The sequence below is a fragment of the Sceloporus occidentalis genome, unplaced genomic scaffold (genome assembly GCF_023333645.1).
Source record: "Sceloporus occidentalis isolate IW3139 unplaced genomic scaffold, rSceOcc1.0.p SCAF_155, whole genome shotgun sequence".
Taxonomy (NCBI): domain Eukaryota; kingdom Metazoa; phylum Chordata; class Lepidosauria; order Squamata; family Phrynosomatidae; genus Sceloporus; species Sceloporus occidentalis.
Window position 1 is genome coordinate 1,357,192 of NW_028317135.1, and position 57,854 is coordinate 1,415,045.

At 48.7% G+C, this 57,854-nt stretch overlaps 3 protein-coding genes across 3 annotated transcripts; 2 read left to right on the forward strand and 1 right to left on the reverse strand.

Moving 5' to 3' along the window:
- Positions 1-29,261: 29,261 nt before the first annotated feature.
- Positions 29,262-31,438, reverse strand: LOC149280491 (translocon-associated protein subunit beta). Its single transcript, XM_089500512.1, has 5 exons — positions 31,284-31,438; positions 30,660-30,758; positions 30,323-30,431; positions 30,074-30,151; positions 29,262-29,372 (listed from the first exon to the last, which is right to left on the reverse strand). Exons 1-5 carry the CDS (start codon positions 31,436-31,438, stop codon positions 29,262-29,264), a joined length of 552 nt encoding a protein of 183 aa, XP_089356638.1.
- Positions 31,439-33,985: 2,547 nt separating this feature from the next.
- On the forward strand, positions 33,986-38,939 carry LOC149280492 (T-complex protein 1 subunit gamma). The gene is made up of 14 exons (XM_089500482.1): positions 33,986-34,013; positions 34,736-34,797; positions 34,884-34,934; positions 35,078-35,140; positions 35,236-35,332; positions 35,420-35,537; positions 35,836-36,022; positions 36,854-37,003; positions 37,098-37,230; positions 37,339-37,420; positions 37,540-37,720; positions 37,806-38,051; positions 38,211-38,342; positions 38,838-38,939. The coding sequence occupies exons 1-14, from the start codon at positions 33,986-33,988 to the stop codon at positions 38,937-38,939; spliced, it is 1,632 nt and encodes a 543-aa protein (XP_089356608.1).
- A 1,008-nt stretch (positions 38,940-39,947) lies between these two features.
- On the forward strand, positions 39,948-42,931 carry LOC149280493 (glycosylated lysosomal membrane protein A-like). Its single transcript, XM_089500484.1, has 6 exons — positions 39,948-40,034; positions 40,711-40,968; positions 41,650-41,853; positions 42,066-42,284; positions 42,382-42,659; positions 42,763-42,931. Exons 1-6 carry the CDS (start codon positions 39,948-39,950, stop codon positions 42,929-42,931), a joined length of 1,215 nt encoding a protein of 404 aa, XP_089356610.1.
- Positions 42,932-57,854: the final 14,923 nt, after the last annotated feature.

Genomic DNA, 57,854 nt, shown 5'->3' on the forward strand with positions numbered 1-57,854 from the left:
CTTGGGAGTTTAGAACGGGCCACGGCCCATAACAGACTTGCCCAGGATGCCCAATCCCAGCCGTGTAAAGACACCTTCACATTATTACATCCCGGTGTGGAGACCAGATGTTAGATCCCTCCTTTCATTAAAGGGTTAATCATGGTGGAACTTGGGATATCCTGTCCAGGCTACTGAAAAATGGAGCTGGGCTCCCAGAGGGACCGGTCAGGGAAAGGTTAATGGCGATGACGTCACTCAGATGGAGAAACATCAGATGGCCATGACTACAATTCCTATAATCCACATCCAGGCTGTTAGTACCCATTAATGCCCCGTTCAGGTTAAGCTGCTCAGGGATGTCCTCGCATGCAGTGAGCAGGCGCCCCCCCGCAGTGTAGTCGATGAATACAGCGAGAGTGTTTTCTACCACCGTGGGGTTAATCCATACATTCCTTCCCAGAGTCACAGACCATGACATCATCAGTCTGTTCCAACGCCTAATTATAGGAACGGAGCAATTTCTCCACCGCCCACGACTGAGACAGCTGAGCGAGCAGCACAAAAAGCCATGCAAGGGCCCTGGAGAAAGCCAAAGAGCTTGCAATCTACACCTCCGGGCAAAGGCCACTGTGTGATTTAAACTCACGGCCGGGCTGGTGTGTGATGTGATATTGTGGTCTGGCTCAACACAGACAGGTTTAGGTGGAAGTATCCCTTAAATCTAATCTATCTGTCCTTTATCCCACCGGTAAAACCAAGATATGATGGAGGCCATTGCAGGTGGTGAAGGGAGGGTGTGTGATAATAGAGTCCGATACCCCCCCCCACAACCCCCCCCCGGACGCACACACACAACCCCCCCCGCACACACACGCGCATGTTCACACATAACGCAGACTAACACATTGTACTGTCATAGCAACCGATAGTGTGTGGGAACAGGTAGAAAGGGGAGAGGAGGAGGGCAGAATAAAACATTGGCAGGGAGAGGAGGGCAGACACTAAATAAAGGAGCAGTAGTGACCAAAGAGGAGAGGAGTAAAAAAAGGAAGGACTTTTAATTCATGGAGAGGAGAGAAGGCACGAAATGGCGAGGAGGGAAAACGGATGAGAAAGGAAAGAAGGATAGAGAGAGAAAGGACGATGAAGGGGAGGATGAGGAGGATAATAACAAGGAGGGCTACAGAAGGCGAGAGACTCGAGAAGGAGAGTGGCGTACGAAAGGTTTGATCTATACGGGGATGCACAGCTTTCCTGTATGTATATACACATAGAGAGCGAGGGAGAAGCAATGTACTCAGCGCTGCACGGCGTATAAAGTAAACCATCACACCCGACGCGGGGCTTCATATCTCATCCGCCACAAGTCCCTGCAGAGGCTGGCGTTTCCGCCTGTACTAATCGCTACGTCGCACACACTATACTCATGTACACGCGGTACTCCGCTGCGTCACAGGTTTTATGTGCCATATATACACGTTACACGGGCTAACGACACGCCTGTCTGTAAGGGGCAGATAAAGGGGCGCCACAGCTTTATAACCGGGTCCTCCGTCAGGAGGCAGTCGCCAGGCGCACAGCTCGCTGTCTGTGTTTCTAGCATGGAGGAACCCCGTCACTTCCTGTGTCCCCCGGACTCACTTCCTGCGTCCCCCCGGACTCACTTCCTGCCAACCGGCAACTGTTTTCATGAGATAGAAAGCTGGGAAAGCACATCAAACAGCAGAGGGAGGGTGATGAGGGGAGACGTCAATCAAACCTAAGTTATTGTTAGATCGCAAGCTTCTGGGCCGAGAATGAGAGTAAGGTTGCCGGGTGGTCCATATATCGCTAACCGGCAGCCGCAGAGGGCATTTAAACAGAATCTGGGAACATGATGTGTGTGTGAGCAAAAAGGCAGCCCACCGCCTGCAACACGTGGGATGCTGGGGTAAAGGGAGAGCAGAGGAGAGCGGGATGCTGGGGTAAAGGGAGAGCAGGTGAGAGCGGGATGCTGGGGTAAAGGGAGAGCAGAGGAGAGCGGGATGCTGGGGTAAAGGGAGAGCAGTGAGAGCGGGATGCTGGGGTAAAGGGTGAGCAGAGGAGAGCGGGATGCTGGGGTAAAGGGAGAGCAGAGGAGAGCGGGATGCTGGGGTAAAGGGAGAGCAGAGGAGAGCGGGATGCTGGGGTAAAGGGAGAGCAGGTGAGAGCGGGATGCTGGGGTAAAGGGAGAGCAGTGAGAGCGGGATGCTGGGGTAAAGGGAGAGCAGAGGAGAGCGGGATGCTGGGGTAAAGGGAGAGCAGTGAGAGCGGGATGCTGGGGTAAAGGGTGAGCAGAGGAGAGCGGGATGCTGGGGTAAAGGGAGAGCAGAGGAGAGCGGGATGCTGGGGTAAAGGGAGAGCAGAGGAGAGCGGGATGCTGGGGTAAAGGGAGAGCAGGTGAGAGCGGGATGCTGGGGTAAAGGGAGAGCAGTGAGAGCGGGATGCTGGGGTAAAGGGAGAGCAGAGGAGAGCGGGATGCTGGGGTAAAGGGAGAGCAGTGAGAGCGGGATGCTGGGGTAAAGGGAGAGCAGGTGAGAGCGGGATGCTGGGGTAAAGGGAGAGAGCAGGTGAGAGCGGGATGCTGGGGTAAAGGGAGAGCAGAGGAGAGCAGGATGCTGGGGTAAAGGGAGAGCAGGTGAGAGCGGGATGCTGGGGTAAAGGGAGAGCAGAGAAGAGCGGGATGCTGGGGTAAAGGGAGAGCAGAGGAGAGCGGGATGCTGGGGTAAAGGGAGAGCGGGTGAGAGCGGGATGCTGGGGTAAAGGGAGAGAAGAGGAGAGCAGGATGCTGGGGTAAAGGGAGAGAGCAGGTGAGAGCGGGATGCTGGGGTAAAGGGAGAGCGGGTGAGAGCGGGATGCTGGGGTAAAGGGAGAGCAGAGGAGAGCAGGATGCTGGGGTAAAGGGAGAGCAGAGGAGAGCAGGATGCTGGGGTAAAGGGAGAGCGGGATGCTGGGGTAAAGGGAGAGAAGAAGGGGGGGTGAAATGAGGTATAAAAGAAGAGAGGAGGGCAGAGGTTAAAGAGAGCAGGGAAAGGAGGTAAATGTGTAAGCCTGGGGTGGGTGCTAATAATCTGCAGGTAAATGAGTAGTACTGGCACTGCTCGGCATTCCAGCAATGATGAAATGCCCCGAGCGCCCCCCCCACACACACCTCTCTCTGGGCTGGAACAAGTCAGGCTGTGTGAGTAACGAGCATCTCAGCCTGAGAATAACGGACAGACAGGAAATGCCTCATCTCTGAAGTCAGGCTGATGCAACTCCCTGCCAAGAGCCGAGCGAGAGGGGCTGCCACACGGCAAACCCAACAGGGCACTTGGGGTAACTGCCTCTTATTACCAATAATCTTCCCCGCGCATGTGGAACATGCCCCACCTGCCAACAGGTACAACAAGTCTCCCATTATACCGCTAGACTGTAAGCTCCTGGGACAGGGTCTGCCATTATACCGGTAGACTGTAAGCTCCTTGGGTCAGGGTCTGCCATTATACTGCTGGACTGTAAGCTCCTGGGACAGGGTCTGCCATTATACCGCTAGACTGCAAGCTCCTTGGGACAGGGTCTGCCATTATACTGCTAGACTGTAAGCTCCTGGGACAGGGTCTGCCATTATACCGCTAGACTGTAAGCTCCTTGGGACAGGGTCTGCCATTATACCGCTAGACTGTAAGCTCCTTGGGACAGGGTCTGCCATTAAACCGCTAGACTGTAAGCTCCTTGGGTCAGGGTCTCCCATTATGCCGCTAGACTGTAAGCTCCTTGGAAAAAGGTCATTTGTGTTGTCACATGACGAGACGTTGCTGTAATAATTCTGGAAGTTGCCCTCGAGACGCGTCATCAGCCGCTAACAGTTCCCACAAGCCTTGGCCGTAACCCCATGGCGCCATCTCCAGGGACATCTCTGCGTCCATGTAGGAAATAGTTTTTCATATGTCATTTTTTATGTCGGGTGGCCCTCTTACAACCCAGCTGTCTTTGCCGCCTCTCTAGACGGTCTCATACACTGACTAACCAAAAACAAGCGCCCAACAACCTGCTGGTTAATGATTTTGATAACAGTCACAGCTGATGGACCACCATCTTGGTGACGCAGGAGGACGTCTCCTCCATAAGAACCTCAAGGAACCATTCATGATGTCTTACCTTCATCTTGCCACCAGCCATCTTCCTGATGAAGCTCAAGGTCCTCCCCAGCGGAGACTCTTCTTTTTCCCGGTTTTCTTTCTCGTCCGTCTCCAGGGCATCGATGTCTCCGCAGCTCAAGGCGCTTAACCTACAGAAGACAAGAGACGAGGTGAACATCGGAGACCAGAAGCCGGGTCCGGAGGCGGCTTCTGTACGAGGGAAGACGATCAAAACACCGGTGAAGCGGAGCGACGCTGATCTCCGTCTCATGACCGGGACGGCTGCCAGCGCGGAGGGCCGTGGAGAGTGTGGAAGCCCAATAATCCCCTAAAGCGGGGATTTGTTCGGACGGCAGATAATCCCGTTGGCTTTCCCACCCACCCCCGTGGGCCCTTGCCAGACGACCCGTTATTTCCGAAGATGTGCGGCTCCAAAAACACTAACCAAAGACTACCGAAACGTGTCGGCTACTTTTATGGCCGCAATCCGCGAGGTTTGGAGACCTGCGGTCGGGGGATACCGTGGAGTCAGCTCCGTGTCTTAGGTTGCCGTGGTTGTGTTATTGCGTGTTTCACGCAGCGGGACGCGTGTCCCCCAGGGATGTTCTCAGGTGTGTGAAGAGCTTTACCTCTTACCTATTTGCCTGGTGTCTCCCGTGTGAGTACAGGGTACCATCTGCGAGAAAAAAAACAACATTTTAGGCTCTTGAAGTTGCCACCTGAGACGTTCCTCTTAACGGATAAACGCTAAGCGGAAACACAAAGAGACCTCAGCGCTCAGCGAGGACTCCTTAGTCTCTCCGCTCGGTAATTCTGCGTAAAGCTTCTGAAAGGGACGTAAAGGCTAATTGTTCATCTCGCCCCCTCGAGACCACCTCCTGGCGAGAGCGCAGGTAACGCCAGGGAAGGTTCTAGGTTTCTAGACAAATTTGGTAAGCATGCGCAGCCACTTATTTCAGGGAAACGCTTGTTTCTTGGCAGCGAAAACGTTCCATTGGTTTAAAAATACATTTTCGGGCTAATGCGCTATTTATAAATCGCTCTGAAAAACTTCCAAATTACCCTCCGAGCTGCACAACAACACCGCCTGAGGGTGGAAATCGGCTTCCACTCGACACCAAAAACCAGGCCGATATTATTATTGATTGATTTATATAGCACCTTCATATTCCATGGCGCTGTACAGCCGCCCGGAGACGGAGGAGCAGAGTGGGGTTGAACTTGGACTTTCTTTTTACAGCACGTGTTATCTATGGGGTCCCTAGTGATGTTACCCCGGGGTATTCGCAGGTCGTGTTTTATAGTGATGTACGGCGGTGCTGGGGAAAATGAATGCCGCGTGAGTGAATGAATGAAATGGTGTTTGTGCTCCCCCTGGTGGACAATATGTGGAAGTGTCATACATTTAACAAAAATGTTTAGTAGGACGGATGCACTAATACCCCTCCACTACTCCAGGCGCTCTGTAGGATAGCCCATAGCAATGCACGTAGCCAACCCCTCACTCCCAGGCTCACTGCGGCCCCCGGGACTCACCGTCTGGATAGGAGTATGTGTGATCAATGCCCGTCATAGAGACTGATTTGGAGAGCGGGTTGCAGAGGTAGGCCTGTGAGGAGAGGTATGCCTGCAGCCGCCGCGCATGTTCCTGAAAACAGACAGAGAAACCAGGAAGCTGGGAGGTGGGACAGGTAACCACATCTCAGACATAGCAAGGAAGTGATTTATCCATTATACCTCTAAAGCTCTCGGGTCAGGGTCTGCCATTATACCACTAGACTGTAAACTCCTTGGGACAGGGTCTGCCATTATACCACTAGACTGTAAGCTCCTTGGGACAGGGTCTGCCATTATACCGCTAGACTGTAAGCTCCTTGGGACAGGGTCTGCCATTATACCGCTAGACTGTAAGCTCCTTGGGACAGGGTCTCCCATTATACCGCTAGACTGTAAGCTCTTGGGACAGGGTCTCCCATTATACCGCTAGACTGTAAGCTCCTTGGGACAGGGTCTCCCATTATACCGCTAGACTGTAAGCTCTTGGGACAGGGTCTCCCATTATACCGCTAGACTGTAAGTTCCTTGGGACAGGGTCTGCCATTATACCGCTAGACTGTAAGCTCCTTGGGACAGGGTCTCCCATTATACCGCTAAACTGTAAGCTCTTTGGGACAGAGTCTGTCATTATTCCGCTAGACTGTAAGCTCTTGGGTCGGGGTCTGCCATTATACCTCTAGACTGTAAGCTCCTTGGGTCAGGGTCTCCCATTATACCGCTAGACTGTAAGCTCCTTGGGTCAGGGTCTCCCATTATACCGCTAGACTGTAAGCTCCTTGGGACAGGGTCTCCCATTATACCGCTAGACTGTAAGCTCTTGGGACAGGGTCTGCCATTATACCGCTAGACTGTAAGCTCCTTGGGACAGGGTCTGCCATTATACCGCTAGACTGTAAGCTCTTGGGACAGGGTCTGCCATTATACCGCTAGACTGTAAGCTCCTTGGGACAGGGTCTCCCATTATACCGCTAGACTGTAAGCTCTTGGGACAGGGTCTGCCATTACACCGCTAGACTGTAAGCTCCTTGGGACAGGGTCTTCCCATTATACCGCTAGACTGTAAGCTCCTTGGGACAGGGTCTCCCATTATACCGCTAGACTGTAAGCTCTTGGGACAGGGTCTGCCATTACACCGCTAGACTGTAAGCTCCTGGGGCCGAGGTGTGTGCAGTAAGCACGTTCTGTTACATTGTATCTGGCAGGTACCTGCCGCAGGTGTAAGTCGGGTCAGAACAATAGGCCACTGTGTGGCTTGTGGGTACATCGGCCCAGTATCTGCGGTCATAACCAGTTTCTTTAAATAGACAGCCTGTTCCAAGCGCTAATGACTCCCCACCCCGCGTCAGACACTAAACACGCAGCTACTCAGCTGTAGCTCTGAATGAGCAGTGGATGCGTGAATCTGACTCCCAGCCTGGGCTCAGGAAGCTGAGAAAGCCTCACCTCTTGCGTGACCTCCATGTCCTCTCCCCGTAGTGACAGCAAAGACTCAATCTCATCTGTGCTGCGGATTATGGGGGTCCGGCGGGGGTCTCTCTGGTACCCCATGTTTCCTTCTATTTCTTCTGGATCCAGACCCTTTAAACTCACACTGCAATGAAGATGCAGACAGGGGATTTCAATACAAGGAGCGATACCTCCAGTGCACAAACCGGGGCCACACCGGACCCTCGGCGCCACCCCATGTCCATTAATAATACCACTCTGCAGCCGTGCCTGGCCCTTTAAACAGACTCGTTACCCCGCTGAACCCCCCTTTACTTCCAGTTTCCCAGCCGTCCAACTTCCTGGGCAGACCAGGGGCTGCACGGGCCACTAACCCGGTAACCGGTGGGGGTTGCGTGTCAGTAGCGGTTTGTGTGGAGGGGGGGGGGGTGCGGGTCACGTACCAGCCCGGTAGGTCTGTTGCTGACACAGACTTGCCCCAGAGGGGGGGATTGCACGGCACATCCATCCTGTCTGCTTCCCGAAGCCGCCGTTTGCAGAAGTAAAGACGGTGACAGCAGGCAGCATGCGCAGAACACGTCACGGGGATCTGCCCTCTACCTGCTCTTATTTATACCCCTCGAAGCAGGGATCTGGTCGGCAGGTAAATGCCCCTTGGGTCATCCAATGCCCGGACCTGTATAACGCACCTGAGCTGGTCGTAGTCCGCGTCGGCTTCCTGTAGCCGCTTGCCCGGCTCCCAGCTGTGTCTGCGGAACGAGTCCCTCTCGTGGACGGAGGATCTGAGCTGGTGGGGTCTCCGCAGGGGTACCCCTAAAAACCTGTCCAGCGCCTCATCCTGCAAATCCACCTCGCCGGGTAAGTGCGGCTCGACGGCCGACAGGCAGCGCTGCTTCTGGCCCCGCGCGGAAAAGACCGCCGCGTCGCCGTCCGGCACGAACACTTCCGTATTATTCATTTTCAGCCCGTCTGCTGCGAACGAGGAGGAGAAAAGGTTATACTAGAGGCCGACGCGGGGGGGACGCGCTCCGGATCCGGCCCCTGGGGGACACTCACCTACCCCCTCCGATACAGGAGGATTACAGCATGCATTCTGCTTCACGCACGGACATACGGGGGATCCGGGGATACGTAACCCACCCAGACGGGGCAACCATCTGCCTGGCGCTCATTGGCCTGCAAGAAAAGATCCGTGCGATCACACAGCTGGCAGTGCGCACAGGGCTGTACGCATTTCTGCCCGCTGTCCGTCAACCGTCACTCTCACACAATGCCGCTTACCAGGAAGTTTGGGATTTTTATGCTTTTGGGACAATGGAAGCCCCCCCCCCCCGTTATCTACACCTCTAGTTACACATCCAAAGCATCGCGCCGATCGTTTCCGAGGCGGAAATACAGATTTCCCCACTCATTTTCCTTCCCAGGGTCAGCTCAGAAATTAAGATTATTCCGGGAATGCAGAATTGTCATGTGACACAAAGCAGGGACTGGTGACCGATTACGAGCTGCGTGACCGCGTCACACATATACATATTTAAAGAGATATTATAAGCCAAAGTCCAGCGGCCGCCGTAACGACTGCTATAATAATTAACAAAGCCGAACCCCCCCCCCGTGTTATCTATACCATGGATTTCAGTATTTTTACTATGATTGCAGGGCCCATCACAAGTAACAGGGGTATATAGCTGCCAAGTGACCCTGTTTATGTTGATCAGTCCCTCTCCCATATCCTTGTGCCCCTGTGAGTGCGGGAAGCGCCAGGCACTGACTAGCCCACCAGGGCCAACGCTTCAGACCCTGATAGATACATGACAGTCTGTTGGAAGGCTGCGCAACCAATCTACTACCCTCCCAGTGAGGTTAACATAATGGGCCTAGTGCAAAATAAATTAGGATTGTTTCTACCCCCCTCTTAACCTGAAACACATGGGAGTCACCCCCCCTCTATTCTGAAACACATGGGAGTCACCCCCCCCTCTATTCTGAAACACATGGGAGTCCCCTCCCCTCTATTCTGAAACACATGGGAGTCCCCCCCTCTATTCTGAAACACATGGGAGTCCCCCCCCTCTATTCTAAAACACATGGGAGTCACCCCCCCTCTATTCTGAAACACATGGGAATCACCCCCCTCTATTCTGAAACACATGGGAATCACCCCCCTCTATTCTGAAACACATGGGAAACCCCCCCTCTATTCTGAAACACATGGGAGTCACCCCCCCCCTTATTTCTGAAACACATGGGAGTCACCCCCCCTCTATTCTGAAACACATGGGAGTCACCCCCCCTCTACTCTGAAACACATGGGAGTCCCCCCCCTCTATTCTGAAACACATGGGAGTCCCCCCCTCTATTCTGAAACACATGGGAGTCCCCCCCCTCTATTCTGAAACACATGGGAATCACCCCCCCCCTTATTTCTGAAACACATGGGAGTCACCCCCCCCCTTATTTCTGAAACACATGGGAGTCACCCCCCCCCCCTTATTTCTGAAACACATGGGAGTCACCCCCCATTTTTTTTATTCCCTTTCTTGCACCCCTCCCTTTCCAAGCTGTAATGTCTGTTATCAGCTCCTGTGAGGGGATCCCCAGCGCAGCTCCCCAAATCTCACCTGGGCTGAGCAAACCGCTGGGCCGCAGATCCGCGCTGCCTCTGTCCCCGCACACTGAGCAGGAGAATGACGTCATTTCCCTGCGCTTAGAGGCAGGCAGCAGTGAGGACCATGGGTGAGCAGAAGAGCAGTAGGAGGTGTGTGAGTGTATGTCTCTCTGTAAGTATGTTTGTGTGTGAGTATGTAAGTGTGAGTCTGAGTATGTGTGTGTGCAAGTATGTTACTATGTTAGCATGTGTGTGTACAAGTATGTTAGCATGTGGGTATATGTATGTGTGTGAGTATGCTAGTGTGTGTATATGTGTGTGTGTAAGAGAGAGTATGCTAGTGTGTAAGTATGTTAGTGTGTGAGAGAGGGAAAGTAAAATTTAGTGTGTGTAATTATGTTAGTGAGTGTGTGTGTGTGTGTGTGAAGGAGACAGTAAGTATGTTAGAGTGTGTGTGTGAATGTGTGAGAGAGAGAAAGAGAGAGTGTGTGTGTGTAAGTATGTTAGAGTGTGTCTGTAAGTATGTCACAGTGAGTAAGCATGTGTGTGTATGTCACAGTTTGTAAGTATGTCACAGTGCGTTAGTGTGTGTATGCGGCAGTGTATTAGCGTGTATACGTGTGTGTAAGTATGTCACAGTGTGTAAGTATGTCACCGTGCGTTAGTGTGTGTATGTGGCAGTGTATTAGCGTGTATATGTGTGTGTAAGTATGTCACCGTGCGTTAGTGTGTGTATACGGCTGTGTATTAGCGTGTATACGTGTGTGTATGTCACAGTGTGTAAGTATGTCACCGTGCGTTAGTGTGTGTATGCGGCAGTGTATTAGCGTGTATACGTGTGTGTATGTCACAGTGTGTAAGTATGTCACCGTGCGTTAGTGTGTGTATGTGGCAGTGTATTAGCGTGTATACGTGTGTGTATGTCACAGTGTGTAAGTATGTCACCGTGCGTTAGTGTGTGTATGTGGCAGTGTATTAGCGTGGATACGTGTGTGTATGTCACAGTGTGTAAGTATGTCACCGTGCGTTAGTGTGTGTATGTGGCAGTGTATTAGCGTGTATACGTGTGTGTGTAAGTATGTCACCGTGCGTTAGTGTGTGTATACGGCAGTGTATTAGCGTGTATACGTGTGTGTGTAAGTATGTCACCGTGCGTTAGTGTGTGTATACGGCAGTGTATTAGCGTGTATACGTGTGTGTATGTCACAGTGTGTAAGTATGTCACCGTGCGTTAGTGCGTGTATGTGGCAGTGTATTTGCGTGTATACGTGTGTGTATGTCACAGTGTGTAAGTATGTCACCGTGCGTTAGTGCGTGTATGTGGCAGTGTATTAGCGTGTATACGTGTGTGTATGTCACAGTGTGTAAGTATGTCACCGTGCGTTAGTGTGTGTATGTGGCAGTGTATTAGCGTGTATACGTGTGTGTGTAAGTATGTCACCGTGCGTTAGTGTGTGTATGCGGCAGTGTATTAGCGTGTATACTTGTGTGTATGTCACAGTGTGTAAGTATGTCACCGTGCGTTAGTGCGTGTATGTGGCAGTGTATTTGCGTGTATACGTGTGTGTGTAAGTATGTCACCGTGCGTTAGTGCGTGTATGCGGCAGTGTATTAGCGTGTATACTTGTGTGTATGTCACAGTGTGTAAGTATGTCACCGTGCGTTAGTGCGTGTATGTGGCAGTGTATTTGCGTGTATACGTGTGTGTATGTCACAGTGTGTAAGTATGTCACCATGCGTTAGTGCGTGTATGTGGCAGTGTATTAGCGTGTATACGTGTGTGTGTAAGTATGTCACCGTGCGTTAGTGCGTGTATGTGGCAGTGTATTTGCGTGTATACGTGTGTGTATGTCACAGTGTGTAAGTATGTCACCGTGCGTTAGTGCGTGTATGTGGCAGTGTATTAGCGTGTATACGTGTGTGTGTAAGTATGTCACCGTGCGTTAGTGTGTGTATGTGGCAGTGTATTAGCGTGTATACGTGTGTGTGTAAGTATGTCACCGTGCGTTAGTGCGTGTATGTGGCAGTGTATTTGCGTGTATACGTGTGTTTATGTCACAGTGTGTAAGTATGTCACCGTGCGTTAGTGCGTGTATGTGGCAGTGTATTAGCGTGTATACGTGTGTGTGTAAGTATGTCACCGTGCGTTAGTGCGTGTATGTGGCAGTGTATTTGCGTGTATACGTGTGTGTATGTCACAGTGTGTAAGTATGTCACCGTGCGTTAGTGTGTGTATGTGGCAGTGTATTAGCGTGTATACGTGTGTGTGTAAGTATGTCACCGTGCGTTAGTGCGTGTATGTGGCAGTGTATTAGCGTGTATACGTGTGTGTGTAAGTATGTCACCGTGCGTTAGTGCGTGTATGTGGCAGTGTATTTGCGTGTATACGTGTGTGTGTAAGTATGTCACCGTGCGTTAGTGCGTGTATGTGGCAGTGTATTAGCGTGTATACGTGTGTGTGTAAGTATGTCACCGTGCGTTAGTGCGTGTATGTGGCAGTGTATTAGCGTGTATACGTGTGTGTGTAAGTATGTCACCGTGCGTTAGTGCGTGTATGTGGCAGTGTATTAGCGTGTATACGTGTGTGTGTAAGTATGTCACCGTGCGTTAGTGCGTGTATGTGGCAGTGTATTTGCGTGTATACGTGTGTGTGTAAGTATGTCACCGTGCGTTAGTGCGTGTATGTGGCAGTGTATTTGCGTGTATACGTGTGTGTGTAAGTATGTCACCGTGCGTTAGTGTGTGTATGTGGCAGTGTATTAGCGTGTATACGTGTGTGTGTAAGTATGTCACCGTGCGTTAGTGCGTGTATGTGGCAGTGTATTAGCGTGTATACGTGTGTGTGTAAGTATGTCACCGTGCGTTAGTGCGTGTATGTGGCAGTGTATTAGCGTGTATACGTGTGTGTGTAAGTATGTCACCGTGCGTTAGTGTGTGTATGTGGCAGTGTATTAGCGTGTATACGTGTGTGTGTAAGTATGTCACCGTGCGTTAGTGCGTGTATGTGGCAGTGTATTAGCGTGTATACGTGTGTGTGTAAGTATGTCACCGTGCGTTAGTGCGTGTATGTGGCAGTGTATTAGCGTGTATACGTGTGTGTGTAAGTATGTCACCGTGCGTTAGTGCGTGTATGTGGCAGTGTATTAGCGTGTATACGTGTGTGTGTAAGTATGTCACCGTGCGTTAGTGCGTGTATGTGGCAGTGTATTAGCGTGTATACGTGTGTGTGTAAGTATGTCACCGTGCGTTAGTGCGTGTATGTGGCAGTGTATTTGCGTGTATACGTGTGTGTGTAAGTATGTCACCGTGCGTTAGTGCGTGTATGTGGCAGTGTATTTGCGTGTATACGTGTGTGTGTAAGTATGTCACCGTGCGTTAGTGTGTGTATGTGGCAGTGTATTAGCGTGTATACGTGTGTGTGTAAGTATGTCACCGTGCGTTAGTGCGTGTATGTGGCAGTGTATTAGCGTGTATACGTGTGTGTGTAAGTATGTCACCGTGCGTTAGTGCGTGTATGTGGCAGTGTATTAGCGTGTATACGTGTGTGTGTAAGTATGTCACCGTGCGTTAGTGCGTGTATGTGGCAGTGTATTAGCGTGTATACGTGTGTGTGTAAGTATGTCACCGTGCGTTAGTGCGTGTATGTGGCAGTGTATTTGCGTGTATACGTGTGTGTGTGCAGAAGCAGTTTGGGGGCCGCACTGGAAGTCTGGCTATTTGTCTGTGGCTCTCACTGCAGCTCCCGTGAGTTTAAGCTCTGCGGGCGGTTGGCTAACCAGCTTTGGTATACAGATAAATATTATAAGGGGGTCCGTACCAGGGATTTAAAGGCAGGGGGGGCCGGGGGGCTACTCCCATTAGAAGCGCTATATCCAGACTCCCACTTTAACTGGAAACTCGGTAAGGAAAATCTATACCCCCCAAATGTCCCTGTTTAGTGTGGTCAGTCCCTCCTCAAACCAAAACACTCCTGTCTGCTGATGTTTTAAAGGTATGTGCAGAATGGCATTAACTCTGCGGTGCCCGGCGCAGTCCATCTTTATTTGCATACACCTATAGACTCTATATGTGACCATTTCCCCAGCGGAGTACGACCCTATTTCCAGTACATGCCCGTGCCACGTCAGTCCCACATACGTGTTAAACAGGTGAGACCGCTGCCACACATAGCAAACCCATGACGGCATGGCTGAGGATAATGAGAGTTACACACCAGAGTACAAGGGACAGAGCATAGAGGGCAGTTGCCATCTGCAGTTATAATCTACCCCCCCTCCCTAAACACAACCTGCTTCAGTGAAACATGCGTGTTACATGCATCCCGGGGTAACAGGTGTGCAGAAAATGTAAATGCCCCCTCCCAGCATGCACTTGGGGCAGGTAAGTCTCCTGCGCTGTACTTACTGTCACCCTACTTGGAAAAGGGTCGTCATGCTGCTTCTATGGGATTCCGCCCCAAAGTGTACACCTGGGACAATGCACCTGCCAGGCCACACCCTCAGTAAGCACTCTCACACTCGATTGGCTGCCAGCACAAGGAAACGGGTGAGCTCCTCCAATCCATGGCAGGCAGGGCCACAGCCCATTACCTCATCCCTTCCAAATTAAAAGGACAGGGAGGAGTTAAAGGGACCCTACCTGGAAAACATGGCACTCGACAGCAGATAAGGAGAAACTCGCCCAGCCTCCGGTTCTGAGAGGGTGGTGGATAAATGAAGCAGCCTCCCAGCACAAGTGGTAGAGAGTAATACAGTGAGGATACTAAACATGTATGGAATAGGCATACGGCTCCTGAAGACGAGACTGTTCTGGGTTTCTTTGTTTAATTTTACCGGAAAAAGAATATATAAAGATAATAAAGAAATAACCTCACTTTGTTTGAAAACACAGCAGTGAATATTAATAAACAGCTATTCTGGTCCAAGGTTTGAAATGTGATCTGACAGCCATAGTGAAAAAAATCCTGCTGATTGGGTGATTGCAGTGGTTGCTATGGTAATAACTCCACTTTTAGCCTTCAACCTGCTAGAGCTACAAAGGGACCATTTGTGTACCATGAAGCCCTAAGGTGCCCCTTAAAGCCTTAAATCGCCCCCACCGCCCCTCACTGCAGGGGCCGCGTCAAGTGCACTTCATCCACAAAGCCAAGTGCTCTCCATCTGCGCTGGCAGTCCTTTCCACCACTCCACTACTTTTTCAATGACACTGCAGCAGCGCTCAGTCACCCGGTTTATGAGACGGAGTGAGCTGCTTTTTACTGGCCAGGGTTACAAGTCCTTAACATGGGGCTTCCTGGGATTGTTTTCGTAAAGGCTGTAGGGTTTCGCCCTGGAGCCTCGTTTATGGAAACGGCAAACAAAGCGCTCTATTGGTGCAACCGAGTGGGGCATTGGGGAATAATGGGTTTATATATATATATATATATATATATATATATATATATATATATATATATATATATATATAAAGCGGTTTCCTGCTGTTTCTATACACATTATCGGGGCTTTTAGGGCTGTAGACCCCTGAGATACCCAGCAAAGATTCCGAGCTCCAAGAAAAGAGGGGCATCAGGGGGAGGAGAGAGGGACTAGCCAGACTAATCAGGGACACCTGGGAGGTATGCATGTGACTTACACAGCGTGATGTGTGTTTTTTATTCCGTGTTCCTGTGGCTTTTTGTAGCAATATTTTAAGGTGGAACAATATAAAAATATAAAAACTAATATAAATGAGTTCTTTAGCATTATTTCTTGAATTTAACGCTTTGTGACCGCGCAATAAAAAACAAACAAAAAAAGCCACTTTGACTTAATGACGTTTGTCTCAGCTCAATGATCTCAAACCAGGGGGGATTTACTGGAGACTTCAAGGGACATTAATAAGGAACAGAATCCGACTCATTGTGATCCACGCAGCGTCAGCAGATCCCGTCCTTAGCAGCAGCTGTGTTTATACCAAGTGGGGCTGTTAACGACCGTCCTCGGAAGGACTCTGCGGAGTCTGTTGCCACTGGTGACAACACCGTGACCTGTCACCCAGCCGCTGGGCGTAGTAAAGGCTGATTGCGTGGCTCAGAGCTTGTTAGAGGCCCAGCGAGTGTGACTGAGCTAATATGGACCTTGGGTGAGGCCGGAGATTAACGTCATGATTTGGCCAAACTTCCAGATACTGTAAACACCGGCCTCCTTCAGCAGGGAGGCCTACAGAAAGCCACGCTCGGCCGCCCAGCGTGACCCACGTGCGTCCGCGACCACAATTGTGGCCAAAACTTATGTGCCACCTCTCTGGATCTTTCATATCTTCTCTATGGAACTTCGTCGACGTGGCATTCTAATTCGTCACACAAAGTTCTCCGGTGGACATGGGTCTCCAGGACACATCCAGATCTATGAACTAACACCTAGAGCTTCTGTTCCCCCAAAAGGGCTCAATCCAACCCGAAAAAAGCTTTCAAACTCTATGGGGGGGGCACCAATTTTCTCTGAGGACCAAAGTCCCTTCTGGCCCCTGGTCGGGAAAAACATTCCGACGTCAAGCTTTTAATGAAGCTCTCTTCATTACAGGAGCTACATCTAACCATGTGAGCATTCGTCATTCATAAAGACCTTCCTTGAGTCACTAAGACTAATAATGACTTGGAGCTGGTCTTCGATGTTCCGGCGAGGAGCCCCGAGCTGCTGCTGAGGATGTGAAGGAGTTATTAAGTATCTAGAGACTATCACGCTAGGATCTCGCCTTACGTGGGAGGAAACATTGTTTCCGTGACCTGAACCCTAACGCCATGCCTGGGAACCTTCAAAATTAGCTGCAAATGATTAGCCCTGGAACGGCCCAACGTCTGTTCCAGGTAGTAACACGCCAGCTGATGATGCCTCCTGAGAAAGTGTCCTTTCACCCGAGAAGGGACTGGGTCTGCTAAACTTGGAGGGCATGCACCCTTTAAACAGACTACAGATCTGTGCCACAGATGGGGGAGCCTGGGTTTTCGGTTCGAGTAAAAGGAAGCATTTTAACGAGGAGAGAAGCCGTGATTGGCCTTTGGAGCCACCAAAAATGAGACCTTCTGCTTTATTAAGAGGGTAGTGGATTCATGAATTAGGGGCTAGCGATGATCAATGTTTAAACAAGAGGGAGAGTCAAACTAGGGCTGCCCAACCTCCGTCTTCAAGAGCTGCTATGATCCTTATGCTCGTCACGCTTTATTGTGGCCCTCAGTGGCCAAGAGCGGTGGCCCTGCCATCAGCTGACACTTCAGGTAAGAAGACGGGATACTCGACAAATCCGACCTCCGCGGGAAGACATTGAAAGGGAAGTGCGTTAGAGATAAGATCGTAAACCCCGGCTCCCAAATACCGTCTTATCAGGAGATTAAACAAGACTCCTCTCATCCGTAGTATCTGCTCCCGGAAGGAGGACAACCCGTCCCCGATCTCACTTATCACATGGAAGCTTAATAAACATCCTGGTTCCGGAGCTCGCCCTCAATCCCCTTACTTTATGGGGTTTTATACCTGCGCGGGGAAAGCGGAGGCAAGAAGGACAACTAGACCCCAGATTTTTAACTGGGGGCTATGAGCAGCATTAGGTTTGGCACCCCCTCCCCCACACACCAATTTCCACATATAAAAGTACGTTTTCTGCACGTTCTCTCTGTATTACCTCATCCGGAACGTCCCCGGGGTGGGAAGTCATGCCCACTTGGTGTGATCTGCGGGTCTGTAGTTTCGTTGTTGTGTACTCTTTAAATTGGTTGCCATAGTAACATACACCCCACCTGATTGCTTATCTGCTCCGGTCTCCCCCCTAGCCCACTCCCTGGAGAGAGGGGGGGGGTATTTACATACATAAAGGGATGTAATAAAGGACCGGAGGGGAGTTACAACAAGAGACCGGAATCTAACACTAGAAGGTCAGAGGCTGAGATGGAATGGAAGGAAGTTTACTTTACCGAGAGGGTGGTGGATAATTGGAAGAGCCTCTCAGCAGAGGCTAATCCAGTGAGGGAATGAGGCTCCTGTTCTAGGTCCCCCATCTAAAGGGCCCCACAGTCCTGACGCTCGCTGTCTCTCCACGTCTAAAGATGATGATGATGTCACATCCATGCACCCTACTTTCTCCTTCCCAAAAACAAAGGAACAGAAGGAGAACCATTAACCCTCCATGAACACAAGTCTGCGAGAGCCATGGAGTTTTAACCCATTACTTTCCCTGCGCACATCCATTCAGCATAATGGGCTCTCGCCATTTAGCGCCCAAACTCCCACGGGTTCCGATCCTTCTTTAAGGTGAAGCCAACCAACCGCCCTCCCCCAAAAGGATCTACCTAATGACTTAAACGCCTGAAAAGATTTCCAGCGATCGAGTTACTGGAGCCGAGCCTGTCCCGGACTCCCAGCTATGACAGCGGAGCAGAGGGTGCCGGCTGCGCATGTCCTCACCGGTTTCTAAACGACAGACAGGGGAAATGTTTGTCCGAGGCAAACAACTGGTTATCTGCTGTATGATCCTGGTGTTTCCAGTAGGAAAACCTGACAGATAGGAAGCCGGGGGTCACGGCGTGTGGCCGACCTTGGATATGGTGTTGGCCAACAGGAAATAATGTGTATTGTAGAGCCGGGCTGGGACCGGGGGAATGAGCTAATGTAGAGACGCGTGGGAATGTTCCAATCACAAGCTCCGGGATTCCATGTAAACACGTGACTTCCATGTATCTCGTGTGCCGGGAAGCATGTCCTCCAAGCCTAGACTCCGCAGGGTGAATCAATCATTGAGGTTTTATGGATCTCCCCTTTAATAGAATAAGACGACCACTAAACCTCGCACGGCTGGGGTCCTCCAGGACAGTTATATTTATGGCTGAAGTCCGTCGATTCCAGACGATGAGCCACGAGGGCGATCTACGTGCCTGGCATGGTCACCTTGAACCTAAGTATGCTTGAGAGCTCCGGGGACCTCAAATATACCCCTCAGGGTTGAAGGGCACCCCAAACCGAGACCTATAGGAGTATCTGTTTCCATTAAAAGTTGGGTCGGTGTCGTCAATTAACGCTAGGAGGGCATCACCTGGTCTGGGGAGCCCCCAACACAACTCCTTCTGAGCCTGGGGCATTTTGAAGGTTTTGGTCAGAAATGTCGTCGTCACAGTAAAGGAAATGGATGTTTACCTGTCTGTAAATAACCGTCATAAAGCAAAATATTTCCTCTCAATACAGAGGAAGCCATTAAATATCAGGCGGGGGAACAATACTCCCCGTTACACTGCACGGTAACATTTGTTTCATTTTATTGCAGTTTCTGTGGCTATATTGCAGTAATTTATGTGGGGTACTTTAAATCACTATTATGATGGGACTAGACTGTCAGATCAGCAACACTTTCCGATGATGTTAGATTGTGAGCTCTTGGGACAGGGTCTCCCATTATACCGCTAGACTGTAAGCTCCTTGGGACAGGGTCTTCCCATTATACCACTAGACTGTAAGCTCCTTGGGACAGGGTCTCCCATTATACCGCTAGACCGTAAGCTCCTTGGGACAGGGTCTGCCATTATACCACTTGACTGTAAGCTCTTGGGACAGGGTCTGCCATTATACCGCTAGACTGTAAGCTCTTGGGACAGGGTCTGCCATTATACCGCTAGACTGTAAGCTCCTTGGGACAGGGTCTACCATTATATCACTAGACTGTAAGCGCCTTGGGACAGGGTCTGCGATTATACCACTTGACTGCAAGCTCTTGGGACAGGGTCTGCCATTATACCGCTAGACTGTAAGCTCCTTGGGACAGGGTCTCCCATTATACCGCTAGACCGTAAGCTCCTTGGGACAGGGTCTGCCATTATACCACTTGACTGTAAGCTCTTGGGACAGGGTCTGCCATTATACCGCTAGACTGTAAGCTCTTGGGACAGAGTCGCTCATATCACTGGACTGTAAGCTTCTTGAGGCAGAGTATCAAATTGTATCATATAGACTGTAAGCTCTTTGACCCAGGATCTCTTATTATATTACCATCATTAAAGCTCTTCCAGACAGTCTCCTTCACAGCACAGCCAAATGCAAGCTCCTTGGCCCAGTATTTCCATATTGCTAATGCCTTCGGGAATTCTAATAAACCCACACGTGTTATAATTATTATTGCCCCATAATATACCCCGTAATGTACACTGCCGGCTGTACACAGCTCAGAGCTGCTCCAGCAAACCTTTGATCCTGCCTCACCCGGAATAATTACCCCATGACTCCCCCAGGCTGGATAGTAAATTGGGCTCTCCGTGATCTTTATGGGAAGGGGAGAGGGATATTCACAGCAGGGTTTAGCGTTCCGTGTCTGTCCCACAGCAAACACCTGTTTACTTTACAAGGTAGACGGTCTCTTTAACGACGCCTGCGACCGTACGCAGAAGGAATCGCTCCCTGGGCACAGCTTGGACATGGGACCTCCAGCCCACCGCACCGTCCTATTACACTCCTGGGACCACCAGCCCACCGCACCGTCCTATTACACTTCTGGGACCGGCAGCCCACCGTACCGTCCTATTACACTCCTGAGACCACCAGCCCACCGCACCGTCCTATTACACTCCTGAGACCTGCAGCCCACCGTACATTCCCATCACACTCCTGGGACCGGCAACCCACCATACCATCCTATTACACTCCTGAGACCTGCAGCCCACCGCACCGTCCTATTACACTCCTGGGACCGGCAACCCACCATACCGTCCTATTACACTCCTGGGACCACCAGCCCACCGCACCGTCCTATTACACTCCTGGGACCGGCAGCCCACCGTACCGTCCTATTACACTCCTGAGACCACCAGCCCACCGCACCGTCCTATTACACTCCTGAGACCTGCAGCCCACCGTACATTCCCATCACACTCCTGGGACCGGCAACCCACCATACCGTCCTATTACACTCCTGAGACCTGCAGCCCACCGCACCGTCCTATTACACTCCTGGGACCGGCAACCCACCATACCGTCCTATTACACTCCTGAGACCTGCAGCCCACCGTACCGTCCTATTACACTCCTGAGACCTGCAGCCCACCGTACCGTCCCATCACACTCCTGGGACCACCAGCCCACCGCACCGTCCTATTACACTCCTGAGACCTGCAGCCCACCGTACATTCCCATCACACTCCTGGGACCACCAGCCCACCGCACCGTCCTATTACACTCCTGAGACCTGCAGCCCACCATACCGTCCTATTACACTCCTGGGAACGGCAGCCCACCGTACCTTCCCATTGGTAGTTCAGGTACAAAACCCCCAACGCCCCCTAAGGGTGAGGGAGCACCCAGCTAAAAATCAGTATTATTTTTGGGGAACAAAGCAGAGATTCCAGTCTTCTACTTATCCCACAACCCTTTCTAAAGCCCCCAAGAGTGCCTAAAGAGCTTGCAATTTGCTGCCGCAGTCTTCAGTTCTCGTCTGGGAGCACCGGGGGGGGGACCCGCGGCACCAAGGAGCGCTCCTGGCTTATCTGGCTCTCAAAGCGTTGGTAATTGTACCCGCCGAGGGCAGTTCCGCATTCCACACTCTGACCGCCAGACCTTTGAGCCGTCATCCTCCCCGTCAGATACCTGGCGGATGCCTCGTGAGGTTGGCGCAGGAACGATGGATGAGAAACACGAGGCAGGAATCCCAATCGCTCTCTTCCTTTCATCTCAGCCTTCCAAATAGAAAGGAACGCAGCAAAGCTTCTGCGGGAAGACGTTTTCCTGCCGGCATTGTTCGCCATCGCATGACATCATCAAAGCCCGCGGCAGAGCGCGAGATTAAAGGGAACCCGCCACCTAAACGCTGCGCATTAACCAGGCGATGTCACCTAAATGACACCTCGTTCATTCTTCATTCCTTTTTTGACATATTTTTGATAATTCATAGTCTGCCTGCCGCTCATAACGGAAAGAGAGCAGCTTCTTTTTCCTGAGTCCGGCACCAGTTAGGAGGCTGTAGTTAAACGCTCTGTATCCATGTGATTGGTTTATTATAGAAGCCTAGAACCTGCCGGCAGATCGGCCCCATCCGGCCCCCGTCTAGTCCGCCCGTTTCTCCTGCTGTAAAGACTGAAGCCTTAATCAGCCGTTGGTCTCGTCTTAGATTCAGGAGCCACATGCCTACCCCATGCATGTTTAATACCCTCACTGTATTACCCTTTACCACTTCTGCTGGGAGGCTGTTCCCTTATCTACCACCATCTCCGTGAAATAAGGGGAAGCCAGGGTTATAAAATCTTAAAATATAAAGTAATCTTTTTATTGTGACTGTACACCAGTGGAGTGATCGCATAATTCCATTGACGGCCAACGAGGGCAACTCTGTGACGCACAAGTGAGCTATCAGTCCCCTAAAGGTGCGGGACTACACTTCTCATGACGCTCAGCCTGGACGGCTCGGCAGACCTCCGCCGGAGCAGGTTGTCTATGTCTATCCCGCAATGTCCTCTCCAGCCGTCAGCATGGCCGCGGCCGCCAAGCGTTCTTCTCACGCGACGCGCTGACTCCTTATCTCATCTAAAGAGGGTTTACCCAGACCAAAAAGCTCTCAGCAGTCTCAGCCGTCCACTCGCCCCGCGAGCAAGCGGCACCCGCGTTATCAGTGAAGAGGAACGCCACACACGCGCCCTTCCAGCAAACACTAGAGACGAGTGACTCTCACAGCGCAGGCTTCCGAGGGTCAAGCCGGGGGCCAAAAGAGGATTAACGGCACCGAAAGGCCTTTACCCCCCCCCCCCCCCGCCGGCTTAACCCCTGGAGCTCCAGAGGGGGGGGAACAACCGGCCCAAAGGGTTAACTCGGGGCTTGGGATGGGTGTGTAGGGAACCGGCGTGAATCAGCCGCGGAGGACGTTCTGGCACGGCTCTGGTTTAAGAATGTGGATTAGAACAGCTTTTCCACAATCTGTGATCGGCGCATGCGAGGAGTTAAAGCCCAGCGTGCGTCGCCCGTCCGTCGGCTCTGCTCATCACAGCCGCTGCCCCCGCGCCCTAGACGTGGGCATCGCCCGTCCGTCCCCCCCGACGTATCAGAGATTATTATACTTTAGTTATAAAGCGCCGACAGATTCCGCAGCGCTGTACAAAGAGATCACGAGTACGGTCAGAAGGAAATGCCCTTCGGAACTGAAACCATATTTGCGTATGAGGTCATGTCGTGATGTAATAGTAGGGCTGAACCAATCCCTATCCACCTATAAACCCGACGATCACGGAATGATCAAATGTCCCGGCCGTTCCAAGAAATCATTATTTAGGAACATTTTGTCTCGTTCCGAATTTTTCAGGGAATGCTTAATTGCCATGTGACACCGAAGCAGCCGCGGATAGGCTGTTGCTTTAGAAGCGGAAGCTGTTCAAGTAACCGATCGGCTGACATTTATTTGCTTAACGCCGGAGAGTGCAGCGAACGGCTCATATAACAGGAACAGAACTCTGTCTGCCTCCTTACAGGTGCAGAGAAACATAGAAGCTGCCGGCGGATCGGCCCCATTCGGCCCCCGTCTAGTTGCCCGTTTCTCCTGCTGTAAAAACCTTAATCGGTCGTTGGTCTCGTCTTTCATTCCGTAGCCGTATGTCTATCCCATGCGTGTTTAATCCTCTCACTTTATTACCCTCGACCACCTCTGCTGGGAGGCTGTTCCACTTATCTACCCCCCTCTCAGTAAAGTAAAACTTCCTTCTATTCCATCTCAGCGTCTGACCCTCTAGTGTTAGATTCCCGTCTCTTGTTGTAACTTTTCCCTTTGTTTGAAATAAACTCCCCTCCTGTCCTTCATTAAATCCCTTTATGTATTTAAATGTCTCTCTTCCACTCACTCTCTTCTCCCCCCATCTCTCTCTCCCCTATCCCCTATCTCTCTTCTCCACTGTCTCTCTTTTTCACCCCCCCATGTCCATCTCTCTCCTCTATCCCCTCTCTCTCTTCTCTCTGTGTCGTCTCCCCCTTTCTCTCTCTCTCTCCACTATCCCCTCTCTCTTCTCTCCCCCGTCTCTCTCTCTCTCCCCTATCCCCTCTCTCTCTACTCTCCCTTCTCTCCCCCCCCCTCTCTCTCTCTCTCCCCTATACCCCGTCTCTCTCTCTTTTCTCTCCCCCGTCTCTCTCTCTCTCCCCTATCCCCCGTCTCTCTCTCTCTCCCCTATCCCCCGTCTCTCTCTCTCTCTCTCTCCCCTATCCCCCGTCTCTCTCTCTCTCTCTCCCCTATGCCCCATCTCTCTCTCTTTTCTCTTCCCCGTCTCTCTCTCTCTCGCTCCCCTATCCCCCGTCTCTCTCTCTTTTCTCTCCCCCGTCTCTCTCTCTCTCTCTCCCCTACCCCCCGTCTCTCTCTCTTTTTTCTCCCCCGTCTCTCTCCCCTATCCCCCGTCTCTCTCTCTTTTCTCTCCCCTATCCCCCGTCTCTCTCTCTTTTCTCTCCCCCGTCTCTCTCACTTTTCTCTCCCCCCTCTCTCTCTCTCTCCCCTATCCCCCGTCTCTCTCTCTCTTCTCTCCCCCGTCTCTCTCTCTTCTCTCCCCTATCCCCCGTCTCTCTCTCTTTTCTCTCCCCCGTCTCTCTCACTTTTCTCTCCCCCCTCTCTCTCTCTCTCTTCTCTCCCCCCTCTCTCTCTTCCCTATCCCCTCTCTCTCTCTCTTCCCTATCCCCTCTCTCTCTTCCCTATCCCCTCTCTCTCTCCCCCGTCCCTCTCTCCCCCCAAGCTGGACACACTGAGATCTCTTAGTCCCCGTTTTAGTCGCCCTCCTCTGATCTCTCTGCCCCCCGAGCAGGTCACTCCGGCTAACAGCAGGTGACAAGATTTGGCGTTCTTCGCTCTCCAAAAGCCCGGCGTGAGAGTCCAGCGCGGCGTGCGGCGGGAGCGGCTCTCTGTTTGCTGAACTCAGGAGTCTGCCGTGCATGGCACATACTCCCAGCAGCTAAAGAATGAGCTGGCAAGGGACACATTGTAACCAAACATCCATAAAACCAGTTCTGGGGGAGATTCAATCATTTGTTATCCTCGAGGTTGCCACAGAAACGAAGGAACGTGAAATCTCCACCGGGACGGCCGTTCTGGGTCAATACGACCAAAACGAAAACTACCACTGGAAATAAATCCGACCCCACTCCGACCCCACTCCCAAACGGCACCCGACCCCACTCCGACTCCACTCAGACCCCACTCCCAAACGGCACCCGACCCCACTCCCAAACGGCACCCGACCCCACTCCGACTCCACTCCCAAACGGCACCCGACCCCACTCCGACTCCACTCCCAAACGGCACCCGACCCCACTCCGACCCCACTCCCAAACGGCACCCGACCCCACTCCGACTCCACTCAGACCCCACTCCCAAACGGCACCCGACCCCACTCCCAAACGGCACCCGACCCCACTCCGACTCCACTCCCAAACGGCACCCGACCCCACTCCGACTCCACTCCCAAACGGCACCCGACCCCACTCCGACCCCACTCCCAAACGGCACCCGACCCCACTCCGACTCCACTCAGACCCCACTCCCAAACGGCACCCGACCCCACTCCCAAACGGCACCCGACCCCACTCCGACTCCACTCCCAAACGGCACCCGACCCCACTCCGACTCCACTCCCAAACGGCACCCGACCCCACTCCGACTCCACTCCCAAACGGCACCCGACCCCACTCCGACCCCACTCCCAAACGGCACCCGACCCCACTCCGACTCCACTCCCAAACGGCACCCGACTCCACTCCGACCCCACTCCCAAACGGCACCCAACCCCACTCCGGTAACGAGACCTACCCCGGCCGCTGACAGGGATTTAACCCTTCCCAGCCCCTCCTGCACCTGTGAAGTGGCAGCACTAAGCTGCAGCTTCTGATACGACAGGAGCTCGTGCGGGGTGATTAGAAGGAAAGCGAGGAAGGGTGTAACCCTGTGTGAAGTTACAATGTGGCACCGGTGAGCTGGAAGACGCACGGACATACGGACACACGGTCACGCCGCCCATCACTACTGGCGATCAGATATATCGATCTCTGCAGATATCACCCCTGCGCTCCTCCCGGGTATCGTTCGGCTAAAGCCAGCCGTATCTCTTTGTGATTGGCCAGAAAAGGCTATTAACCCATTGGGTACCAAAGCACCAGCTTGGCCCCCGAAGGTCGTCGGGCGCTGCAAGCTTCAAACCCCCTTTCTAAGAACCCCAGATCCACCGGCAGTGACTCCAGCGGCCCGTCGCCGGACTGATAGCGCCCCCCGTGTGTCACATATAGCTTCGCGTATAGAAAAGAAAGAATTCTGCTTCTTATTAGAACTTTCCTGCGCAACCCACAACGGGCGCTCCTCTCCTGCTCACAACATCTAAAACAAAGCCTGTTCCCTGACACTCAACCCCAAACACATCATTTATTACTGAGGAAGCCACGCTCGGCCAGCACTCACCTCTCATGTCATCCGCAAACCCCACGACACCTCTTACTCGAGTGCTGTAGCTTCTTCTAAAGATCCTTCCTGACGAGCAGATCCCAAATCCACCGCATTCGCCGGGTCAGCAATCGTTGGTCATTTTCCGGGTCGGTATCGCGTATTCCAAGTTTATTTCCCAGCAGTTGCTCCGTCCGTCGTTCTCTCCCAGTTCCATCCAGTAACCCTCTACACTGGGAGACAATCTCTCTCTCCCTTTCCTCCACGCCTCCCCTCTGTCCCTCCCTATTTTCCTGATCTCCCCTCCCTCCCGTCCTCCTCCTCCTCCTCCTCCTCAGGTTGGAAGCCAACTAATCTCTTTAAAGTTTGGATTTCTTGAAAAACCGATAATAAAATCTCGTGTTGAAGTCTCACCAATTTCCTAATTTCTGTGATTTTTCCCTTTAAAAGGAATTTTTACTATTTATTTTAATCAATTTAATTGAGAAATAATTTTATTTTATTTTACGGTTTTGGTTGTAATCGATCTCTTTATGTTTCTAAAGAGATGTCAAAACTAGAGCGCCAACATACTCCATAATGCAGTACAATGCTCGGCAATAACGATCGGTAATGTTTAATTAAATAATTAGGAATTTATGATTGGAAAACACATCAAGAAGACGAAAGAACGGAACAGTGCTGAAGAATTTCTAAGCGCGGTCTCCAGGTGACGGGGGAAGGCTTTTCTCGCTGCACCGGGCACTTCCTGTCAAGTCTCAGGTCAGTCTGATGCTCGTGAAGTCGTCTTCTGGGAAAATAGGGGAAAATGTAAGTATGCAATTGAGGTTTAGTAACCCGAGCCGGAGAGCCCCAGACTAGACGTTTAGCTAGAAGCACAGCAGGGCACAAAAGGGGGGATGAGGGCAGCTCAGACCACCTCTGCCTGTGCTCCACCTACCTCCAAAAACTCCATTGTGTCACTTGCTACCTAGGGGCTGGCTACAAAGACTTTTTTGGAGCCTGGCGGGGCACGGCTAGTCTTTGATCCATGAACGTCCATCTAGCTATCCGTGGAAACCGTTCCGTATTGTACTAGAAGTGCTCTGCTTGTTTATTGAATCATGTGAAGAGGGTTTGCGGTCTTTTGCAGTAGTTACAGTAGTGGCCTCCTTCCAGAAGTGGCACAGACAAATCACCCTCGAGCGATGTGACAGATAAAACATTTCCTTTCAAGTGTTTGCTCTGTTGGCTCGCGTGCTTGCTGTAGATGCACCCGGTGTGTGTGCAGTACCAGCAGGTGGCTGATAGTTCCTCCAACCAGATGAGGTGGCATTTACAGTTCAGGTGGAGCTGTTTGCCAGCTGAGTCAGGCCACCCTTAAATGCCAATACACTGCAGTGAACAGGCATGATAGTGGTGTCTGCCACCACTGCTGGGGGGCTATCCCATGAAAAAATGACTCTTTCTAAAAGCCAATTAATATGCGTTTTCAGTGAGCTCCCTGGTGCCGTCTCTGAGCGAGATTGATGAGGTTCTTTAGAAAAGAAGATTAGACCAATTGCTTCTGTAACGCAGTTTGCAGCAATTTATTTTTTAATATATATATAAATATATTCTTTTTACCAAAAAGTGAAAATAAAATGTGGAATTTAAATGACACAAAACCGCCACCAGAGGGAGCTATTACACTCTTCTATTTCCTATAATATTACAAGACATCATTATTATTACTACAAACATATAGAGTGTATCCTTCCATAATAAGCCACACGGTAATTCTTTGTTTTGTTTTAATTCTTACACCTGCTTTCATGTTATTCTCTTCTTACGTAAATATTTTTTATATTATAGTATATATCGAGGCTGAAAGGGGACATCAAACCCAATATTTCTTTTAACCCTTCATTATTCTGTTCCTGAGTCTTCCTGTACATTAGCCGATTTTAGTTATATATATACAGTATAATCTAATATATATATATATATACACACACATATATATTGGTGTTTAGCGATTTCCACCCGCACTTGTATGCCATGGGAGCCACCGTCTTTACTCCCTGTTCCTGGGATCTGCTGATTATCCCCCGTTATTAAGTTGCTGAATGTTGTTGATTGGTTCGCGCAGAAGGGAGAGAAAGTCAGGACAGGAACTTTCGATTGGTTTAAACTCTTGAATTTCATTTTTGTGCCCCAAGCTCCTTCCAGCGAGACAGTTCTTCTTTAAGATGCGGCCGGTTACTGCCCCTGATACGGTTACAAAGGTTACTCCCGACAAAGGTCTCGTTGTGCCGCGGACGGGGTATTGTTTGTTAATACTCGAGAACAGCAGTTTTCTCTCCTACCACTAAATTCTTCCATCCACCCATCCCACGAAAACATTATCCAGTGCTACCTCTCACCATATCAAATAGCCATCAGGGGGTACTTTTCCTGAGGGGTGGGGGTTAGTTGTCCCCCCACCAAGCCCTTTTTATGTGACTTTGTGCCCCATGGCAAGTTATTTGTGTAACCGAGTGGGGCATTTAGAAGAATATTGGGTTTTATTTACCCCGTTTAATTTATAAAGCCGTTTCTATACACATTATCGGGGCTTTTAGGGCCGTAGAACCCTGCGATCCCCTCATACCCAGCAAACATTCTGAGCTCCTAGGACAGAGGGCCCTATATTACCCACCGTGGATTTATCTCTGCTATATACCGATAAAAGCGACCGGCAACAAAGGCAGAAGAAATTCACAGGCGTTGTTTTATGTCGATTTTATTAGAAAACCTGTCCCTTTAATAGTCACCCACATAAGAAAGACGGGCAGAACTGTCCAGGAAGAGGCAGCGCTTCCTTTCGCATAATAACCTCATTAGAACGCGGCAGCCCGGGTTGGAAAGAGGGAAAGCTTTGCCTCTCCTTGTAGAAACGGGAACGTCAAGGGCTAGCAGGAGAAAATATATCCATTTTAACAGAAAATGTGGAGATGGAGCTGCTTTCTGCCATCGTCCAGGGGACGTTCCCGGTGATCACAGATGGTATCGGGGTGCAGCTCGGGCCGCCAGTATTCTGGGTGTGGGATCCGTGATGAGGTTAGAGGAAAAGGCCGGGATGTAGAGCAGCCAAACGGGTCTCGAGAACGTCTTCAGCCGGCAGATTTTCTTCAGTTCTTTTTGGCTTTGGGGGTGTCGTACTTTCTCTTGCTGGAGTACCACAGCAGGAGGGGGATTCCAATGGACGGGAGAGTCATCACCCCAAACGCGGCCCAGTCCAGCTGAGGAACACAAAGGGAAAGCCGTGTCAAAGAAACCCGAGCGCACTCTCTCGACCTCTTTGTTGCGTGGGTTTTGTACGGTATCTACCTCCCAGGTTCCGTTCTTGCGCCCTTGCTGTTCTCTCTCATTCCCTCGCTTGTACGTTAATAGCCCCGTAATCTCTTTGTCCCGCTGCTGGAAGCCGCCTTAAACACCATCTGTCTAAAACCAGCAAGCAGATTGACTCGCTCCCCGCCGCGGCTCTACTCGGGTGGCTCACTTGCGGACTCGATCGCACGCCTTAATCGGTTCCTGCCTCGTCTGCTCGCCTCTCTGTCCGGAGCCGGCCCTCGTATAAACAGAAAAGTCTACATCCTCACCTTAAATTACGGACTCCTGCCTACGTAACTCGGCCCGCTTCTTGTGCTAACAGCATTTATCCCTTCACATCAGATTCCCCCAACCCTGCGTCCCCTACCTGCCCCTCTCATTGGCTTTATATAGTTACAATTCCATGCAAATGCCCCTTTTGGGGGAACTCTGCCACACTAGCAGTCTATAGCCATTCTGTTCCTCGTCCCTAAGCCTGGAAACCTTTGTGCAGCGCTGTGGAATCTGCTGGCGCTATATAATGTTTGGCCATATTTTTCCTAATCTTCGGGCTTCTCCTCCAGATCTTCTTCCCACCTCTGTGAATAGCAAAGGACCGTAAAGCACTTACAAAGTGAGGGGAGAAGCGCCTGTCGAACTCGCGCTGGGCCAGGATCCCTCCTTGTCCGGGGGCGCTGGTGTATCCAACCTGCGGAATAAACACGCGGAATAAACACGCTTGGAACGGAACAGGAGATAGGAAGCGTGTTGGGGCAATTGGAATACACTGGATCCGTCAGCGTGGACCGCGTGGGGGTCACAGCGTCGCCGGGTCCCTTTACTACACTCTAGCCCATAGCCGTTCAGAGCGATCACTCACCACGACTTGCGCTCCTTCTTGTGCCAGGTAGGTGATGGTAGCCGACGTGAAGTTAAAGTAGCCTGCTTTCAGGGGTCTGAGTACCACGGTGTGCGATACGTTACTGGCGCTGTATAGAAGACCGTTAAGAACCTGATAACGCGGAGTTAAAGCCCACAGAGTCCCTTCATTCCAATAACATCATTCTAGTCCCCGTCACACAAGCGTATTACAGTTAGCTGGGGGTGTGATCGTTTCACGATATTAATGAACGTCGATTGACACGCGTGTGAAAGATGCGGTTTTCAATTAAAGGAGACAGACAGACAGACGATGCGTCTCGATGGTAAAAGGATACGGCGCGATTCTGTCCCATTTCACATTCAGCATCCCGGAGACGATGCCGAAATCTTCTGGGGGGAATGAATCGTCCGACAGCTCGACTTCCAGAGCGGCGCTGCGGGGAGACGGACAGAAAAACGCTTAAAACTCTCCCGCTGGCGACAGGCAGCCGGCCGAGGATGAAGAGAGTTACAAACACAGCCATGACGCTAAATGAATGAGAAATGTATCTGACCGGCATTTACATGCAAAGTATAAAATCTCCCTACGACACCAGTGCAAGAGCTCAACATACCCAGCAATCCATATGTCTGTCTGCCAAGAATTATATAAACAATATACAATATATAAACACAACAATATAATATCTAAAAAATATATAATATTTATAATATATAAACCATATATAATAATATAATATATATTTATGTATACATATTTTATCTGTTTTTATGGGGGCCTAGAGCTTGAATTTCATATCACCGCTTGCCCTAGTAGCCCGCAGGTCTGATACAGAGTAACCGGGTGATACCGGCATGGCTGCTAGGGGTATACATTAGACTGTATAGAATAGGATATGTTTATTATGATAGTAAATTTGTGTTGGAGAGCCCTGTTTGTGAGGGTCCGGGGGTCTCACCTGGAGCCCACGTTGTAGATGTTGTACTGCAGCGTCAGATCCTTTCCTTCCACCGCGTATCTGTTAAGCAGAGACTTGGAGGCCAGCAGCCGCGCTCCCTCCTCGCACTGGACGGCCACCAAAAGGGCCACGAACACAACGAGTAACGTCTTCATCTGAAAAGCAACAAACACACCCGTTATTACCGCTGTATTCTACAACTGTCAAAGCCATCGAGGGGTTATGGAAACCTGACTTTTTAGGACCCACACGAGGACATCTTTAAGGAAAACTAGAGATATTAAAGGCATTATCTACTAAATATATATATATATATATATATATATATATATATACACATATATATATCAAGCCGTACAGAGTCGATTGGTTCCGATAGATTCCCCGCACGCTTTACGCTGATGTGTCACTTTTACGGTAACCGGTATACCCCCCTGCTGGTGTATGCATGTAACACACGTGTGCTACGGGTCACGCTGTATTTACACGGCAGTCACAATTCTAACTGCTACGGGGCTTCGAAAAGAAATCAGAATAAATGGGGCGTTCCATTGGGGGGGGGGGGACAGGAAAGAAGACCCCCCATTAGTAATAATTACCAACATAGTAACAATATGCTAATAACCCCCCCATCCAAAAGCTGCCAGACCCCAGAGCTAGCAATCATTTTGAACTCCATATGATGGGGCAACGTGAACAGCCTCACCTACAATAAATGGGAAGCCCCAAATAATATATAGAAGCCCAAAGCAACAGAGATAGAATCAGACAGCCCCAGGGTTAGAGCACAGGGGTCTCTGCCCCCCATAACACGTAGATGACCCCCTTCCCTATTCTGCCTTAGACCCCCTTCCTGCCCCGGCTATAATCCCCAGACCTCACTCGTGCACCATATAACCCTCATACTTGCCCCATTCCTCAGTTACTCGCCCAATCGCCCCCGATCAGGCCACTCGCTGCTAGTAACCCTCCCGAGACCTCCCACGGTGCCAAAGCCAAATAGCCTTTTCTGAGAGAGACTCAATCGGCCATCTGCCCCAATACCCCATCCTCTACATTAATTACTCCACTCACCCCTGCAGATGCCTCTCCTGCCCTAGCAGCCACACTCACCCTTTCAGTCCTAGCTGGGCGACAAAAACTGCACTAACTCCGCCCACCCCGGCAGCAAGGACACGTCAACTACAGCGAGCAGCGGATATCCGCTCGGCTGCCGCGGGTCATCACGGGAAGTGTAGTCTTTTCCGATAGTTTGAATCTCTCAATCATAGAGCACCATGTAGCGTTATTATACAGTCACATGGTAACCAGGCAGCAACGCATAAAATAGATTGTAAACTATTTCGAGCAGGGTTTTCCATTCTACTGCTAGACTGTAAGCTGCTTCTGACAGGGTCCCCTATTGTACCGCTAGACTGTAAGCTCCTTGGGACAGGGTCTCCCATTATACCACTAGACTGTAAGCTCCTTGGGACAGGGTCTATTATTATACAACTTGAATGTAAGCTCTTGGGACAGGCTGTGTCAGCTGATCAGGGCACCTTCGGTTGTTGCTGTGGGTGGTCTGCGCAGAGACCGCTGATTTGGGTACAAACGGCATCTCCAACCACTGACCCTCAAGTCTTTGGAAAGAGAAGAATTTGCGGTTAATAGAGGGTTATATACACAGATATTGTCTCCTTGTATCGCTCCCTTCCGTCTTTTTTATGCTCATAAAACTTTAACTATATGTGATTTTGTTTTTCTTTTTATCTATGACAAGTGTCAGACTCACAGGTTTGCAAATACCTGCTGCCAGGGCCTATGCATTTTACATTCTATGGTCTACCTATGGCAATAGCCAAAGTATTATTAAGTCTCTTTTCTCCATTGCCATCAGAGGGGCAACTAGGTCGTGGGTCCCACTCCGCGGCCTATTTCACCAAACCCTAGGACTTTTTTATGAGCTGTAGAACTAATCTATTTTTTGTAAGGCTATTTGAATCCATAAACTTTAATGTTAAGCAGAAAGCTACATTTCCCTTAAATTTTCACAAGCATGGCTAACCTTAAAGACTGTATAAATCCCGAGCACGTGGATCATTACTACATACATAGGGACTGATGCCCACCATAGCAAAAAATGAAACAGAACCATAAAAAATAGAATTTATTGCAATAAAACACAATATGAAATGTTTCACTCTAGTATATAATACGATATATGCATTGTGCATTATGTCTTTGCTGCCTCCCACTTGCCCTGTATTAGCAGCAGGCAATACCCCATCCATCTTAAATATGCCCCTCTACTTCATTTCCTAATTTAGCCATGAGAGTGTGCCTTAAGAACTAAGTCTTGAAAACTACAATTCCCATAATGCTTCAGCACCACCAGCAGCCTTTTGTACATAGCCTGGGCAGTGACTGGGACATTTAGGACTACAGCTCCCGGCAGCCTCTGCGGCGTGTCAGCAAAACGCATGCGTACTTCCCTAACGGTCACCATGCGGCTTCCCATAGTCAACCAAGCTTGCTTAGCCTAGCCCTTTTGGCTTCACGCCTTGTCGTGCTATTGGTTGGAGCCTTGCAGCGGTTGCCGCTTATTGGCCAGTAGGGCAAGGCGGTGGATTAGTGTGCACTGAGTAGGCGGAGGCTGTTCTTTTCTTTCTCCAGAAGCTTCTCTCCGTTTGCCGGTAACACCGCCTCAGCCCGCCGCCAAGATGATGGGCCGCCCGGTGCTCGTGCTCAGTAAGTAGACGGAGGCCTTAGGCGTGAGTGTGCGATAGTCTGCAGGGCTATGGTGGGAGCCGGACCTAGGGATGGGCTGGTCCGCCTCACAGCAGAGGGGCCCTCATGGTGGCTGTCCGTAGCTGTCTCATATATCCATTTCATTGATGTATATGTGTATATATATATGTGTGTGTGTATATATATGTATATATAATTTATTTAATTCTTCACGTTAATAGATTTGTGATGTATCAGCTACATACAATATACTCTACATATATGTCTCCATGCACACAATATAATGGCGGTACCCCTGGTTTTAGTATGTAAAATGTTTTGGGGAAAGATGCGTTTCCGGATGTAAACAGTGTAAATAAATGTCTATTTGTATTGTGTATATATGTATGTATATTGCACTAGTATTTGTGTTGACAGACAGGTGTATAATAACGGTAGGTGCGCCTGTCAGATTTGTTATACTACGAGTTCTGCGTGGACGGCCCTGCTGGATGCGGAGTGATTTACTGTACGTATGTATTCAATAAGATCGGAGCATGCTTGGTATAATTCTGCTCTCTGGCTATAATAATGTATATTGGCAACTAAGCTTTCTACAAATTTTTATTTTTTTTAATATATGTATATGTGCAGGGATTTGACACATGTTGTTACGCTCCGGTGTGTACAGCACACGCATGCCTTTGACTCTTTTTTTTTTTTTTTTCTTTCTTGTGTATTAGGTCAGAACATGAAGAGAGAGTCTGGCAGGAAGGTCCAGGCTGGGAACATCAATGCAGCCAAGGTACCTGTCCGTCCTACACGCATCTCTAACCTGGCGGGTGGGTTTAAAACCTTATCTTTACTGACTGGGAATACTTAATGTTTCAGACCATCGCTGACGTTATCCGGACCTGCCTCGGCCCGAGAGCGATGATGAAGGTGAGCTTCCAGACCCATACGCAGATGCGCTGTAATGTAAACGTGCTCTATAAGTAATAACGTGGGTGGCATAGCTTGGCACATGGGGCAGGAACGGCCTAGGCATACTAAATTGCAAGCGCGTTCTCTCCTCTTGTGCTCAGATGCTGATGGACCCGATGGGTGGCATTGTGATGACCAACGACGGGAACGCCATTCTCAGAGAGGTTTGTGAACCGTGTTGTTGCTGATGTTCTGCCTACCAGGTACAGGCTTTCTGATTGGTCACCACTTACCCCCTCTGCATCTCTCCTGCCTGTAGATCCAGGTGCAGCACCCAGCAGCCAAGTCCATGATTGAGATCAGCCGCACACAAGACGAGGAGGTTGGGGATGGGACCACGTCCGTTATCATCCTGGGTGCGTGTTGGGTTGCTCGACGTTTGGCTCGTTCTTTCCTCGGGCGCCGACATAACTTCTAACTGTGATTTCTGCGTTGTTTTCCAGCCGGTGAGATGTTGTCTGTTGCTGAGCAGTTTTTGGAGCAGCAGATGCACCCAACAGTGGTTATCAGCGCCTACCGCAAGGCTTTGGATGATATGATCACCGCTCTTAAGGAGCTTAGGTAAGAGCGTCTGCGTTCTTCGCTCGTTAGCGGGCTGTTCCTTTGTTTGTCTCCAGCTCTCTACAAATAGTCATATCTTTATTTCCCGTTTTCGAGGAATTTAAACTTGAACTGTCAATGTGTGCTGCGTGTATTCTACTTCAGCCGTGCAACATACAATATTACATGTAATGCATGGAAAATTTCCGATATGTTGCTTGAACTATTCCATCGGTCGCCATAGTCATAGCACTTCTCAAGCTGTTTATATGGAAATCCTTTGTGTAACGTCATTGACGAGGCTCTGCCTTCCCCGTAGCACACCTGTTGATGTGAACGACAGAGAAATGATGTTGAAGATCATTAACAGCGCTGTGAGTACCAAGGCGATAAGACGCTGGGCAGACCTCGCCTGTAACATCGCCCTGGATGCCGTGAAAACCGTGGAGTTCGAGGAAAATGGGAGAAAGGAGATTGACATCAAGAAGTACGCCAAAGTAGAGAAGGTGAGAGAAGCGTGCCGTGCGGCTTTCACCGTGTCTACCCTTTGCTACGGGTAGAGGGGGTTCTACGTAGCCCTTCATAGCCGGGGAGACTTATACAGCATTATTGGTGACCTTATCAGTGACTTGGGGGTCTTTGGGGCTCCTCATACCTGGTGACCTTCTGTTCAGAGTCCTCATCCCTAGTAGCTTGTCAGCCTCTCTGGATAAACACGATGCTTTGTGGCAACTAAGGCTATTTGCTGAATATCGTTGTGGTTTTTAACCCCTTCTCTGGTTTATCCTTGTTCCATTGGCTGATTTTTACAGTCTTATCATGAAACCACTCCTGCTTTTATTATCAGTAGCTTTACCCAAACATTTGCAATGTAAGGACGCCTTGGCTTTTGGGAGGCCGGGAGTGACTGCAGTTAAATAGATGTGTGTGTGTGTGTGTGTGTGTGTGTGTGTGTTATACACGCCTCAAACCATTGTTGCTAATGCAAGTTATTTCAGTTAACTGCTAATCCATCAATGTTGTGTTTCCCTGACAACAAAAGAAGTCTCCTGCCTGTCGTGTCGGCTGTACCTGTGGAGGACATGAGGCGCAATAAGATGAGGCTTTGTTCTTCAAAGAACTGGGAATGTGGAGGTTCTTTCTAGTAATGATTTAGCCATTTCCTATGTGAGGAACGTAGACGCCCGGTTCATTTCCAAGACCCCAGAGTTCATGAATTTTATAATTATTAATCCTGTTCTAGCGCCAGCTTGTTCCTGGATCTGGATACCTCGCAGGGCTAGGCAGTGATTGATTTGTTGGAAGCATCCTAATTCGTCTCTCTTCTGTTTTGTCAGATTCCCGGAGGGATCATTGAAGAATCCGAGGTCCTGCGTGGTGTCATGGTGAACAAAGATGTCACTCACCCCAAAATGCGTCGGTACATCAAGAACCCACGCATCGTTCTCTTGGATTGTTCTCTAGAGTATAAGAAAGGAGAGAGCCAGGTATGTGCGCTGCGGATAGACGGGGTCTCGTCTGTTGCAAGGTGATGAGGAAAGGTTGTGTGTTTAACGCTTTAAACTGTCTCCTCCAATATAGACTGAGATTGAAATAACCCGGGAGGAGGACTTTACCCGCATCCTGCAGATGGAGGAGGAATATATCCAGCAGATCTGCGAGGACATCATCCGCCTCAAGCCGGACCTTGTGATCACAGAGAAGGGGATCTCTGGTAAGCCTGGGTGGAGCGAGGGAATGAGCATTCTGTCTGAAGCCTGGGCCCCTGGCCTTGTATCCGGTTCAGCGCTGTCCTCCTCACTAAATAATGCTGTATTTGCAGATCTGGCTCAACATTACCTGGTAAAAGCAAACATCACAGCCATTCGCAGAGTACGGAAGACGGACAACAACAGAATAGCCAGGTAAGTGACTGGAAGCGGCGCTCTGCTCTGTTGGTTCCGGGTACAACAGGAATTATGTTTTGGAGGCTTTGCTGGTGGGGAATGTGGTTGCGGATCGTGATGGTCCATCCTTTTGTCAGGGCCTGCGGGGCTCGTATTGCCAGCCGTACGGACGAGCTGCATGATGAGGACGTGGGCACAGGGGCTGGTCTCTTTGAAATCAAGAAGATCGGTGATGAGTATTTCACCTTCATAACGGAGTGCAAGGACCCCAAAGCATGCACCATTATTCTGCGCGGGGCCAGCAAGGAAATTCTGGCGGTGAGTGGCTGCTCAGAGTTAATGTGTTAATTCTGCACAGCTAGCCTACGCCACGGATGACGTTCTGCGTTATCTTCCCCCGCAGGAGGTAGAGCGCAACCTGCAGGACGCCATGCAGGTGTGCCGCAACGTGATGATCGATCCTTACCTGGTTCCCGGTGGGGGCGCCGCGGAGATGACGGTGGCTCACATCCTCACAGAGAAGTCTAAGAGCATGACCGGCGTGGAGCAATGGCCGTACCGCGCTGTGGCCCACGCGCTTGAGGTCATTCCTAGGACACTCATACAGAACTGCGGGGCCAGCACCATCCGTGTGCTGACGTCTCTGAGGGTAAGATGGGTTTGCTTATTCTGTTAATTCACTGCCAAGGAATGGGTTTTGTTGCTTTTTGAGTAGAGGGATTCCCTTGGTTTCCATGGGGACAGCTCCATATTTAGGGCATTACCCCATTATAGACTTTAAGCTGGATATTTCTGTCGCCCTCCCCAGGCTAAGCACACCCAGGAGGGCTGCCAGAGCTGGGGCGTGGATGGCGAGGCGGGGGTGATCGTGGACACCAAGGAGCTGGGAATATGGGACCCGCTGGCCGTCAAACTGCAAACCTACAAAACTGCAGTAGAGGTAAGTGATCCAGGCAGGGGTAGTCTGTTAGTTGCCATGGTAATTGTAACCCGTTACAGTAATGAGATCTTTGGGCTGTGCAGCATATCCCCAACTTCTGGTAATTAAAGCCATCTGTGCCCCTGTGTTGGTGGTAGTCCTGAAAGTGTTGGGGCAACTGGAGGAACAAATGCTAAAAGGTGCATCAAACAACGCCGAGCATTTTCCCTTCCTGTGGAGGGACCTTCAGAGGGTCTCAGAAGATCCAGGTGTGGTTTATCGCACATGGTGAGATGAGAAAAGCAGTTCTGCTTCCAGGTCACTGGGCGGTCGACAGGAGAGAAGAAATAAATGAAAGTGATGAAATCAAAACTCGTTTTAGGGGGAGACAAGCAAAGTTTAACAAAGCGTTTACGTGTTGGAAAGTATTAAGAAGCTCACTAGGACTGGCCCTGATAGGGACTGGGTGTGTGCGCCAGTACACTTCTCCATTAATCATCCTTTTCACGCCTGCAGACTGCCATTCTTTTGCTCCGTATCGACGACATCGTGTCTGGTCAGAAGAAAAAGGGCGAAGACCACGGCCGGCCCGGCCCGGAGCCGGCACCCCAGGAGTGAGAGCGCCGGGGACACGAGACCGAAGTCTCAGCCGGAAGCAGACGCAGCACTTGGAACAGCTGTCCCTCAAGCTGATGGAGATTTGTCTGTCCTCATCCCCTATACTGTAACCAGAAGGGGGGCAGCATTTTGTATTTATTACTGTCTCAGGAGGGGGCCGGAGAAACCTTTAGGAGGAGCCGTTACTTGTAATGCCACTCGGCGCTAAATAAAAATTCATTTGGAAACCAAAGGGCTTGTGAGGCTTTTATTTTTCTGCTGCTTCGTTTCTTGTTTTTTTGTGGTTTTTTTTGAGTAAATTTACTCATCAGAAAACCGTAGGTTGGTTCCATTTGAGAGCCTAGAAAAGGCCCAGGCTGGCCGCGTAACTACTCATTCATATAACGCATCACTTCAACGTGCAGAGATACAGATATTACCATGAAGAAGGGACTACAGAGGTCTTTGGAACTTCTATCTTTTGCTTGATACTGAGGACACTGCTGGCCACTCCTTGAACTTAAAAGGTAAAATGCTTGTGTTAGGAGGCAGTTATGCCACACAAGGGGGTATTTTGTTAGGAAGCAGGTGCTGATGTCTTGTAATTTCTGCATAGAACACAGCAAGGAGCTGTTAGGTCATGATGTCATTCAGTAGCAGGGGGTGGTCGCTTGGCCGGTTAAGGTGAATGGGAGTTGGGGTCCAGAGTTGGCTCAGCGGCTTGCATCGTCCCTGACTGTGTTGAATGTAGAGAGATTGTTAGAAGAGTTATCACTGTACGCTATAGTCTGTTGCTGTGCAACGTTTATGGCTTGGGATAATGGATCCCTGCTCTCTGTGTGGGTTTTTTCTGGCTGAGGGTGATGGGAGGCGGTGAAGCCCCTGTAACCCTTTCCTATCTACCCTCTTGCTAGTGCTTCCTGGTCGGAGTGGCTTCCCGTTTAAGAGCGCGTGACGCGTGCATTTCATCCAGTCAGCTGACGATCACATGACTAGGAGCCGGAAGTGCTGGCCGGAAAGTTCGAAAACATGCCTGAGGGGATCTGGCTGGCCGCGCTCAGCGCGATCTGTGTTGTCCTCGGGGTGCTGGGAGAGCCCGAGGAGCCCGGCCGCAAGGTCAGTGAGGCAGGGGCTGGGGTGACTCAGTTACAGCCGCAAACACCCGCATTCTGACTACTGGGTGTGATGGAGGGCTTTAGAAATGAGGGGTTCTGAGGGGCAGGGAGCTTGTGTGACGGGTGAGGTGGTAACTAGAGCTGGGGGGGACGGGTGGCATGGGCTATTTACCTACTTTTCGGGTGTTGGTGGACTCCTGGGGTATAATGGGACAGGGCAATAAGAGAGACCCTTGTTGGGGGGGGGGTACTTGTGTGTTTTGGATAGGAAAGGGAGGTGGGTTGGGGGGGACCCTATCACCTAATACTGCAGGTAGAACAGAGGCCCAAACAACCCCCCACACCGGAGCAGGACTCTAGTGCATAGTGGTCTCAGCGGAATATAATTTTAGAATCCTGGTTGTTGGCGTTTTGTTATCTCCAGCCTCTTGTGCTTCTGTCCTGCTCCAATAGCGTGTCAGTTACTTCATGTACCATAAAGGGTTAAAGGAATAAATATTTTCTATGGAACCAGAAGTAAAAGAGGGAAGTCGGCTGCTGACCGCAGAGCCCAGGCAGAGCTGGCAGATGTTTTAAGATGATTTTCTAGGCCTAAAACCTTTTGCACACCGTGAGTTAAATGTTAGACGAGGGTAAAATATTTTTTTTCCACGAATTAACACCTTTTACGTTTTTAGGTGTCGCTGCACTACAACCCTGGCTTTCATAATACGTCGGTGAATCTGTTGCACGTTCGCGCGGTGGATAACAGTAGCACCATTCATTATGTCTGGAGCACGATCGGGGCCCCCACTGTCCTGCTCATATATACCTCAAATGCACATAGTGAGCTGCACGTTAACTGGACCAAGCTCTTGTCCCCATCCCCACACGGAGCCATCAGCATCAAACCGGCTGACAGCGTTCTTTACGCCACCGCTCTGCTCTTCAATAGGGTAAGTTCAGAATAATCACTTTTGTGCAGGATCTGCCATGTCTTGACATTAGTGGTCGGTGTCCTCTGCCGGGAGCGGACTCTGCCGCCGGTCGGTGTCCTCTGCCGGGAGCGGACTCTGCCGCCGGTCGGTGTCCTCTGCCGGGTGCGGACTCTGCCGCCGGTCGGTGTCCTCTGCCGGGTGCGGACTCTGCCGCCGGTCGGTGTCCTCGGCCGGGTGCGGACTCTGCCGCCGGTCGGTGTCCTCTGCCGGGAGCGGACTCTGCCGCCGGTCGGTGTCCTCTGCCGGGAGCGGACTCTGCCGCCGGTCGGTGTCCTCTGCCGGGAGCGGACTCTGTCGGTCTCCTAGACTTCCTGTCTTCTAGCCTAAGCTCCAGAACACTTAGTCTAATGTATTGGAGAGCTTTTAAAACCTGATGCCATGAATAAGCACCTAAGGTATTAATTAGTATCTGTATGTAATTGTATTATGTGTCTCCACTGTCTCCAGATCACTGGCTGACTCGACAATGCTCTTTTGACAGCTCGCTTAGTTTAGAGGATGTCAGATAGAAACGATCATACACGAGGAACAAGAATTTTGGTTAAATACATGCAAAACCAAATAGTTTTTTTTAGGCATAGACAGCTGGATCTGCTGCTACATGTTACCGCCTCTTACTTTGTTTTTGTTGTTTTGCAGATCTTTGAGTATTGGGACGTTAATAACACTGCTGACTTCTCCGGGACAGATGGGAAGTATTTTTACCCCGCGTATCACTTGTCTGACTTCCACTGGGAGAACACAAACGCAACGTTAAATTCCAGTTCTCTGACGGCTAACCTAACGGGACGCAGCATCTCTGACCCAGCTGAGAGCTTTCAGAATGGAAGCGTCACGTTCCGGGTGAGTGAGAGGGGTCTTAGGTCACGGCTAATCCGTTTACTCAGGGTCAGGACTCAATGCAGCCACAGACGCAGGTGTTTTAAGCCAGCTGTCCGAGGTGCCATTGGATAGCACGGTCAAACTGACGTTCCTTCGTACTCCTCCTGTGAGAATAAATTGTGCTGCAGATCTGTGCCACAGTCACAGGTGACCTCCGTTATATTTTCTACCAGGTATCTGCTTATGGTAGTTCCGGTCGGGATCTGGCGTCCCCACGTCTGCTCCATAACGCCAATTGCTCCAAGCTGGAGTTTCTGCTGTCAGGTGTCAATCCCCGGGGTAATAATTCCCGTTTTGCCATGGAGATGGTGGCCCTGGAGAAGAAGGACGGACGCAAAAAGATAGAGTCTGTTCGTTCCATCAACGATGAGTACACCCCAACAGTTTTCGAGGTGAGTTAGCGTTTGCTATTTACTTGTGATGCTGGACCAGGTGGAGCACGCCCAGTGAATGCAGCGCAGTCTTTTAACCAGTGTCTCTGTCGCACAGGTGGCACAGCTCCTTTCAGACACTCCCAATGCCAGCCACGCTCTGGGCTACCTCCAGTGGAAGTCTGTGGCTTACGGTTCTACTAATGGCAAAAGGGAGGAAGCTCATCCGTGCCGGTTCTATACGTTGCGAGGTGTTAATGGGACTCTGGAAGTTCCCAGTATAGTGCACGCGTTCTTCGGAGAGGACCTGACCGAGCGATATAACGTAGAAGCCTTCAATGTTTCGTTTGGGGTCGCAGATGGAGACTTTTATGCCAAACACAAGTTTTTAAGCTGGTGAGTGTAGTCCTCTGTAAATATTTATTTACGTTTGTTTTCTCCCCCTATTTCATATTCATATTTAGATTCAAATTGTTTGAAACATTTAATGTTATCGCAGGTCGGCGCTGATCGGATACGGGACGCCTCCCAAGGACTCCTTCTCTACGCTAGTGATTTGTATCATGGCGGTGGCGCTGGGTACTCCCCTGGTTTTGCTGATCCTTGGCGCCATCGTGGTGGCCACTCTGAAGAGCAGAGTCTACTCTAATTACGAGCCTATTAATTAACTGACTCGTTGACCGCAGAGCTCGAGCCCGCACTGGAAGTCTTTGCGCATGCTCCGATTAACTGACCTTGTTGTAGCAATAAGATTGGAACTCGATAATCGCCCCTTTATTTGGGGACCCAGGGTGATTTATTTTTTTTTCCAATCTCCTGGGGTATCAGGGAGTTGTTTACGTTTTACGAGCCAACGTGTGGCTTTGTATAACCCTTCGAGTGGCGAAAAAGGAGTCTTACAACCCATTACCTCGGTGACCCAACCTGATGCCCCCCAAGGATCGCTTTAGGGACTTTCTCCAGGTGCCATTTTGCTGCAGATTAATTTTGTTTTCTAGCCAATTTCTTGCCTTTTTGTATTTTTGGTGTGTCAAACATATGATGCCGCATGTTAAGAAGAACCCGATACTCGTGTGTCGCCTTACGGCTTTCAGAGCTTCATTTAATAGGAGGGTCAGCATACAGGATAATCACTGGGCATTTAGAACTTGTCTGCCTTATGTATTTGATGCTGCTGTTTCCTGTATGTCACAATGACATCACTAAGATACAGGAAGTGACATGGAGAGTGGAAACTGTATAACTGCATAATCTTCTTTCATTCCTAACCACTAAACGCATGTGTAGGTGTGTGGGGGGGGGCTGCCTCACTCACTACAGGAAGAATAGGGTGTAGAAAATATGTATGAATAGAATTTTGTAGATTTTGTGTTATTTTACATTTATTTTTATGATTCCTTGGAATATCAACAATAAACAAAAAAATATTCAGGTAGTTGAGGGGCAAAGCATGTTTTTTTGTTTCTTTTAACTTTTTCTTCACTGTGTTTTTCTTTGATGACTTAAAGCGTTGGATTAAAACCTTCACAAACTGACCATTTTGTCCTCTGCAAAATTCCACTCTTAATAATTTGCCTTTTGTTCTATATATTACCAATTGTCTTTTATTAAAAAAAGAAATAAATAAAAAACATTTTAATCTATAAATTGCAGACAAAATTAAGAAAATCACGGGTTAATTTTCTGGGTTTTTTTTATTATTATTTAAAACTATAAAATCACAAAAATACACATGATTCATTGGTTGTTTACATTATTTACATTATTAAGTATAGCTTTATATAGCGCCATCGTACCCCAAAATGTTTCCAGGTAACCAGTTGGCTTCCTTACAGTCAGAGGTGCAGAAAGTCACTGGATCTGTGTTGTAAACCGGTGGTTTGATCAGGGTCGGGCAAAAGCGTCTGTGGCAGGTGCCTATGGGTCCTTTTCTGAAATCGCTGCTGCAAAGCCCTGTCCTGCCTGTCCGTCTGGTGTTTCCTGGTCTAGCAGATGGGATTCCTGGGGCCGGTGTCCGCAGCCTCTCTGCTCCCTTGGCGATCCCTGGTGTCCATGGCTCCAGGTATGTGACGAGAAATCTTGGTGCCATCTGTCACACTGGCCACAGAGCCACATAGAGTAGCTCTGTCTCTTGTAAGTACACAGATGAGAGGCCCTAGGCATTGTACCCCTTACTGTATGGTTTGGCTTCTGGATTGAAGGGATGTGCAGGACTGGACATGACACCTGACCACACTAGCACAATTGAAGTTGAAGTGCGGGGCAAGGGTTGAACTTAGGTACAGCGTCTCCCAGCACCTGCCCCTTTAAGCTCCACCATGTTTGTAGGGTGGCAGAATCTACCCCCAGGTGGAGGTAATTGAAAAACCTTGGAGAGTGTAGTCTATAGCAGCCTGTCAGGTCTGGGAATCAGATTTGATATTGGAGTCACTTTTAGAAAGCAAGCTGTAGGCCTGACTCTAGATTTAGCCAAAACTAACTCTTTTCTCCGTGTTGTCCGTAGCGTCCGGGTGGTTACCGCTCATGAAAAACGCTCCAAGTGAAGATTCTGAGATTGGAATTTTGGACAGATGGACAGACAGGTTCCCGACGCGTACAGGTGAGCCTTCAAACCAACATTCAACCTACAGCCAAATACCTCGTTACTTGGTCCCCTCTTTATGCCCAAACGCCCTCCCCACACAGCACAATGTGGCAGTGGCATGGGTCTTTCAATTCATTTGTGTCCATCGATCGATACATTTGCTAGTTCATTGGTCAAAACAACGCATATAGCTTTCTGAAGAGTTTCATATGGGAGTCCCGCTAAGAAAGCAACTGAATTGTCCGCTTTGGTCAGGGACTCGTTAACGTGTCATGTTCCCATAGGCGGCCTTTACAAAAATTAGCATTAAAACCGCCATGAATGATGTAATCGGTGTGGCTAATGCGCCGTCCCACCACGTTACCCCCCTTGGCTCAATAAAAAAAAAATGTTCCTCAAACAACTGTTTGGTGCAGATTGAGCCGCAGCGCGGAGAACACTCTCTCCCAAAGTTTCTTGCGGCAGCCCTAGCGGTGGAGCTTATTCCAGAAAGGGCAGTCCATCTTCTGTAGGCCAGGGACGAATGATCTAAGGTCTGTGTCTTTCATACCCTGTCCCGTTCTCCCCTGGACCGTTTCATATCTATTCCAAGGCACGTTCTCCCGTCTCTGGGTCGACCTCCACGTCCGTCTCTGTAAAAGTGAGAGTGAATGTTCAATAAAAGCATTAACCAAAAAAAAATGATGCATTTGAAGAAGTTTTGCTCCGGGCCAACAGGCCCCTTATGGCCATCGCCTTGCCACGTTGACCTGGTGTAGGACTTACCCTTTAAATGTCTTCCCTCTATGCCTGATATTGAAATCTTTTGTGGCACGTTACACGTTTGGCACAGTTTTATAGTAAGATGACGGACAGCAGGCATGAGTTTGTATGGAAAGTGTCATTTCTTACCCATGCTTGAAATGCTGGGGGATGGAGGTAGAGCCACGTGGACGGGACCCTCTTCCTCTGGTGGGGATTGAGAAGCCAGGTCCTCAAGTCCTACTGTGTTAAGATGCATAGAGTCGCTGTGATACCCTACAGGGTGGTCCATGTGAGGAAACGAGGAATCTGGAGTGGACTCTGTGTCCTCGCACATCGCAAGAGAGCCGTTCAGAGGGTCCTCCTGCGCTGTCCTGCCGTACGGTTTGGGTTCCAAGGTAAGAGAATGGGGGCTACTGAACGACGAGACCCCTGGGTCAGCAGGAGACCACTTTTCGACGGTCTGCTGGGTTGAATCTTTGCTGAGAACCTCTGAAAAACACATGGAATGATTTGTGAGGGACCCTTAGGGTCTTTATTAGGAACCGAATTCTGTTTTAGACCCTAATGAGATAGGCCAATGAACTTTGTGTTTCTGATGGGTTTTTAAAAAAAAATGGAATTAAGAGATTTAATCTCTGAAGCATGAATGGGTTAATCACCTTGGCCAAAGACCTTTTTCGAAAATAAAGGTCGAAATCAGTAATGTCCAAACTTTGTTCTTTGAAAATATTTTTTGTATGATCAGGGAGTGGGAAGAATTATTTTTTTGTCCTACAGTTGTCTGTCCTCCAGATAATTTTAAGAGATCTGGAATTACATTTATCCCTGAAATGCATTTCTTTTTTTGGGGGGAAAGAAAAGAAAACTTTACTGCAGTTTTTAAATTAAAAAAAAAATGGAAAAGTGTATAAAATTCCAATACTTATTGTTAGGTAATAACAAAAATGTGATGCTCCAACACACACACACACCCGCTGAGATCACACAAAGGTGGAAGAACCAGACGGGCAACTTTTCCAACTCCCACAAAGCATCCTGCCCTCCGTCACACTATTAACCCTTACCGCGGTGTCAGCCGTCTTAACCCCCTTCCACCCAGGTTAGGGTGACCAGGCTGCCCCGTAATAGAAGCTCTAACAATAATAATGGTTTGATGTACGTCCCACATACCCGAAGCTTGCTAAGGCTACCTGGTTAAAGGGAGATCTCCCCTAGTTAGTCGAAGGGGGGCTTATAAAAAGTGACCCCACCGTAGCAACCAAGAGAATGCTGTCAGGGTTCGGGTTTTCCACCCCAGTCCGAATTCTTACTCCTTAAAGTCGGGGTTGATGCTTTTTCATAGAAAGCCTCTTATTGGCGATTAAGTCAAGCTCAGACTTGGATTCAATGAATTGCCGTTCATGTTTAATCAACACAATTACGTCTCGGCAACCCGACTGTCAGCTACAGCCTTCGAATCTTCCCATTTTGGAATCTTCTTGCTTGGACTTGACTTTTTCGGTCAATGAGTGGGTAATGAATGTCAAAATAAGAAGAAAAGTTTGTATTGGATGGGGGGGGTGATGCTAAATCGTCAACAAAATGGTCAAACTACCTTCGCCAGGGGTACACCTACCTTTTGTTTAGAGCCTCCGTTGGTCTACAGGGACCCCCTTAGAAGATGTGGGAAAATACCTCATGTTTTCCTACTATATACCTCCCTACCCCTGGTTGGGGCAGCGCTTGGGACGTAAAGTGCCCGGTAAACGAGTCCCGGGCAGATGGCAGAGCGCTTTCCTCTGTTACATGTCTTCTTCTCGCGCTGTGTGACGGTACGGTGGGATTTGATGCCCCCCATGCTCTATATAAAGGGGCGCACAGTATGAGTGTCTGGGGGGCGCTCTCCGAGGCCATGCGTGCAGCAGCTCCCCCACAAATTTTCATAATTTTCTTTTGGGTCCCTAGAAAGGACCTGTCTTGTCTCATCCTCCTGAACCGAATCCCACAACAGTTTCTGCAGCCGGAGACTAGTGGAACAGCCGACAAGGGACTGTCCTTACAAACCTAAGACTCTTGGTAGGTATTATATCTTGGTAGGTATGCCACAGGTTTTCTTAGGACTGAGTTTATCTAGGGGTGTATCTGAACAGACCCATTTTCATGATGTTTGCAGACATCCTCTACCCATGAGAGATGCCACCAAGTTATACCCCAGCGCAGGGGCCCCGCTGAGTATGCATAGTCTAAAGCCGTCTATTGTGGCCCCCACATTCATTGCCACGAGTGAAAAGCTTTCAGAAGGGTAACTAATCTTTTTGAGCTAGTCTCTCGCCTCTTCCCTGGGAGGCCTCCTTGCCCTGATGTGACTTTCTGGGTTTATTTTTCCTCCGTGATGTCACGCTTCGGTTGGAATCTTACCGTAACTGCTGTTGGTTCTGGATTTTCTCTCGCATTTTCCAAAGGGGAATCTCTGGAAAGCTCTCCTGAAAATGCACTGCTTTCTTCTGCTGGGCGCCCGCTCTGCAGCCATAACTACCACTCCTGCAGAAGCTCGCTCCACGGGCGCCTCGCTTCCTGGATTAACACCGAGAAGGAGGAGCGTCCGTAGGGCTCAGCCGCACAACAAAACACCAACGTTTAGCCTCTGGGCGTTATTAGAGCTCACAAAGAAAAGTAGGATCGGTAAAACAGAGGAGAGAGCGAGAGAGGGGGATAAAAAGGTTGGATGCAAAGTAGCTAAGATATAGTTAATCCCCGCTCTCTAAGTATAGATATAGAGAGAGACACACAAAAAAAAAATAAAAAAAAAATAATATATATATATATATATATATATATATAGGGAGATGTGTATATATATATATTATAATATATATATTTATTATATATTATAATATATATATATATATTACAATATATATATATTGAGTATTCTGATCCCCTTAACCCTTATAGAGTCTAAAAGTTAACTGTCAGCCTTTGTTGTTTTTTTTGTTTGTTTTAATATCTTTTTATAATTGTTTACTTTTGAGTGTTTTTACATTTTTTTATCTTGTGCATGTTTTGTTAAATATATATATATATAAATATATTAATTTAGATATTCCCCCCCACACACACACGATCGTTTTTAAAAATCCAGTTAGTTTAGTGAAAGGATACCTGTTAACAAGAATTCCCTCTGTGGATGAGAGTGATGGGAGTCCTAGCCAACAGTAGTGGGACTGCACCTGATTCATTTGCTGCTTATTCAACCTTATTCTGCTGAATGGCAGCTGTGACTGGATATGCAGCTCTCTGGCTGTGTGTGGTGGGTGTTGTAGTACACACTGGCTGAAGAGGTTGACTGTCCTTATTGAGGGAGAGGGGTTTCAGTCTCCTCTATCTTCTGATGTCTATTTTGCTTGTCTTCATTGTAAAGGGGTTTACAATGAGGGGGGACTTATTTGGCCATGAAAGTGTTAAAAGTGACATATCTGTCATTGAATGGACCTTTGGGACTGGGAGGGACAAATGACCCAGATAATGATGTTAACTGCATTGAAACACTATATTTGCTGATGATAAAATCCTTGGGAGACCTTAGGACTGTACACACCAAACACATGTCTCTCCGCCAGTACTGTTAGAGCAGAGGATCCCTATGTTTAACGGATCTAAACACTAAACAATACCGCTTCCCATTTCAAATAATCCATATATATGTATAAGTGGATACTGTACTGTCTTCCTAATTATTCCTCCCCGTTACATTATCTGTCCCTTAGGCTACTGATCCGGCTGCCTTTGTGAGGTTGGGGAGGTGAAGAGAGAGAGAGCTTCAGGAAAGGAAATTCATCAGATAATGCTGGCTTTGCCACAAGCAGCCACCGGTCGCTGCTTTTAGCATTAAAGTCGATCTATTTCCATCTTTGGGTGTTTTTAATAAGCATATTGCGTTCCGTGTCCCGTGAAGTAGACTGTTCCCCTTTTTTTAAGGTCGGGGAGTTTTCCTGTCCGCGGAGAGGTTAGTAAGACGGGGCTGTGATTTCGACACTTTACTGCCCTGCCTAATGTATGTGTAGCTTAGGCTATAATGACCAGTAAAGAACAGAACGCGGTTATCAGTGGTCTGCAAATTAGTAACGAGCACTCGGCCTCCATGTCTTTGTCCTCAGCAGAGTCTCTTAATTTCTCAACACGACTCTCCTGTTTGCTCTGGGATTAAGTGCTGGGGTGAAGCGAAGGTTAGCTTTTTTACGTTAAATGCGTAGGGTTTGTTACCATTGTATGGCGGCAGAACATTGTATAGAATTGTTTCATCACAGGTTGCTTCTGAGAGGAGTTAAAGCTGCTGTTCCATCTGTTCTGCTTAATTTCCCGTTCCCAGAAGTATTTCTTTAATCATGCAAGATTTTATCTTATTCGTATTTTCGCCGGGAACGCTTAATTGTTATGTGGCTCAAAAAGCAGGCACCGATTAGTTATTACCATAGAAACAAAAAGCTTTCTAAAACACCCACGTAAGGCTGCCCAATAGTTACTTTACTGCAATCCCCTAGTTGGCCACCGGGAGGCAGCACATAAAACAGCAAATCCTTCCGAATTGTTTTGCACTTTTAATACACATTTACCCTCTGCTTAAAGGGGCAATTCCCCCCAAAATATGGCCCTGGCATAGAGAACAATGGTTAATATTAGGATTTCTGACAGGGGACTTGTATCTGTTTTCTCATTATGGCTTTGTTTCGGCAGATGTATTTACACAGAAGACACATCTCAGAAGGCAAAGCAAAAAGAGATCACGAAAACTGCATTCAAAAAGGTACAGTTTAGAAAACCTACATCTATGTGTATCTTAAAATAATGTGACCACTGTTAAGGTTGACTTTGAATGGGATAATGTTTTAAAGACGCTGTCCCTTTAAGGCACAGGTGGCCAGAATAACTTTCCCTAAACAAGGTAAACTAAAAGAATACAGAGACCTCGTCAACTGAAAATAAATTTAGAATGGGCCAGGCCACAACAACTGGGTTTGGGTGGTCATCGGTTGTAAATAATGAGGGGTTTGAGTGAATGTGGACATTGTGCCCCCTAGTGGGAGAACTTGATACTGCATACTGGCGTTCCCAATGATAAAACCCCAAATAATTCTCCGTTAAGGATGGGAATAGATGGCAGAATTATTCCAGGTTTTATTCTGTCGCTCCTATTATCCTTATTTGTAGGTAGGTTGACTGCCTCGGCAGCTGAGCACCCACTCTATATGTACCCCAATCCATGCCCACCATTCACCATATCCTATAGGAGGCTATACACAGGACATATCTGCTTTCTGGGGCAAACCGTGGAGGCCATGTCCTCGATTCACCAAGAGATTAATAAATCATAATAATAATAATAATAATACATAAATGACAGCCAACCTGTAATTTCCCGTTCCTAATAATCACACGATGAGCGGAAGGCGGCTTGTGCAGAACAGGAGCTCCCGGTATGGCGCCCGCCCTTCTCTCTATATTTCCCGTCAGGTGTAATTATTCCCTGCCCTGAGTTGCACAAGATAAGCCCCGACCGCGTTGTACAGGGACCGGTTATAATCTGTCTCTGGTCGGGCTTGTACCATCTTGACTTGGTTTTACACCCCAAGCAGCTACTGTATTAAGGATCTGGATTAAACATCATGCAAAACCCTTGGGTAATTAAAATGTGCGTATAGCCTTCTCTCCAAAAGTATCAAACATTTAGTTCAATGGCAGAAAATCTGAGGGTCCAATACCCTTCGTCTCTTTCCAGAGAGAACCAAGCCCGACAGATACATTGTATTTATTCTCTATAGGCTTCATCTTTATTTTTTGATATTAAAATACATATTTTGCTATTTTGTACCTATTACATTAATATTTATTTACAATAGAAACTTTTTTGTTTTGTTTTTTTCTATACAAAGAAACAATTATTTAATGAAAAAAATAGAGCTTGCCGTTAACATATAAATAACACATAAAATCTTTTAAGAGTCATGTTTGCCCGGCTTCCTTGGCAGTGAAGGCTGTAAGAGGGCTTTGGGGGGTTTTAACCTAAATATAAAATGCTAAGAAAATAGACATGTTATGTGTTTTTATCTAAAGATGGCTGTCTAGCCACGTGACGTTTCTTAGCCAATCACAGCCCACTTGCCAGTTTAAAGCACATGGTGATGATGGTAGGCATCCGGGATAGAATTCCAAGGCTTTCAACAGCCAGGGCATAGTTCGTTGTTTTTTTTAAGGTCCAGACTTGACTCCTTCTTTAGGTGTCCCCAGAGGAACCATCTTCTCCGGGTCCACGAGGAAAATAAAGCAGAGGTTACAGGACAGCATGATGAGAAGAGGCAAGAACATCAGGCCGTATCCGAAACCGCGGAACGATCGGCCCACTGCGAAGGATAGCCAGTAAATGAGCCTGGAAAGGAAGAAGAAAGGGGGCAACGTTAGAAAGATTCTAGGAGTCGAAGGAGGACACATGAGAAAATGCGCACTCAAAAAAATAAATATATATATATATATAAGGTCGTTTAATTTTGGAAATGTATTTGATATAATATTTTGTATAAATCTCATATTTCACGCACTCAGTAAAATAACGACTTTGGCCATAAATAGCTATGAAATCTCGCCACATTCCGCCTTATGCCCCTTTTTTCCCACGGGAATTCTTGATTTTAATGCTTTAATCACGTGGCACAAGGAGTACAATCTAATAGGGGGAAAATCTTCTTGCCATAGCCACTTACTTTTTAATTTTCATATGTTCAGGCACTTTGAATTAAGAATAAAATCAGCTTTTACTATTTAGCTCTAACGGCTATACTTTTTTTTTTTGTGGGATCAGCACTTTTTTAGAGAGGTCACTAGATCGCTGATTTGCATTTTTGCAACAGGCAGGAAAAGTCCAAACATCGCAGGGCTCGGGTATTTCCGCTGATGAGACGCCCAAAATTGAGTAATAAATCATTAGAATAACAAATTCATTAATGAGTCCAAATGAATCATCATTTTAAATGTCTTCCTAGTTTCCTCTTCGGACACCCAGTTATTATTTTCACCCCAGGTAAATAACTTACTGCGACAGGGCGAAGACGCAGGTCAGGAGGGGAATTAACTTCAGGTAACCCTGCGGGAGGTACGTGGACAGGACGGCCATGTTAAAGAAATACAGAACAAACAGGAAGGTGGTCTGTTTCACAAAATGGCGGTGGATTTTCACTTCCCTCTCCTTGGGTTTAAAGGGGTCGAAGGAGGTGACGCAGAGGCGAGATATTCCATGGATAATCACACCTGGAGAAAAGCAGAGAGCATTGAAAAATACACGTTTCTCCTTTCATGACATTAGATGGAAAATGTGTCCCCCGCTGCCTTTAGCTTAATTACATTCGTTAATTAGCTATAGCTTGAGCAACTCAACACCGGGGAACGAAAAGTAATAAGAAACTTACCCAGCACGATGGGGAATGAAGCAAAAGCCCCGCATCGTAAGGTGTAGACGAGCCTGGTGGGGATATCTGGCATCACGGGGGCATCGAAAGGCAGCCAAGCATACGCCGCGTATATTAAAGGGGGGAAAACTATTACGGAGACGAGGAAGGACCCCACTGCTTGCACACAGCTTCTCTCCAACCGACAGCACATTTGGCCCCTGTACACGGACTCTTCATCTGCTGACATGGAACGATGATTTCTTATTAAAGGCTTGGACTCTGGTTCTCCTTTCTCAATGTCCACCCTTTCAACCATTTCCATTTGGACCTTCTTCTGGACACCCTTTGAAGGTCCTTGAAGCTGTTGATGTTCGATGAAGAAGGCAGGTGTTGCCTTTTGTACATCGTCATTCTCCACCTTTACCTGGCTCTGTAATTCGCTTTTCTTTTTTTGGTCGTTGTTGTAGAGTCCATCATCACTGAGCCGCATGATGCACTCAGGTGGTTTTCTAATATCTGGATAGCACAAGGTGGCATCCGGATCTTCACAGCTGTTGCGACTACTTTGCCCGCCGTCCTTTTCCTTGTTGCTCTTCTCGCTCTCCTTGGCGGGGTCTTCATTGCATTCCTCTTGTCCAGCATTCGTCGTTCTTGTGATGCAGCTCTTTGGGTCGCTGGTTACGGAAATGCACACATTCACCTGGGCGTTTTCAGAGGGTCCCTCTACGTCTTTCTTTTCTGATGAGTCTGTCTCTTTAGACTTCTCAGAATCATTTTTAGCGCCACTCGACTTGGAGTCGGGGGAGACGCTGTCCGTGCATGGCAATGAGTCCCCTTTTTCATTTTTCTTCTCTCGTTCTTTATCATCTTTGGAAGAGTTCTTGTAATTGTCTACACAGTCTGTACAGGCGTGACACGGACTAGAAGTTTTTTTGCAATCAGCAGTTGAGCTTATCTCTGGAATCCGCATTGCGAAAACGTGGGCACATTTCATAGTTTTGGGTGTTTTATGCCTACAAATCAAGGGTTTCTCTGCACCATCTGTGGTGCTACTGGTGGCATCTTCCTTTCCACCTTCCATATCCATCAAATTGACCTTTTTGGTGTCTTCTGCCTTCTTTGGTTCAGGACTCTCAACTGCTTCTGCATCACAGAACCCAACTCTCCTTGTCTTCTTCTGATGGTCTGGTGTCGTTCCAATGTCTTCTGTCTGTGGTGCCATAGCTGATATCGTCCCCTCATCTTCCTGTTTTGCAGGGTTTGGTTGCCCTAAACTTACTATGGATTTTGTGCAGTCTCCTAGAACAAGTTCTGTCTGTGTCATTACAGATCTTGGCTGCTCGTCTTCCTGTGCCGCAGGGACCGTTTGCCCTAACGTTTTGGCGGATTTAGCCAAGTCTCCAGAAACAATTTCTGTCTGTGATGCCATTGCTGGTATTGGTTCCTTAACTTCATGTTTCGTAGGGATTGGTTGATCCTTGGTTTCAGCGGAGTCTCCAGAAACATCTTCTGTCTGTGACGCCATTGCTGGTCTTGGTCCGTCATCTTCCTGTTTTGTTGGGTTTGGTTGCCCTAAACTTACTGTGGATTTTGTGCAGTCTCCTGAAACTTCTGTCTGTGTCATTACAGATCTCGGTTGCTCGTCTTTCTGCTTTGCTGGGTTTGGTTCCCCTAAAGTTTTGGCAGATTTAGCCGAGTCTCCAGAAACATCTTCTGTCGTCCCAGGTATTGTCCCCTCATCTTCCTGTTTTGCAGGGATCGGTTGGCCTAAACTCTTGGCGGATTTAGCGGAGTCTCCAGAAACATCTTCTGTCTGTGTTGTTGTCACAGGTATTGTCCCCTCATCTTCCTGTTTTGCAGGGATCGCTTGCCCTAAACTCTTGGCGGATTTAGCGGAGTCTCCAGAAACATCTTCTGTCTGTGATGCCGTTGCTGGTCTTGGTCCCTCATCTTCCTGTTTTGCAGGGATTGGTTGACCTAAACTCTTGGTGGGCTTGGAAGACATGTAATTTTCTACACATTCTTTACAGGCACGGCACAGAACGCAAGTTACGTTGCAATCAGCAGTTCGGCTTATGTCTGTAATCCCCATTACAAAACTGTGGGCACACTTTCTAACATCGCGTGTGGCATGCCTACAAATCAGGTCTTCCTCTGCAATGTCCGTGGTGCCACTGGTGATTTCTTCCTTTTTGTTCTCGTATAAAACCTCACCTTCCATATCAATCAAGTTGACCTCTTTGGCGTGTTCTGCCGTCTTTGTTTCAGGACTCTCCACCATTCCTACATCACAGAACCCAACGCTCTTTGTCTTCTGGTGGCCGGGGGTCCCCGTTTCTCCAGAAACATCTTCAGGTTTTACATTCTGGTTGCCCCCGTTCTCAGATTTCGGGGGAGTTTCTGGAGCCACCATGTCGAGATGAAGGAGGCTGTGTGTGTGTGTGTGGTTTTTTTTTTTTAATTTTTGTTTATTTTTATAAAAACTGAAAAAGGTTATTTGGACGCAACTACAAGTTGTTGGCATCCATGATCTTCAAATGAAGTCTTTGCAAATTACCTGATAATAAAAGGACAAGCGGATTAACTGTTGTGAGGCCGTCTTTCCATGTTACCTACCCAATGCCCGATACTGTAACCCAAGAGACCTAAACTGTGCTTTTTAAGCCCTTATTTTTTCCTTTTCTATATCTATAGAAGCTCCAGGAACTATACTTTTTTTTTTTTTCCTTATCATAAATACATATAGGGTATTAAAAATACCCACCATAACGCGGAACTTTAAAATCTTTCCCGTATTATTTTTTGTATGTTGCCCGACGGCCGGCTGTGCTAGGAGTTCCTTTTTCTAGGAACGATAGAGGCTCCGAGTTATAAACCTGCGGTAACTACTTCATTGGTTAAACCGGAGAGAGCCCCTGTTAATCTTGGATTATAAGAGGCATTATTAACCGGGGAGGGACTGTTGAGGCACCGCACCTTTTTATGATGAAACCGCCGCGTGGGTTTTATATTATGGTAGCCGTCCTAATTAACAAGGCCTTTAAAAATAAATAAATACAAATCACGAGGCGTCTGGGCAGCTCCGTGAAGCGCCCGACTCACACTGCAGATGGCCAGATCGAGTTATTTGACAATCGTTTATCGCTATTTCTGGTTAAACATGCATTTATTTCTTTTAAATAGTCAGCACTGAGGTCTCCATGCTTTTAGGGTACCTGGCGCCCCAAAAAATATCACATGCTCAGGCGTCGGCACTTAAGAGGTAGGGTGACGAAATGTTTCCCTGTTTAGGTGACAGTGCCCTAATTGAAGTTTCTGTCCCCGGTTTCTGTTTGCCGTCAGAATTGTCTTCTGAAGCCCTCTTAAGTGTAAAAGTAAACTAGAATCCTAAAGCATCTGTTTGCGTTCTAAATGCCATTAGCGGTATTTCCCGCAGTTAATTGCACTAAACACCCACCCGCCGGCTTATTTTTTACGTAAAATATGCGATAGAAATGTTATGTTCTCTTTTATATCTCCAAATAAATTATTAAAGACACATTAAGGATGATGGGGCAGCAAAGCCAAAGTTCTGCACGATCTGTATCTTCTCAGACTGAAATAAAGCATTAAAAAGCGTCCTCTGGTTGCAGTTTAACCGTCTGACCTCCAGCCTTAAAGAGACGGTGCAGCTCAAACAGATGACCCCGGACATCCAGTGTCCCGGTGAACTGTTGGACTTCAGAATCTCGGTATTTAAAGTAGGAGTCGGAAGCGGTTTGTGACATTTAAAGGAGGTGAGTGATCCTACCTGGTGATATTCCAACTCATTAGTCATGGTATAGAAATGTATTCACCCTTTTAACCCTTTGAGTGTTAATAATATAGTGTCTGGCAGTGTATCGGGGTAAATAACATAAGACGTTACAGCTTTTTTGTGTGTTCTGTGGGTTTGCTAGCAATAGAGTTTCGCTTCCCGTACACGACCCCCCCCCCTTCACAATAAATAGGTGACAGGTACGGCTTATACAGCAAAGCTACGTTACTCGTGACGGTCCGTTAACCTCTCCATCGGAACGTCTTAAATATTAACGCGAGACGTCTTCTCTTCTTACACAGCGGAACACACGCGAGAAAGCACGTAAAAAAAAAATGGTTATTTAGTGAAACCTGTTCCCCGACGATGACATCAGAAGTTAACAGAGACCAGTAGTTCTAGCAGCACTCCTGCCCCTTCTCCGTCCTGACATGACGACCAGGAAATAGTCATCGGGAAGCAGAAGGAATCCTATTCTTTATAAAACACAAGCGACAAACTTCCAAAAGGTGTTTACCTGCCAGCTGATAGCGTGCGGCGCTCTTATCCTCCCTTCTGCGTCACTAGATCTGGATTCCCTCCGTGCAAACCTTCTAAGTCTTATTTACCCTCTCCGGCGACAGGTTTTACCTGTACAGGAGGGGGGTGTTTTAATAGGCGGGGCTAATGTTTAGTCCCTCCTCCAAATGGAACATCCCCTTCAATTCCCCAGAACCAGCGTAATAAAACGTAGGGTTAATCTTGGGGTGTAAACATTCTGAAAACGACCCCAGCACCCGGTATACATACGGAAATAGTAAAATATGATTATATTATGGAAATGTCTCTATATACATAATGTATATACATTATCATTAGACGTGTCGGCGATACATAGTGCTAGTAATTCGGACGGTCCAGAGGGGCCGGGACTGTTTTTCTTCCATGGACTTGGAATTGATGAGGTGAGGAGGGCCGTTGTCCCTTTAAATTCTCTGACTGTTGGCAGGTATGGATCTCTTCCCATCAATCCACAAATATGTCATTACACAAAAGGTGACGTCATTACA

Bases quoted from the DNA above. Each gene is read 5' to 3' on its own strand.
- LOC149280492 (XM_089500482.1), top strand. From the start codon at position 33,986: ATGATGGGCCGCCCGGTGCTCGTGCTCA. The intron at 35,141-35,235 runs GTTTGTGAACCG...TCCTGCCTGTAG, and splicing joins GGAACGCCATTCTCAGAGAG to ATCCAGGTGCAGCACCCAGC. The intron at 38,343-38,837 runs GTAAGTGATCCA...TCACGCCTGCAG, and splicing joins CCTACAAAACTGCAGTAGAG to ACTGCCATTCTTTTGCTCCG.
- LOC149280493 (XM_089500484.1), top strand. From the start codon at position 39,948: ATGCCTGAGGGGATCTGGCTGGCCGCGCTCAGCGCGATCTGTGTTGTC. The intron at 40,035-40,710 runs GTCAGTGAGGCA...TTACGTTTTTAG, and splicing joins CCGAGGAGCCCGGCCGCAAG to GTGTCGCTGCACTACAACCC. The intron at 41,854-42,065 runs GTGAGTGAGAGG...ATTTTCTACCAG, and splicing joins ATGGAAGCGTCACGTTCCGG to GTATCTGCTTATGGTAGTTC.
- LOC149280491 (XM_089500512.1), bottom strand. From the start codon at position 31,438: ATGAAGACGTTACTCGTTGTGTTCGTGGCCCTTTTGGTGGCCGTCCAG. The intron at 30,759-31,283 runs GTGAGACCCCCG...GTCTCCCCGCAG, and splicing joins ATCTACAACGTGGGCTCCAG to CGCCGCTCTGGAAGTCGAGC. The intron at 29,373-30,073 runs GTAAGTGCTTTA...TGTGTTCCTCAG, and splicing joins GGCGCTTCTCCCCTCACTTT to CTGGACTGGGCCGCGTTTGG.